The following is a 70,881-nucleotide window of genomic DNA, read 5'->3' on the forward strand; positions in this document are numbered from 1 at the left end:
TGTTGAGAGAGGCCATAGGCGCACGTGAGCAAAGCTTCCCTTGACTTCAAGGGAGCAAAGCTGATCTACGTCAGACAGGGATACGTTTGACCCCACGTGCTCCCCAAGGGGGGCGATCGCTGTGGAGGAAATCTCCAGGCAGCGTCAGTGCAGGCCCCAATGAAGGGGTTCACCACGATCCCATCCCTGTTGTGTTCAGTTCCTATCCCAGGAACTGGGGATTCCCAGCAAGAGCACCAGCTGAGAGAGTGGATGGCGCAGAATGTCTACAGGGTGGGTGGGAAGTGGGTTCTTCTGGGTGGAGAAGTTGCTGAGGCTTCCTTCCAAGTTGGCAAATTCAGCCCCTCTCTGCTAAACGGGGGAGCTGGGAGACGCAGCAGGAATTCAGTTTAATAAGGGGTAACGTAGGTGGCGTTGCTGTCTGTCCTGAGTCTCCCGATCATTCTTGTTTTCCTTAAAGCCCCAGCTCCTGGAGTCAAGTGATGATTTCAGCCTTCCTCCTTAAAGCAAAAAGTACGTTTCTAGCCCTCGTGGCTGTGGAGAAAGCTTCAAAATGTGACCCTAAAGGCTCACAAAGCAGAAGGCAAATAAAAAGAACGCCAAATCTATTCTCTTTACATCATCTCATGATTTTGAAGCCAGTCTCGTGATTTGTGGTGAGCCCGACTCCTGGTTTTTGAACACTGGGCACTGGCAATACGTGTAGGGTTCCCATCCCGATGGCAGGGAGGGCAGAGGCTCATGGACGGAAATGGGGACAGCTGAGAGAGCCTCTGGCAGAGGATCCCCAGACTTACCTCCCTTTCTAGGTGACTTTCAGCAGTGGAAGGGGTCAGAAGTTCTAGGTTTCCCTCTTCCCGTTTCCCCTTCCCGCGCCCCCGACACTCTGCAGCCAGCCCCCCTGCCTCTGTAGCCCCCTCCCAAAGCTTTCTTAGCCAGGACACCTGGAGGGTGGTCCCTTGGGAGCTGATCAAGCTCACCCCTTACTTGTCCAGAAGTGCCTTTTCCACAGGGCTCGACACGGTGCCCCCAGGGTGCTCAGCTCACAGCGAAATTAACCAGTGTTTTATCTCTGGCTGAGCAGCTGTTCCCACAGAAAAAGCTTTGCCATTCACAAACACAGACAGGCACTGCTAATATCCCAGCCCCTCTTAGCAGCAGTTCCTAGAGCAATTGGCAAACATTAATTAAGCCTCAGCCCCTTCCCAGGGAGGTAGGTAAGTTATCCCCCCCCCATATTGCCTAGCTAGGAAAGCGATTGACCCCCTCTATGTGCAATTCAATACATAATCCCCCTGTTACAGATGGGGAAACTGAGGCACGGGGCGGTGACTCCTCCAAGGTCACACAGTAACAGAGCTGGGAGTCCTGGCATTCAGTACTACACCATGCATTAACGTATTCTCCCGCCCCAAAGTTGACTCCCTGTCCCCTGCTCTAACCATTAGAGCACGTTTCCCAGAGCTGGGAGGAGACTCCAGGAGTCCTGCTCTCTAACCACTAGAAAATGCCCCTTCCTGTATGCGCTGCGGCTGTCCATCAGCCATGCTCAGAGAGCCCTGTGTGGCTTTATTTATTTATGAAAGTCACTTCCATTTCTTCAATGCTCTTAAATCTCCTGCCCCTGTAGCATTGTCCAGGCAGCCGGCAAACCCCCTAGAGGGGTCAGTTACTTTCAGAAGCTAAAGCCTCATTTCTAAGAGCACCGATTTCCCAACAAAGTGACAAACCCCAGACCCTTCCTTATCAGAGCTGGCATCAGATCTGCTCATGAATCCAGCCCTGTCCTAACAGGAAAGTCACCTGGGGGAGAAATCTGGGTTACTGGGTACAGATTGGCTGCCCATAGGATGCACACGCTGGAGCCTTTCCTGTTTCTATACACCCAGGTTTGTTTGTCTTGAGTTTCTAAAGGAGCCAGTCAGAAAGTCCAGGGCTGGCTGCAAAGGAAGGAAAGTCTTGTTGTTACCAGGGTTACACCCCCTCTCTCCCACAGCTGAGGGAGCTCCAGGAGGAAGGGGCTTGTGGATAAAGCAGTGGGCTAGGACTCAGGAGGGTTAGGTTCAGTTCCTGGGTGATCTTGGGCAAACCTCTTAGGCTGGTTCAAAGGAGGTTATGGGAGCTGAGGCTTAGGGCTAGCTTTGCTGGCGCTCGGCACACACAGGGGTCACATTCTCATATAGGCCCATAGATAAACCCCAGATTTTCAAGCATGTTCAGCACGGGATAAAATCTCGCCAGTTTCTTTGGGAAAACCTGTCCCTTGATGTCTCTGGGCCTCAGTTCCCCTCTGTGAAATGGGGATAATAAACCCCGTCTCTGGTTCGATTGCAATGCCCTTCGCTGCGTCTTGGGCCCCACATCAGCCTCCTTTTCCAAAATTGAAACTCACCTGGGTTGTTACCAAAGCCAGCCCTGAGCCCCAGACTTTGTTCAGAGTAGGCGCTGCGCCTACCCACCGGTTAGAAGGGAGGTCGCAGACAGACATCTGCAGTGTGCCAAGCCAGAAGCGGTTTCTTCGAGGGAGTTGCTGGGACGACACCATTTCCTCCCATGTGCCCAGGAAAGACAAACACGTCCTCCCACGATCCACTGCGAAAGACATCCTAGGGCAGCCCAGTCTGCGCGGGGCTACAAACCAAGGGATGTGCCCCTTAAGCCAGGCCGCCACCACCAAGTGGGGGCAGTAACTCCAGCTAAGCTTGCAGCAACTCACGGGCTGGTGCGCAGTGTGGCTGCTAGCAGCGCACGAGGCTAACAAGAGGAGCCACTCGAGTGTAGATAACTCGACTTAACGCTGCGTTGACAGCATCCCCACTGGCTCTCTGCAGCACCGAGCATAATGTGGCTGCAGTTTCAGCTGGGCCTCTAGGTGCTACCGTAACACAGATGCCGCCACGGGACACCACTACACACAAGGTACCTAACTCCTACAGATATGGATTGTGCTAGAAGGCTCCATCCATACTATGCCAGCTCCTAATCTAAAGGCTTCCTGCCAGTGGAAGTTTATAGCAGTCTAAAGTCTATTTTCCCAGGACATAAAATCATGCATTATGAATAAGGTGGACAGTAAAAGGCATTTTATTGCACACACAGACAGTCTGCTCCATGCAATAAGGGATTTCCATAAAACATTGAAGAGGGTTTGGGTTTTTTCCCCCCCTTTAATTCAGAGATTTTATTAAAAAGTTAGGGAAAAGGGATTATTAAAAGATCAGCCTCCCCATTTTTATGGGCGAGGATGGAAGGGAATTCAAGAGTCACATGTTGTAAGGGCTGCAGACAGGAGACTGTAAGGTGGGGGGAGGGCGGGGTCGGGGGTTGCATGCAACCTTCTTACTGCCAGAGACAGGCATTCAAATGAGGCTTAAGTTACAAGTGAAACTGTTCTGGTAATCTTATCTAGTGAGCGTTAGTCCACATTGCCAAATCACAGTAAAACAGACCATGTGGCCTCTGCAGAGATGCCAGGGCTGGAATAGCAGGAGGGGCCACAGATGCTGGGACTCGGTGTGCTTATCAGAGCTGCTGCTGCTGCACCCCCAGGATAAAAATTGTCCCAGCACCTATGGGAGGGGCTAAGGGTCAAGACTGAGTGGCATCAGCAGAGCTGGGAGGAGGAGCACTGAACGGAAAGAGCCGGCTACACCTCAGGAACAAGGTGCAGAGCAGGGTATGGACACTTCATTTCATCCCAAAATATAAAGGCAGAAGGAAAGCGTAGCCATAAAGCCAGCGCTGGGGGACTCAAGAGACTTGGGATCTCTGTGCTAGCAATGCCGGTGTGAGCAGGGAATGTGCCCGCACTCCGAACTAGAGATTCCTGCATCCACCTAGGTTAGACGGGGCTAGGGTGAGCAGATGTCCTGATTTTATAGGGACCGTCCCGGTATTTGGGGCCTTATCTTATACAGGCGCCTATTACCCCCCACCCTCGTCCCGATTTTTCACACTGGCTGTCTGGTCACCCTAGATGGGGCGGCTCCTTCAAAACCTACAGCAAACGTGTCCTGCAGTTTCTAGGACAACGTGCTGAACGGTGCATGTGGGGAGAGAAGAACCAGCAGCTTCTGTCAAAGCTGGGAGCCACGGAAGGCAGCTTTTTAGACATCCTTCTGAGCTGTTACAAAGGGCAGAGGGGTCAGCTCGGACTATATTTCAACAGGGAGACAGAGGCACTGAGCCACGCTCTTTAATCCGTGCTGCTCTGATGGGTCATTAAAGCCTGACAGGTGCCTCTCACTCTGCTGGTGAAAAAGGGCCCAGGACCGGAGGCCCTATGGAGGAGGGCCAAGAGTTAGACTCAAACATGGTCTAACGGCGAGAGCGTGGGGCTGTTACTTTTGTGCTGGAGTCTCTCTTTGGGGGGAGCTGTTGCAAGCAGCAAGAGCATTTGCTCCCAGCCTTAATCTCTAGTGAGCGTCCAGGAGAGTTGCCTCCTGGGAACTGGGCACTGGTGTTTGGGCAGAGAGTTCAGAACCAGGGGCTTGCCTGCGTGGTGTTGGCGACCAGCTCCGTTCCAGGGTTCGTGTAAATCAAACAAGTTACACTAGGAAAATACCTGACTCCACATCACTGGTTTCTTCTCCAATAGAAAACAGACCTGCAAGGCCCCCCAAAACTGTGACTGTTTGCAGAGGGGTGACATTACTGGGGACAATATGGAAGCCCAGGACAAAGGGGTAAGGCTGCACCTACATGTCCTAGATGGGGTGGAAGTGAGAGACACTGGGTCTAAATGTGTAAGAAAGGCCTTGTCCCGGCTCCTGGGTAGGACTCTCCAGCCTCTTTTGGGAATCGCCACAGGGGTTTCAGAAACTAGGTAAGAATCCAGGGCTCCTGGTCCCATCCTGCAGGGTTTGGTCCCAAGGGGAGTCTCAGAGCCTGGGTCAATTGACTTGGCCTCAGGCTCGGGGCTGAAGATTGCAGCCTAGACATTCAGCCAGGCTCTGAGCCCCACCCCCCACCCCACCCCGGCTGGATTTCGGAGCCAGGGCTCCAGCCCAAGCCTGACCGTCTGCACTGCAGTTTTTAGCCCCACAGCACAAGCCTGAGGAGCTGCCTGCCCATGTGCTATGGGTCTTTTATTGCAGTGCAGACATACCCTACTAGGCTTGTACGGAGTGATGGATCAGAGCCGAGAGGCTTTGATCTGCAAGTTCCCCAAGGTTCAGGGGTGCTGGGGGGCGGGGAGGCGGTGTTACACTTTGACCCATTATAGGAGGAGTCCGAAGCTGCAAAGTGTTGATCGGGCTCTAGCTTCAAACTTGCCCAAAGTTCAAGGCTGGGGGTTCAGGTTTAGGATCAACTCGAAGATGCTAACACACATGCAGTCCGGTTTCATGGCCCCATCACTCAAGCCCATTACAAGGCAGGAGCCGCTATCAAAGGCCAAGTAGCAGATGCGCTGGGCCCGTGGTCTGACAGACATTTCCTGCACTCCATTTAACACCCTGCTCACAGCTTCTCTTCTCCAGCAGGCTCTGGGCCGCTCTCGGGAACAGGGGCCTGCAGAACGGGACGGGTGAGACCTCCGCTATCTCAGCCTTTTTAGACTCACCTCTTTAAAAAGGTTCTCTAAAGGGGGAAGCAATAAATCCTAAGCCAAGTGGAGATTTTATGAGCGTTTTACTATGAATATCCATGGCAGAAGAAACCCAATTAATTTTAACGACAGCAAGAATTATGGGGCCTTTCCTCCCTGCCATGTGGAGGGAACCAATGGCTGTCCTCGCTGTTTAGCCAGCATAACTCAGGCCAACGGCAGGCAAGCCTGACGCTTTTACAGCGGCACATGACGCTGCAGGAGTCCCTGAAAGGGAGCGGCACCAAATGAAGCTTGTCAGGATAAAATACAGTGCCCAACGGTAGGCAGGGGGCAGAAACACCTCCCTTGGGAGTTGGAGGGTCCCATATCAAGTTCTGCCCACTGAGATGAGCATGCTCTCTAAATGAGAGAGGTATGTAGACCTGTAAATGAACAGATACGGTGTCAGTACAGGGCACTCAAGAGAAGGGGTTTGTAGGACCAATCAAATGTGCCTTGCCAATGGCTTCATGCAAGCAGCTCTTTACATGGCACTCTTAACAGCCACTTAGAACAAGCAAAGAACAGAAGTAACAATCCCTGAGCTATAACCCAACTGTCCCATCCTCTGAGACCCAAATTTACTGAGCAAGTCTGGGATTCTCACATTTTTACTGTATACAGCAGAAAAGGTGGAATTAGAACACCGGGATTTGCCATGCGGTCATTAGGGGAAGACAATTAATCTCGCCTCATTTAATAGCTTCACAAACTATTACTTTGTGATACCTCCCTCATTCTGCAGCAACACAGCCAGATCTTCGTTCATAAGAGGAGAGGGATTGTTTTAGTTATATATAAAAAAATGTATTAGGGAAAATTTGAGAGGTATACAATAGAAAGAAAAGAAAAGTTAGATTTTAAATGTACTTTGCCCAGTTGAAGTGATTCTCTGACTGAGTAATGTTAAATTGTTTCAAAAGATAAAACACAAAGTTATGTTCTTCTAAAGTTTTGATTTCATTTTTTAACCAACTGAAGACAAAGAATGGGTCCTTGGTTTTCTGCAGGGGGTAACTGAAAGATGCACAATCGCTTAGACAATACTTCCCCCTCGTGGCAGCTCTGTGTTATGTCCCCCCCCTTGTAATAATTGCTTCACTGAAAGAATACCCCACCTTTCTCTGCAGTCCAGAGGAGCTTTGTTAACATGCATGGGAGGAGACTGGAATCTCTCAGGGGCACACATGGGGCTTTTTGCATTTATGGACGCAAATTTCACCCTCCTAAGCTGAGTTTGTCCATGGCAAACAGCCCAGGGAAGTGCAAACATCTGCAGATTCCCTTTGTTTGCTGTAGAAACCTAAACTGAAAGTTATGGGGAAACTTTTTAAGAGGCCTGTTTCACACCGTTTGGGAGGTGAGCTACCAGGCTGGTGCTAAAAGCCTTGGGCGAATGGGGATATTAACATTCAAAACCTACATGGCAGTTTCCCAGCTTGACATTCCTCCAGTGGAAGCAAGGCCTCAGGCCGAGCCGGCGCTGCAGCACTGTGGCAGGGGGTGTGCTGGAGCAGTGGTAGAGCAGAGGACATGGAGCCAGGATGCCTGGATTCCATTCCCAGCGCTGCCGCTGACCTGCAGTAAGACCATGAGCACTTTAAACCACTTCCTGTCTCTGCGCCTCACCTGTCAAACGGGGATAACTCGGATCTACTGTCGCCCACAGAGGCATTGTCAGAATTCAAGAGTTCTGGTAAAGAACCTGGCGGGCCTGTTTAAAGGAGGCCACAGAACAGCAGGGCACATTGGAATCCATGTGACAGGGGTGGCTGAGACCTGAACCCCACTTTCTAAACACCTGCCTGCAGGTACAAATCCGTTCTATAGCTTCTTCTCCAGCACCCATTCCTGTACTATCTCAGCACCGTCCACTAGTATATATGACTAACATCTGTCACATGTCTGTCCCCTCCTCCTCTCTGGGGGGAGGTCAGGAGGGGAGAAGCATATGCATGGAGTGTTCTGTTTTGGATTTTATTAACTTGGTAGAGACACACCCCTTGCTATATGCTTATGGCAGAGAAGGCAGGTCACAGAAACACATCTTGCGCTTGGAGAGGAAGGTGGGGAGGTTTGTGATGGGCCTTAGTGACTGGGGAGTCCGTTGCACTGGCTTGGACAGGCCCCCAGAGGAAGTTCTGAGAGCTTTCCCCGTATCACCGAGAGTTCCTTTGTGGGAGAGCAGTAAAGTTGTCGACATGGTCTTCATCCCCGAGCTTTAGTTGATCTTTTAGCTATCCTGGGCTCAGGCCATGCAGAGTCTTGAAGATAAGTTGACTCGCTATCCTACAGGGAACCAGCATAGACCACGGAGGATGGACGTGATGCGCCGCAGCATTCTGCACCAGGTGGGGTCTCCTAAGGGTCCAGGTGTGGTCTCCTAAGGGCCCAGGTGTACCGCATTGCTGTGGGCCTGCCAATATAACCAAGGCCAGGTCATCATCCGCCAAGATGGGGCGGAGTCTCAGCCCACCGGAGAGGGTAGAAAGTGTTATCCGTGGATACTGCAACGTGAGAGCCTGTGAGGAATCTGGCAGCATGGGTAGGCTACGCACCGAACGGACCCATTGTGGGTGTGCACCTTCAACCAAAGGAGACTGCGCCGCGGTGGTCAACTCTTTCAAGTGCTTTGTCCTGCCTACCAGCAAAGCCTCCGACGTACCTGGTTTCAGCTTCCACTGGGGTCTCTATCCCTAGGCCCTGTTAGGATTTAAACAAAACGCACACACACACCATGCTCCTTTCCCACTCTCTCAGCTCTCACCTAGCCATTGGCTGGGATGTGCCTTTTAACAGGCTAGGTCTAAGTCAGATCTTGCACTGATGGACCCAGTCTATGAACCTGGATAGACCCAACCGCTGCACTGACCCCAGAAGCCTGATGGCCCCTTTGCAGCTGCCTCCCCAAATCCATCCCCACCCCAAATGCAATCAAGTTCGTGCACCAAAAACTTTTTGACTGTGTGGCTGTCTCCAGGAACGACGTACAGAGGGAGGGACAGGAACATGGGGCCAGATGCTCCGCTGGAGTCAATTAATGCACATCCATTGTGCCCATTTATACCATTGGAGGGTCTGGCTCAACGTCCCCGGAGGAGGTGAAAGGCTCACTGGCATGTATCAAAAGAGGGGGGGATAGTAATCAATGGCTTGGCCAACGTTCCAACGGAATTCTTAGGGCCCCTGGGGTTGGATGGGTGTGAGTAAGGCAGGATACAGTGGGCAGAAGAGATGCTGGAGTGAGGCTGCTGGGGCTCGATTCTGCTCTTGCTGTTTTCGCACTAATGGGGTTGCAGTGACCGCGGTGGATTTACCCCAGCGAGAGCAGAATCAGCCCATCAGGTGTCTAACTCTGTGCTTCGGCCTCTTGAATATGGAAACCACGAGAGAAAAACCACATTCTGCTTGGCCAGAACCCACCCAAGTGGAATTGGAAGCGGGGAGGGGGGGAGGGAAGCAGCCCAAACAGTTAATCCACTTTGAATTGCAACTCGGCTTCAGCCCAAGCGCAAACACGCTGCATCTGACAGCTTGACAGAGATGGAGTGGCAGCTCCTGAGGTGAAACATCCAGGCCTGAGACATGGAACCATATTAAACAGCATCTTGACGGGACGGGTTTCATTATTTCATTTTCATGGGGGGGAAGAGAAAAAAAAAAGGACGGAGGAAATGGGAGAGCAGAGACATGGAACAAACCCTGAGTGAGGGGGGGCAGGTCCCTGGGTGGGGGGCCAGGGTCCACCCACTGCGGCCTCACTGGCTGGCAGGAACATGCTTGGTGACCCCAAAGTTATGTGGGGAAATGCGATTCCCCCTCCCCCGGACTGACACGGACACAGGGTTTGTGCAAGCCCCTGACAAGATTTTTCATGACTCTTCGGACCTGCATGTCGCAAAGATGTCAGCGCACGTGGCACCTTACAGGATCGAGTCCATCGGGACAGCGGAATGGCCACGCTGTACCAGACCAGGGGTCTCTCCTGGCCAGGATCTGCCTCCAGCACTGCTCAGGACTTTCACAAGGGCTCTGCACCCAGGAGAGAACAATGGACCATCCCTCCTCCCGCCACTGAGAACAATGGAAAATCCCCATTGCCCCCTCCCATGAGAGCCAATGGGAGTAGCAAAGTGTTGAGCATTTGGGGACATCTGGCGCCCATTGGTTCTGCTGAGCACTTTTGAAAGTCTGGCCCCTAGTGGATAACTATGGAATAACCTACCCATGGGGCAGTTTCTTCACAGTCCCTGTCCGGGAGAGGTTTGCTCAGTATAATAAGGATCAAACTACTAGTAACTTTTCCAGCAATACAAGGACGGGCGGGGGCGCCTTCTCTCCAAACAGCCTAGGGAGGAGCTTCTGTCCCTTTATTCCCAACGACCATATGAAACGGAAGGGTAATAGTTTGTTCTTCTATAACGGTGGTTCTCAAACTGTGGGTCGGGACCCCAAAGTGGGCCACGACCCTGTTTTAATGGGGGCACCAGGGCTGGCGTTAGACTTGCTGGGGCCTGGGGCTGAAGCCAAAAGTCCAAGCCCCACTGCCCAAAGTTGAGGCCAAAGTCTGAGGGCTTCAATGCTCAGGTTACAGCCCCCACCCATCCAGGGCTGAAGCTCTCAAGCTTCGGCTTGACACCCACTGGGGGGTAGGGCTCAGCCTTCGGCCTTGGACCCCCAGCCCCGGGCCAGAGGGGCTCAGGCTTTGGTCCCCCTTTCCAGGATCGTGTAGTAATTTTTATCATCAGAAGGGGGTCACGGGGCAATGAAGTTTGAGAACCCCTGTTCTATAGCAATGAAGGATCTCAAACGCACTTTACAACCTGGAGCAGATTTAGCTCACAGTACCCCAGGGAAGCGGTAATTATTCTCACCATTTTACAAATGGGGAAACTGAGGCACAGAGCGACAGAGTGACTTGTCCTCCAAAGTAACGAATAATTATAAGAATCCTTCCTTTTTTCCACCCATTGCCTACCGTGCTGACGCTTAGTGTAGGCTCTTCAGGGCCGTCTCTTACTCTGGGTTTACACAGTATCTAGCACCGTCGAGCCCTGATTTAGCTGCGATTGGGACACAAATAATGGGACACATGATCATAATTTGCACCATGCTGCAACCCCATAAGTTTGCCACGGTGTGTGAGATTCCACCTCATGTTGTGCAGATAACTCGGTTTCACAAGCAGAGCAACGCATGTGCCGTGGGGTCTGGAAAATGCAGCGCCAGTCAGGTACTTAAAAACCTTTGTTTAGGCAGAAAATAAGTTTTTTTTTAAAAAAAAGAAGAAGAAGAAAGGGAGCCAGCAAGTGAGAGTCCCGCTTCTCCGCTCTCCACTAACCTCCCCGCAGCTCTGGACTACTGCCTGTCAGGAGTACAGAATCACTGGTGTACAACTGATGTCTCCAAGGGATGGTAGGTCAGTGACCCACATATCTTCTGCCAAGCTGCCTTTGTGTTGGAAAAGCTTGGAATGATAGGAATTCATTACAGTTCCCCCCCAGAGGGGCTATTCCCAATGGAGGCATCTGCAGGCGCTCTCATACCCTAAAGGGGATTAGATTATCTTCTAAATGCTGAAACCTGAGCTGGCCGCAGAGTTCAGAAGGGCCCAGTGTGTTCAGCCCCAGCATGCTCTTGCTGAAATCTGTGGGGTTGGTGAAAGTGGGGAGGGGAGAGGGATTATTCCAGATTAACGGTCATCTCCAAGGCCCTGATCCAAAACTCATTGAAGTCAATCGGAGTCTTTCCCTGGATTCCATTAGCTATTGGATTAGGCCGTAGGTGCTGAGAATCTGCTGCAAAACTAGTCCTGGTGCATCCACGCTGTAAAGAACAGACAACGATAACGAATGTAATGGGGCTTCTTTATATAGGCTGTTGGACACGGACAGATCCTGTGGTCCCCTCTGGTTCCCAGATTTACACAGCCTACGCTGCCCAGTCCCCCACGCTAGGTATCTCTAATCCTGACCTGGACCAACCAGTGAAGGAAGGACTATGTTACTACCACGTCGCTGACTAGCTTATGTAGGGCCCATCACTGAAGTCTCTCCGGCTTGTGCTCCCCTGCACAACAGCTTAATGACTACAGCCCCCCAAGAATGAGTGTCAATGGAAAACAGAAGCTGCAAGTGAATTCCGAGGCAATCCGAGTAACCATGTGGACTTTAGAGCACAGGAAAGAGTCGTGCTTTAAACAGAAAGTAGGTTTTAACCTGAACTAGAGCAGACCTGGTGATTCGTTATAATCCGTGGGAGTAAGTTTTAGCTGTAGTCACCTTCTTCCAAGATGCTCCTCACTCGATCAGTGTATCCTAGCAAAGGGATGTTGCCATTTGCATGTTGTTTGTGTCCAGGCTGACCAGGAGGGGAGGAGATGATCTGGGAGATGGCAGAGACTGTTTATATTAGGCTTAGGGAGAGGGGGCTTGTCATCTTTATCTCCCAGTGCAGGATTGCTCTGCCTGGGCAGGATCCCGCCACTGTCATCACCCTACTGGCTGCTCACGCTGCTCCTTCTCTCTGTGGCTCTCGGAGGACTTGGAAACCATCTGTGCAACACCCCTGGGAGAGATCATCCTTGCTTTACAATATGGGAAAATTCAGACACCAAGAGGTCATATCATTGTCCTGGGCTCAGACAAGTCAGTGGCAGATTTGGAAATAGAACCCAGGCATCCTGACTTCCAGGAGCCCCTGCTTTAACCACAAGAGAACACCCCCTCCCAGAGCCAGGAATAGAACCCAGGAGTCCTGCCTCCTTGGTCCCCCCTGCTCTAACCACTAATCCCTGTTCCCCTCCCAGAGCTGGGAGTCCTGACTCCCAGTCTCTTCTCCCCCAGCTCTCCCTCCTCAATCCCACTCTCTTTCCTGTATAGATTTTTTTAATGAGAAGCTTTTCCTTAACAAACGTAATGCTGGTGATCGGTTCTGCAGACTGAAGCTCTCCATTTAGCCACTGGTATGGGGCTCCCTGGCCCGCTCCATCCCACCATCGTGCTTCAGCTCTGAGCTAGAGGGACCACCCTTGTGGATGAGGGAGGAGCCCAGGCAACCCTCATCCTCTCTGCTGAGACGACCAACAAACTAGGGGGATTTTTGTGCATGACATGGACACTGGCTCTTGAGGAACTGAGCTAGAACCAACACCCCTTCTCCAGTGGTCACTGCCCTGGGCTGGATCCAGACTAGCCATCTAGAGGGTCAAGGCATGACTACTATTTCCCCAAGCCACTCAGTCCCTGTCCTGGTCTCCTTGCGGCCCAAGAGCCTGCTTTGTATCCCTGCCGTGACGCGGGGAGGGAGAGCTCAGTGGTTTGAGCATTGGCCTGCTAAACCCAGCGTTGTGAGTTCAATCCTTGAGGGGGCCATTTAGGGGTCTGGGGCATTGGTCTGGGGATTGGTCCTGCTTTGAGCAGGAGGTTGGACTAGATGACCTTCCAACCCTGATAGTCTATGATTCTATGTCAGCCTCTTTCTGTCCCTCTCTAGGAGCTGGTCCATGTGTGCAAGGGTATGAGTCTGCCACCGCCATGGAGCATGGGTTCTTTAGCTCAGGCAGTAGCAGCTCCTGCTCAATCCCTGACACCAACCCATCCAGGGACGCTGCGTAACAAGTGCAGACTAACCTGCCACTGCAGTGCCCCTGACCACTCCCCTCCGATTCCTTACCTGTCTAGATCTGCCTCCAAGCCCTCCCGAATTTGGGGTGTGTGGATCCAATCTTGGTTCAGGCCCAGCCTACCGTCATCTCTTGTATTGATCAGAAACCGTGAGGGAATGTCCCTGCCCAATGATGAGATGGCTGGAACCCTACAGATGGGCTGCTAACACAAGCAGCAGGACCAAGTTCCCTGCCGTTCATTGACTCCTCCAGCTGCCTCCCACCGTGGGGCCTGATTAAGGAAGGGTAGTCTTGTGTTTAAAGGCACCGGAAGGAGGACTTGGGAGTCCTTGGTCCCCAATTCTTGACTTTGCCATGGACTGTGCATGCGACCTGGATCAAGTCACTTAGGCCTGGTCTTCACTGAGGAAAAAAGGGGTGTCCTTACTTCATGTTAGCTAAATTGAGGTAAAGACAAGGCAGCTGGTCATTTTCACAGGAGTGAGCAGTTTGAGACGAACTCCAAAGGTCCCCCTCAGTCCTTACCTAGACCCTCTAGCACGTGTGAAAACTACGAACTGCTTTGTCTTTACTGGGATTTCACCAGGTGTTGGCTAACTTGAGTTAAGAACACACCTTCTTTCCTGCTGAAGCCGAACCCCTTAATCCCTCTGTGCCTCAATTCACCATCTGTAAAATGGGGATAATCAGCCCTATTTGTCTAGATTGTAACATCTTTGGAGCAGGGACTCTGTCTTTGCCTGTCTGTGCTGCGCAGAGCCATGCCCACTCCCCATCCCTTCTCCCCGTCGCGGCTGGGGCCACAGCCATACCATAAACAATGGTGATCCTGTGAGTTGCTAAGCACCCAGGGGTCAGGACACTCCAAATTGGGCCCCCAAGCATTCCAGGCACACACCCCAGGTGTAGCCACATGCCAGCAAACCAGCTGCCTGGGCTGGTTTTAAGTGCTCCTGTGTTTACAGCCGTCTTCCCCCCTTCCCACAGCTGCCAGGTTCTCTCTCAATCATGTCAAACAAATCCAGAGAAAAACATGTTTGACTGCATCAAAGTTCAAACCTCCACCTGGCTTAGCCCCCAGTGCGGGCCCTTTAAAGCAGCAAAGATGTAAACTCCCCCAGGTCTTCATTATGTCTTACAGGCCCAACATTATATCAGATTATGGAATCATTAAACAAAAAATTGTACTCCTCTGTGTCCAGAGGGGCCTCTAGTTACCTTGTCTAAATATAACAGCATCATTTTTAACCAAGGAGCTGCTACAATCCCTTGGGCCTTCATTATATTTCATGGACCTCGGCTGGAATATCTTCTCTCACTCATTGCTCGAGAACTCATTTTGCACTTGTGTCAAGGCCAAGCCGAATAAGCCTCCAAACCGCCCCGCCCCCCATCCCCTCCCACGCACACACTCGCGCACGCGCGCGTCCCCCGCAATGCACCTCCTTGCACACTCACCAATCAGAAGAGGATTAAGTGATAGCACCTGGTTTAGAGGGCTAAAAGGAATAAGGAAGGGTAGGGGGCGCGTGTTTGTGTGATGCATTGCCAAGATGGAATGAAAGCATGAAAAAGAGCAGATGAAGAGAGAAGATATGGGGGCGGGGAAGAAATCAGACCTAGGTACGGGCCCAATTATTTTAATTGCATGTAGGTGCCGTTTAGGGCTTAGTGATGCATTGCACATCATTGTTTACTGCTCCGAGCAGAACCAATTATGTTTGAACACAGAGGGTCCAACAGACAGCAAATAAACAAGCAGGCGTGAGTTAGAATTCACTGTATGTAAGTTTGCACCCATCTGTCAGAGAGCAGTGAGCCATGGACTTAGGGGGTGAGGGACTAGAAGGAAGATTCCTCCCCCTCTTAGCACCTCCCCAGGACTGGATTTTATCATGGGGGGGGGGGAACCCCAAGGCGCAGCTCACCTGTCAAAGGTAACAAGACAAAGAGAAGGGGGAAATATATCCGACTGTTTGGAACAGAGGGGGAATATATATATTGTTTCCTGCGGGGTTTTGACATGAAATGTCAAGGTTGGCGGTGCATGCGTTCCTTTCTTTACAGTAAATAACTGTCAGCAATTAGAAAGTGTATGTGTTTATAGACGGGAGTCAGGATTGCTCAGGGGTGTCAATCACGGAGAGAGAGAGAAAGAGAGGCAGCAAGCTCTGGGCCAAAAGGACTGCACCCCTGCAGCTGTCTCAAAGGGAGGGGAGTGACAGTTGCCTTTGGACTGCAAGCCCACCAGGGCCCTGCTCGGGGCCTGGTCTGCAATCACAGGGTTCAAGTCATGGGAGGGGAGATTATTCACTTTCACTAGCAGGAATCATCTGCATTACCATTATACCAGAGGCCCCAACCAAGATCCGAGACCCACTGTGCCAGGGGCTGTACAGACACATGGCGAGACACAGACACAGCATACAGTGTAAATAGACAGAGGAGAAACAGAGGCAGAGAGACTTGCCATGGTCACACAGCCAGGTTTGGAACCCGGTCTCCTGAGTCCCAGCCCAGTGCTCTATCCACTAGACCATGCTGCCTCATTTAGTTCATGGATGGAAAAAAATTCACCCCTCATCTACTGCCAATATTATTCAGCCATCTCTAGAGCTTGGATACTACACTGCCAAAGGCCATATATACGTCCATGATATATAGATTATTATTATTGACTTGTATTATGGTAGTGCCCATAGGCCCCAGCTGAGATCAGGACCTGATTTCCTTACGAAGCCCTTTATGGGAACTAGAGGGAGAGCCAGGAGACATGGGTTTTAGTCCCAACTCTGCCACTGATCTGCTGGGTGACCTTGGGCAAGTCCCTTTCCCCCACCCCCTTTGTCTGTCTTGTCTATTTAGTCTGTCAGTTCTTTGGGGCAGGAACGTCTCTTCTTGCATGTCTGCAGAACTGAGCACGGCTTGGTTAGAGCCTCAGGGAGCCAGTGTAAACCAAATGGGCTCTGGTTTTCAAGGGCATCCAAGGGAGTTGGGTGCCAAACAGCCACTGACTTCAATGGAAGCTGGGTGCCTAATTCCCTTAGTTTAGGGGATTAGGCACCCAGCTTCCATTGAAGTCAGTGGATGTTTGGCACCCTTCCCACAGTTAAATATACGTAGTAGACAGGGCAAGGGCTGTCTAAGAGTTCACACTCTAGGCAGACAAGACGGACAAAAGGGGGGAGGGGAGGATGGATCATTACACCCATTTTACAGACACGGCACTGACGACTCGAGAGAAGCAGGGACTTGCCAAAGGTCACGCCTCTCTGGCAGACGCGGGCACTGACCTCCTGAATCGCAGTCCAGGGCTCTAACCACCCTGCCTATTATAGATCATAACTCATCATCCGGCTGGTACCTTCCCCTGGCGGAGGCCTGAGGAAACAGGCTCTGGCTCCAGGTTGCAGGGCCCCGCTGTGAGAGCTCTCCCTCCCCGCCCCGTATTCAAGAGAATATTACAGCAGTTTAGCCTCTCAATCTGCAAGTTCTCTGACACGAATAACCTTTGCCTTTGTGCTTCTCTGCTCAGAAAGGAAGTCTACCTTTCAGGTTAGCAACAGCCTGCTGCGGAGCACGCAGGCCTCCGGGGCCTTGTAGCCAGGCCTTTATAAGCTAAACTTCACAGGCTCATTACAGCACAGCCTCAGGAACTGGGCCACAAGAGACCTGGGCACATGGGAGCGGGAGACGCTGGTTCCTATGGCGACCGCGAGGTTGCTGATGTCGCCGCCTTAGGCTGTACTTTTGGTACTTACAGATCAAACAGACAGGGCAAGTGGTGCTGTGGAGAAATACACAGAGTGCAGGAAATTTAATGACTTGAATTAACAACACAAGAGCCAACAACTCCCCTCAGTTGCCATTGGGAAGAGACACAAACTTTGCCTTGTTAGGTTAAAACTTTTCATCTTTTTCCTCCCACCCCCTTTCTCCACCTTTTAAATGTCTCTGTTCTAAAAAATATGCACCCAAAATAGCCCTGCCTAGCAGACAGCTCCTGAGTGCCTGAGCAAGCAGGAATGATCCTGGGCTCTCCATAGGCCAAGCACCCGATCTGCTCACCGCGCAGAGATGGAAACCAAGGCACAGAACAGGGACGTGGCCCAGGTCTACATCGCTCAGGGGTAAATTCACAGCCCTGAGCGATGTAGGTAAGCCACCCTAACCCCTGGGGTAGATGTGGTGTGACAGACCCAGACCAGTGGGGTACGGGAGTCTGGTAGAGGGCAAATATACGGGTCACTGGATGAGTAGTTTTCTGTTCCCTGAGTGACCAGAGCAGGGGCTGCACTAGAGTAATCAGGAACCTGCTAGAACCAGTTAAGGCAGGCAGGCCAATTAGGACACCTGGAGCCAATTAAGAAGAAGCTTCTAGAATCAATTAAGGCAGGCTAATCAGGGCACTTGGGTTTTAAAAAGGAGCTCACTTCAGTTTGTGGTGGGAGTGTGAGGAGCTGGGAGCAAGAGGTGCAAGGAGCTGAGAGGGAGGGAGGGAGGGAGGGAGCGCGCGCTGCTGGAGGACTGAGGAGCACAAGCGTCATCAGACACCAGGAGGAAGGTCCTGTGGTGAGGTTAAAGAAGGTGTTTGGAGGAGGCCATGGGGAAGTAGCCCAGGGAGTTGTAGCTGTCATGCAGCTGTTACAGGAGGCACTATAGACAGCTACAGTCCACAGGGCCCTGGGCTGGAACCCGGAGTAGAGGGCGGGCCCGGGTTCCCCCCAAACCTCCCAATTGACCTGGACTGTGGGTTCTTCCAGAGGGGAAGGTCTCTGGGCTGTTCCCCCACCCACATGGTGAATCTCTGAGGCAAGAAAATCCACCAATAAGCGCAGGACCCATCAAGATAGAGGAGGAACTTTGTCACAGCGGCTAGAGAATTCTTCCGTCCAGCTACTGCCGTTAGGAGAGACGGATTAACTACAGCAATGGAAAAACCCCTTCCGTCGCTGCTGAAAGCATCTACGTTATAGCAGCGCCACTGTAGTGCCTGACATGGTTAGCATATCACTGCCAGAGACAGGATAGAACCCACAAGTCTGGATTCCCAATTCTCCAACTCTAACCACTCGCCCACGCTCCTTCCCAGAGTCAGAACCAAAGTCACTCCCTCCTTCTAACCACCAGGAGGTGGGTTCTCAACCTTGGGTTCACGACCTTCCTTTATGACTGCATGGGAAGAGGATCCCGAAACTTGGGGTCATGGAAAAAGCTGGGAAGCAGTGGAGTAGAACAATCCTCTCCCTGAGTCAGGCACAGAACCCAGGAGTGCTGACCCTCACTCCACTGCTCTGCCCACAAGACAAAGTGGTTGGCTGGTTTGTTTAAACAGGGAATGGGACTCGGTGCAGTCTTTCCCCACCATCGTTCCCTTCTATCTCTACCTCTCTTGAGCTCATTTTTCATCGATCCCCATTTCTCTTGCTTGCTCTGCCGCATTTGGGGCATGACTAGGGCATTAAGAGACAGCAATCTCAGACTGGTTAGTGGAGCATTAAAGGGGCCATGAAAACACTCAGACTGCATATCAGAACATCTAAACCCCCTGGAGCATCCTTTAAAACAAAAAAGCACCCCACCATCTAATCCTACAAAAGAAAATATACATGAAAACCTCTTAGCACTAGGAAACAACACTTGAGCTTTCAGATGCATGCAACCCTCCCATCTCCACTTCCAGCCTGGCCATTGGAAGCTTAATTAACAGCTTCTGCAGTCAATTTCTCAATATTCCTATGGCTAGATTGCTAGATCATTTGGGCCATTAGCAAAAGCAGCTGCCACCTGCCAAAACCCAGCCCCCACATCTGATTTAACAGAAAATCGCTCTGCCTTGAAGTCTATACCCAAGACTGGAGATTTCTATAAAATATAGATTCTTTTTTAAAACCATCACAGCCTGACCACACAAAACGGAATCAATTTCCTACCCTTTCCCTCCCCCTAAAAAAGTTGAACCTCAACTATCTCAAGCTATTAAAGGGAAATCTTCCCTCCTTGCCCTTTTCACTGATTAGACAGTTCTGACTTAAAATCTGGAAGAAATACGCCTTGCTATATATGGACATACCATGCCCTAGGGTGTGGCTCCAATTAGGGCCTGTCCCCTGCTACAAAGGGCACGAAGGGTACCTCTAAAATGCAGCTAGGAGACAATCTCTCAGCTCGAACTAGTGAACTAAAAACAGCAGCGTGGACAACGGAGCCTGGCCAGCGGCTTGAGTTCGCCTCCCAAGCTTGGACCCAGGGGATTGGATGGGCTTGGATCTGGGCAGCTGACACGTGTCCGTCTACCCAGGCTGGGAGGCACAGCTGCAGTGTAGACAAACCCAGAGGCAACACACAGGAGTCCCCTGCCGGCTCCTGCACAAGCGGCATAGGGGATAGCACAGGGTCAGGGTTGAGAGTCGGCAAGATTAATTTTCTGTGCTTGGAAAACGCTGTCCTTTTGACTCTGTTCAAGAACCACTAGGAACAGTCAACACTGCTCAGCAGAGAAGCTGCTCACGTGCCTCCCGCCAGCCTCAGGTCTGCTCCAAATCAGCGCTACGAGCCCTGCCTTTCCAATTGCTACATTAGCCCACAATGTCAGAGAAATAAGACAGGACTGGCGCTGTTCTGGGATCTAGCCCGCCTCCCTTCCTCTGGTGGATTTGCATCTCTTTTTGGGGCAGCTCCTGTTTCCAACACAGAAAGGGCCCTCTGTTCAAGTCCTTTTTTCCCCTTTCCCAGCAATTGTTATGTTAAAATCCCCAGGACGCATTTCTGCAAAGAATTAAAAGAGGGTGAGGAAGAGATTGTTTTCCTCGGTGTCTCGCTAAGTCTCTGACCTTGAGCGTGAATAGAAAACAAGAAAAAAGGGACTTTATGCTAATATCCCTCACTAAGCACAAGGGGAAAAAATAATAATCGCAAACGAAGATTATGAATGCAAATCAACTCACTAAAGCAATGTGGTCTGAGCAGCAGTCTTGCTTTGCTGTTCCAAAATATTCTTGCACAGCTTGGCTCTGCTGCACCCTAAGTCTAATGATCACAAGTTCGATCTAGACAGCAAAAGGATGAGGAAGATTTAATTTTCTAATTATGACATTGTTTGTTTCCCCCTCCTCATGTCTGATCCTTTAAAGAAGCCACATGGTGCAGCGGATGGAACCCCCTGACGAGGAGTCAGGAGACTTGGTTTCTAGTCACTATTTCATAGATTGATGGGGTGAAATTCCAGCCCCATTTGACTTCAGTAGAGCAGGATTTCACCCATCGAGTTCAAAGCCAGAAAGGCCCATTATGATCATCTAGATTCACCCCCACAGGGATTGTCAGCTCTTTGGGGTAGGGACTTTCTTTTGTTCAGAGTTTGTACAGCACCTAACACAGTGGCGGCCTGGTCCATAGAATATCAGGGTTGGCAGGGACCTCAGGAGATCATCTAGTCCAACCCCCTGCTCAAAGCAGGGCCAATCCCCAACTAAATCATCCCAGCCATGGCTTTGTCAAGCCTGACCTTAAAAATCTCTAATGAAGGAGATTCCACCACCTTCCTAGGTAACGCATTCCAGTGCTTCACCACCCTCCTAGTGAAATAGTGTTTCCTAATATCTAACCTAGACCTCCCCCACTGCCACTTGACACCATTGCTCCTTGTTCTAAGTCTCTTCCCTATTGTAACAGCCTGTTAAGGATAAAGGGGGTCTCGAGCCCTACAGCAAAGCTGGGCGGGCACAACGCCATGAACTCTGCCATGCCCCCGGGGTAGGGCGCTTCCCCAGCACAGCTGCAAGGGGCAAGCGCCATCTTACCTCAACCATGGAGCCGCGCACGAGGCGCCTACCCTGGCCACGCCGTACCTGTGCCTCGGGCAGCAGCCGCCGCCATCTTCCCCCCAGCGCCGTCCTGACACTACACTAATGCAAATAATAAATATTAGTAATTCCACCAAGTGATTCCTGCATCTCTTATAAAAAGCTACCCAGTCTTGATTTAGAGGCTTTTAGTGATGGAGAATCTACCCCATCCCTTGGTAAGTTGTTCCAAAGGTTATTGATCCTGTTTAAAATTTGAACCTTATTTCTAGTCTGAACTTGTCTAGCTTCAATTTCCAGCCACTTGGTCATGTTATGTCTCTGTCCGTTAGACCGAAGAGCCCTTTACTATCAGAAATCATCTCACGTAGACACTTCTAGACCATGATCGAGTCACCCCTTAAACGTGCACTGACTTGTCACGTGACTTTGACAAGTCACTTCCTCTCTTTGGGTACGCCTACACAGCAAGAGAAACCCTGCAGCCGCACGTCTCAGAACCTGGGTCAGCGGACTCAGGCTGACGGGGTTCATGCTACAGAGCTCAAAATAGCAGCACAGACATTCCCGCTCAGGCTCTGAAACCCACCAAGGGAGGAGGGTCTCCAACCTGAGTGGGAACATCAACACTGCTATTTTTAGTACCCGCAGCGCAAGCCCCAGGAGCCCAAGTCAGTTGACCCAGGCTCTGAGACTCGCTGCCACTGGGTTTCTTTTGCAGTGTAGAAGGACCCTTTGTGCCTGTTTTCCCCCTCACACGTTTTGTCTACCTTGTAAGCTTTTCAGAGCAGAGACTCTCTCACTGTGGGTGCATACAGCACCGAGCAGAATGGGCTCCAATAGGCACTCCCATAATACAAATAAATAATTTAAAACCCAAATCCACCACCCCAGTGCTGGAGCAGCCCCAGAGCCCAGTCAAACCAGACTCATCCCAGTTCAGTTCACCAGCAGCTCTGATAACTTCCGCTGATTTAGTTTTGAGCACGTGTTCGTTTAAATGAAGGTGAGCTGCAATGGGGTTGTCTGGTAGCACGGTGCTTTGGGGTCTATCTGTGTTGTTTTCATAGACCCAATTCTTTGGGTGATCCAAAATCCACACACCCCATGGCTAAAGTGCTCCGAAGAAAGCTGCATTTTCATACGGGTACCTTTCTGGAAACCGATCGAGCTGGTCTGCCGTGTTAGCAATAAATCTGGAGCAGGGACATCTCAAGCGGAGCTCAAAGCTCACAGGCTAGGCGAGGTCAACATGTTGACGGGAGACCTCCGCTGAAAAGGAAACGGTGATGGCAACTCAGTAGGTGGTGCTGTGCCTGCCACGCTCCAGCTGCTCCAACCCCGGCACAGTGCGTTTAGGGGCAGCGGTGCTGCACTCTGGGAGACAGGGCACAATTCTCCCCCCATACCGCAAGGTCCACTGGATTTAAAACCAACAGCATTAAACTGGCCCAGGAGGAGAATTGGGCCCCACTGAGCCCTGCTCACTGAAACAGCCCGCTAGGCTCAGGTGGCACCCATGTTGTCTGTTTTCGGGATTAATTAATGCAATTCAAGGCTCTAGGCATACCCCTCTGCCTCCCATCACTGCCCGGGCCTGTCGCTCTTTGGGGCAGCCGCATATTGCAAAGGTCAAATAAATGGGGCAGTTCACACTGATCGGAGCCATCCCTCTAGGCTGTCTGCAAACTCAGGCAGGCATCAAGGTGTCTTCGGGTCAAGTTTTTAAGCTTTGCTTTGCATCCATGAAGGCTAGAGACATTTTTTTTTTTATTTAAGCTAAGCTCCTGCAATGATCATGTGGCCCCAGGGAGCTTTGGGGTCAGGGCGGGGTGGGGGGCAGCCATGGGCTGAGAGAGCCTTAATCCAGCTCTGAGTCTGCTTTTCTCCCTTGACACTGCTGTCAAATACTTTGGGTGGCTTCACACAGCACAAACCAACGCTGCTATTATCTTCATCTTCCCATCCTCCCTACACAACATACACAAGAGAGTTTAGGCTGGGAACGCAGCTCTTTAATCTCCAACAAGCCTTTGACAACCTGTCTCTTCCTGGCTTTTAGCTGTGTGAGAGCTGCTCACTAATGGAGCATTAACCTTGGAGAGCTTCTGCAATTACTCCAACACTAATTCTGACAGTTTTTGGTGTATCTGTTTGTTCTTTTGACAGGCAAAAGGAATTTCTTTTTAAAAGCTGTTTGATACATTTGAGACCTTCTGTCCATAGTTTCTTTTTTTGCTGGAGATTTGGAGAGGGGGGAGGGGGGAGTTGAAGGCAATGAGTTATGAGATACAGAGAGACAGAGTCTTCTTATAGATAGATCAGTATGGGCAGAAGTCAAGATATTCTCCCCCCCCCCCTCTTTTAAGTGACAGAAGCGTTTGGTCTCTCCTGACCTCATTAGGGTAATTAGTAAACCTTTTGAAGCTGGGAGAATGGCTGTGGGAAAGTGAGCAGAGCAGAGTGCTTTTAAAAACAGTGTGTTTGCGTTGGGGGAAGGGGTGAAAAATCATCTCCAATTGTGTTAACGGTGACCTGCAAAGACGGGAGAGTGAGGAATACGCTACTGCTTTCTTTGTCCCCTGCTCTGTGCTATGAAGTTGGCCTGAATCTGTCCCCAGACTGCCCCTCAAAAAGAGGATTTTACATTAGAAAGTCAGGTCTTGGCTTCTCTGGGAGACTCCGCGGGTGACTGGAGAACTGGAAAGAGGAAGAATGGTCGTATGGCAAAGGCACTGCGCTGGGACTCAAAAGATCTGGTTTCAATTACTAGAATCATAGAGGATTAGGGTTGGAAGAGACCTCAGGTCGTCATCTAGTCCAACCCCCTGCTCAAAGCAGGACCCACACCAACTAATTCCCAGCTCTGCTACTGCCTCCCTGTGGGGGCTTAGGCAAGTCACTTCATCTCTCTGTGCCTGTCTATTGTAACAAAAAGATAATACTGCCTTTGTGAGCTCCCTGTAGCCGGGTCTGTCTCATGTCCATACAGCGCCCAGCCCAACTGGGATTCAGTTTGCGCCTTTAGGTGCTGCCGTAACATAACCCTAACCGAAAGAGGAAAGGATTTTATTCATAATCAGAACGGTCTTCACCGAAACTTATCTACCTCAAACACCCGGGAGGCGGGGAGGGAGGCTCTTAGTTAAGGATGCACCATCCCTGCCTCTTCTAAAAACAGCTGAGAGAGCTCCCAAAGCATTTAAGTCAGCTAAGAAGCCATCCACCAATAAAAGGGAACATGAGACTTGACAATCCTCAGATTTACAATGGATGGGAGTCTAAAAACCCTCTGAGAAAAACTAACCTTTCCAGCCGTCTGTGTAGACCACAAAGGGCAGGAACCCAATCACACCCCCACCCTTTAAATAGGGAGTGTTGGGTGTGGACGAGAAAAATGGGCTTATCTGCCCTCTGCTATGAAGTGGGTTAAGGCAGTGACCCAAGTGCCCTGTAAGAAAAGGTCCAGGAGAGAAACTAGAACCTGGCATTTAAACTGATAGATCCGTGGCTCCTGCTGTAACTTCTAGGTATTGTTCTTGACATTTATATAACAACGGTGCCCAGAGGCCACCCCCAGGTCCTACTGTGCTACAGCAACAGACGGTTCCTGCCCGTTGTGGGCACCACCATGTTAACATTTCCTCCCACGGGGAGTCCGCAGCTTCTTGTAATCTCTTGTAACCTTTACGCAGAAATGTTCCCAGTTGAAGTTGCCTCAGGAGTCGGTGTGAGGAAAGGGATCCCCACCCAAACCATTCTCCAGGTCTGTTTGCCAGATGAGTGTCTAAAACTTCGGATAGAACTGTCACCTTGACCTTGCCGTTTATGTACATGAACAGAAGCCAGGCTTATTGGCAGCGAAGATGAAGCCTGGCGTACAGCATCGCATGTGTGCATGACGCCCTGTGGCCGAGGAGGGAAAGGCAAGTTCTGATGGATGTCCTGGCACTGATAGTGACCTGATGTAGGAGAGCACTCGCAGCCTGAAACCTCTCGAGGGGTAGATACGTTCTAACTGTAGTAGAGTCCAGCGTGACCCTATAAAATGTATGAACCTCATGGGGGCCATTGTGGATTTTTTGTGATTGACACAGCAACTGGCTGAGAAGAACACTGGCTGCCCACTGGACTTCCTTGTAGGCACCGCCCATCAGAAGCCAGCTGAGGTAGGGGAAGACTGAGAACCCCTCTCTTCTCATACAAGCTGCCACTACTGAAAAAACCTTGTAAACACCCTGGGAGCTGTAGCTAGACCAAAGGAGAGGACTCCAAACTGGTAATGTTCTTGATCAAAGAGGAACCTGAGGAATTTCCTATGGGCTCGGTGGTTGTCTATGTGAAAATGTGTCTCTTTCGTATGAAAAGCCGAGAACCACGTGCTCTCCTCTAATGAAGGAATTATCTAGGAGATCATGCAGAATTTTGGTTTTTGAAAGAACCTGTTCAGCTGTCTCAGATATAGAACCGGCCTCCATCCCCTATTCTTCTCAGGGCTTGGAAATTAAGGGGGATCGAATCCCTTCCCTTGATATTGAGGTGAAACCCTTTCTATGGAGGGGAGGGATAGCTCAGTGGTTTGAGCATTGGCCTGCTAAACCCAGGGTTGTGAGTTCAATCCTTGAGGGGGCCACTTAGGGATCTGGGGCAAAAATCTGTCTGGGAATTGGTCCTCTTTGAGCAGGGGGTTGGACTAGATGACCTCCTGAAGTCCCTTCCAACCTGGGATTCTATGATTCTATGATAGAATCTCTTCATGAGACTGATCCCTGAACAGGAACCAGGACGGAGGTTTGTGGGTCGGATGGACCAGAAACTCGATCAGATAACTGCCATGAATAATCTCTAATACCCATGTGTCTGTAGTTAGGGCCCTCCAGTTTTTCACAAATTGGGTAAGCCGACCTCTGAATGTCAGAAGAGGGGAATGAAGCGGCATCAATAAAAGGATGCAGGTCTCAACAGTCCCATCAAAAGACGCTCTTCACGTGGGGTTAGCGCATGATGTGGTGGTGGATGTTGCAGAGGCTGGGTTTCTGGGTCTAAAAACCCTCTGTCTCTTGCGTGATGGGTCCTAAGGACATTGGTGGTAAAACAGCTGAAGCAGCGGTCTAGCCCTCTACCCGTCTATGGTGTTTGCTCTTCAGAGCAGGGATATAAACGCCCACCTAGCAAAGCATTGTTCTCAAGGCTTTGAGGGAGTTGGAGAGACTCATCCATCTTTTTATGGAATAAGCTGACGGTATCGAAGGGCAGATCTTGGATAGCACTCTGCGCCTCTCTAGGGAAACCTGAGGATTGTACCTGTGAGTATCCCCTCATAACAATAGCCATCCCCCTAGATGCAGTATCTGCTGTGTCCACCACGGCTTGGAGGGAAGTTTTGACCAGCAATTTCCCACATCCACTAAGGTCTGGAAGCAGCCCTATCCTTCTCAGGGAGCTTGTCCTTAAATTCCAAAAACGTATTGTAATTAGTAAAATCGTATTTGGTCAAGAGGGCCTGATAATTTGAGATCCTGAACTGGAGGGAGGTGGAAAAGAAGCCCTTTTCTCCCCAGAAGGTTAAGTGGTTTGTGTCCCTTAACAGAAGGAGTAGCATTTGGATCCCATTGCTTGGACCGCTCTGTAGCCACCTGCACGTAAGTGGTGGGTGAGAGAACAAAAACTCTTCCCTTTGGACAGATCAAAGTCACCCTTCTCGGCCTTCTTGGGGAGCCGTCTTTGCTGGGTCCACGATGGCCTTGTTGATGTGGAGGGGCCACTCGACTGGGACCGAAAGGCTGCAGAATGTCTAGTAAACTGTGCTGAGGCTCCTGGATTTCCTCAAGCAAAATCTGTAACTTTGCAGTCAACGTGGGCATGAGCTCTTGATAGTGTTTAAAGTCGTCCCGCAGAGACAGAGAGGCTGGATGAAAACGAGCAGACTGCTCCTGGCACCATCAGGCCCAGCTCACCTTCCCCTTCTGAGCATTTTGACAGGACCAGTTGTGGGTGTCCAGGCGATGGCAAATGGAACTCCTACGCTAATCCTGGGAATCTAGAGTAAGGCTCCCACAGTCCTCAATGTAGCCAGTAGGATGGATCAACTGGTGGAGGAGAACCCCATGGCATAGGTTACCACCTGTCTCTTGGCCAATCATATCTGTTTGGAGGCCGGAACCCCAATCTTCTGGGGCTCCTGTCTCATGCCACTTCCACCCGATGCCACAGAGACTCCTGCAGCGCCTCCGGCTCATCTGAAGGCACCAATGGTTGCGCCTCACGGCTGGCAGGCAGGATGGGAGAACGACTCTGCCTCGTCGGGATGGTCTCTTCCTCTGGTGTCACAACGTCCTGGAATAGAGATGATCCCAATAGGAGGGGTGAATGCAGATAGGGAAGAGCGAAGATGTCCTCCTGGGAGACGTAGGTCTCTGATTGCCCTGGGGCCTGGGAAGAGTCCACTGGCGGAGTCATCGGAACCGGCGCTCCCCTGGTCACCGGGGCAGTCAGCTCCCTATGGGAACGTGTCACTACCGGTACTGCATCGGCTCTAGAAGCAGATAGGAGCTGTTTATCCTAAGGCTTCCCCATCTGACCCAACGTCAGAACCATCAGATCCGTACCCACGTGTGTCACCTTCTCCTGTCAAAAAGATTTACTCAGGCCTATGTCCTTAGCACCCATGCACGCTGGCTTGCCCAACTTTGAGAGGGTTGGAAAGTATCCTCTCTTTTCAGAGCAGTTTTAGACAAAGACGGCTTGTCCTTATGTCTACGAGAGTGTCCACTGCTCTCAAGTGAAGCCTTCTCCTTGGCCTTAACAGTCTTCGTCTCCATTCGCGAGCTCGTGCTCAGAGAAGTGCTGCCCGCTTGATGAAACTGATGTAAGGTGGGAAGGGGGGGGTCTCCAACCCAGATCTGATTGGGGCTTCATTGTCTTCTCCGTCTCAGTTCCCAATCCCCAAGAGTTCTGGGGGGAAAGAGCAGCAGATACTGCACTTGGCAGAAATATGAGCCTCACCCAAGCAGCAGAGGCAGCATTGATGTTCGTTTGTCGCTCACTGAAAAGGAGCATGTCAGGAAACACACTTTTTGAACCCTGGGACCATGAGCATAATCCCAGACTCCTTAGGAGGGTGGGGGGTCCCCTGAGTGTGGAAGAAAAGGGGAGAAAACACTAACTTCTAAAACTAACTATATAAAAATATCTTACAGCCACGCTGCAGTAAAAAATGAAGCTGAGGACACCAAAGATTCCGACTCAGACCATGCAGTGCTAAGAAGGAACTGGAGAGGTGTCAGCCTGCACCCCCTTTTATGCCCTCGGTTCAGAGCACAAGGAGAGCTATAGACATGTGCAAGCCAACGGACACGGCTTACACACAGTTCCAGACTCAGGAGCACTGTGCACATGCATGTCCCACGTGCGGAATGCACACAGGGACCATCACTTGGTGAACTACCTAATTTGTACTTATTTCTTAACCTAAACCATCCTATAAACTACATCCTAAATCCAGAGATTTTAAACCTTCTGAGGCAGAGATTCGGGGCCAGATCTTCAGCTGGTGTATATTCGGGTAGCTCCAGTGAAGTCACTGATGTACAGCCGCTGAGGGTCTGAGCCTGATTGGGGGCTTTTGGGTGCCGAAAAACATAAATGTTTATTAAGAATAAGGCTAAAAATAAGGCAAATCTGCACTTCAGAGCAAAAAGTGCCAGTTTTGGAGAAGCCGTGAGATGGCAGATCACCAGTCCAACCACGTGGAATACTCAGTCACCTCCAAAACCGTTTCATGAAAACCTTAATGCAGCCACAATGACAACAGGAAGAGATCTCAGCGAGCGAACCCAGACACTGCTTTGAATACGGGCAAAAGATTTAAGCATGACACACATAAAAGCTTTAACAAAGACTGCACTGACATGAGAGGAATGTATTAAGGCACCAGCACAATACATATCATAAATAATTACAATGGAAAAATTGTATTTGCTGGGGAAGAACACCACAACCTATGCAACTAGATATTATTGGAGGGGTCACTGCTTTTACAGAGGGGGCCACTGTCAAGTTTAAAAAAATCACTGTAATTTATCAAGATTTTTAATCACCCATCACCATGGCATCTGAGCTCCTTCCACAAGAAGTAAAAACCCCAACTCCGTACCGGTGTTAACTAATGCCACATTAGAGTACTATAACTAAAAGCACTCTAGGAGTTTAAACAATGTTTTGCCGTGTACCGTCCTTACATTGTGCAAAGCTACGTGAGTTACAAATGCAAATTTTTAACAGTGAGGGTAATTTACCACTGGACCATATGACCAAGGGATGTGGTAAATTCTCCATCACTTGAGACTCTAAATCAAGACTGAAGTTCTTCCTAACAGAGATGTTCTATTTTAAATGATTGGGCTCCACGCAGGAATCACTGGCCCGTGTGCCGCAGGAGGCTCAGACTAGATGATCAGCCTTAAATCTACAAATCTAGACAGTTTCACTTTCTGGTGCTCATGACCTAGCAAGAAGCTGGAATATTTGGGTTGCAAACAGGGCAGGGGAGCATTTAAATGCCAACAACAGAACCACCACTGGTTTACGACTGGCCTATAAAGTGTGTCATACAGGGGCTAGCACAAGTTTAACTAAGTCCATCTAAAACACAGTTCTGGCCAATCCAGTGCAAGTTCGGTGAGTGGCCCTGATCCTGTAATTGTTTCCATGTGGGCAGGCTCCCAAGCCCGTATGCAGCCCCAGCACAGCCAACAGGGATCACCACACAGGTGCAGCAGTCTGCCCACATGCAGGACTGGAACTTCATTATGCCATTCAGTGGTCTGATCCACAGGCCATTGAAGCCAATGGAAAGACTCCCATTGATTGCAATGGGGTTTGAACCAGGCCCCCATTCCAGTTGCGTATTGGATTTCACTACCTGTGAGACCTACCAGATGTTTCTTCTCTCAACAGGTATTCTCGGACGTGGGCTTTGGCTTGTGCCTTTGATCCGGCGATGTAAGAAATAAAAGACTAAAATGTAACATCTGAGCCATTCATCTCGAGTTTAATTTTAGGGGCATCTTCTGTGCTCACACAAACTCATTAGAATGCATCAAAAGTACAGCATCCCCTTTAATGTTTACTCCTCCTTAGATTGCAAAAATTGTTGTCTGAATTCCTTCTTCAATTAGCTATGGTACTCAAAAAATATATTGTTCGGTTGCCAGTGGAGTTATGATCAAGTCTTTCCTTTATACTTTTATTCCCTAGTGTGCCTTAAGCAGGGTGGTGGAGGGGGAGAAGAGGGAGAAAAGCGCACACACACACACACACACTGCAAAACCACCTTCTTTACAAATTTTTAAAAACAACAATTAACATTTCTAAGGGAGAGTCCTTTGTGGATGAAATGCCACTTCCACCCACTTTTCCATCTTGTAAGGAAGAAAAATAAAGATCAGAAGGAGAATTTAGACTAAAAGCCAACTAAGTAAAGCTAATTTTTTTACACAGAGGAGTCTTGCTAGCTGGAGAGAGGGGCTTTGTTGAGTGGAACAGAAGAGACATTAGAGAACCTACAGCAGATTTTAAAAATACTTCCAGCTATCTTTATGCTGAAGAGGAATGTGCTGTCTGTATTACAAATACACACTGAGCCAACATTTCCGAGCAGATTTGGTACTCCCAGATCATTGCAGGAGCAATGTTTGCAGCTGTGAACTGAGTAAATACAACTACCCCAAATGGCTCCTGCAAATACCCTGTGTACCTTGCCATGTGGCGGTTTATACATACATGAGAATCATAGAATCTCAGGGTTGGAAGGGACCTCAGGAGGTCATCCAGTCCAACCCCCTGCTCAAAGCAGGACCAATCCCCAACTAAATCATCCCAGCCTGGGCTTTGTCAAGCCTGACCGCAAATGGTTATAAGCACAAAACTGCAGGCACAAAATTTAGAAGGTGCATGTGGAAGCGCAGCCTGCAGGGGGCACTAGAGCACCCCAAAAGTATGCGTTTTGTTTAGCCTTATGGGTGTATGGTAATAACTTAATTGGAGCAGCAAGTACAATATTTTAGCATGAAAATGCAGATATTTTCCTGTTCAATGTCTGAGCGCAGTCTTTTATTCAGTGACACTATAACCTTCCAATTCGAGGATCTCAGAGCGCTTTACGAGTATTAATACATTTACCCTAGGCATTCCTGAGAGGTGACTATTTTTATTCTAGTTTTACTGAATAGGCATAAAGGGGATGTGACTCACCCAAGGTCATGCACTCAATCAGGAATAGAACCCAGGTCTCCAGAATACAGGTCCTAACCACTGGACCATGCCACTTCCCTTCACCAGAATAAAACAAGACTCCAGAATCCTAAACGACAATGCTCACTGCCAGGCTGTGGGGGCAGCGAATAGGGACAATGGAGCAGAAGACTTGAGTTTTCCTTGCTCTGCCACTGACCTGCTGCGTGACCCTAAGACAGGTCACTTCACCTCTCTCTACCAGAGAATACGGGAAATGACTGCCTAGGAAGGAGTACTGCGGAAAGGGATCTGGGGGGTCATAGTGGACCACAAGCTAAATGAGAGTCAACAGTGTAACACTGTTGCAAAAAAAAAAAAAAAAAAAAAAAAAAAAAAAGCAAACATCATTCTGGAATGTATTAGCAGGAGTGTTGTAAGCAAGACACAAGAAGTAATTCTTCCGCTCTACTCCGCGCTGATTAGGCCTCAACTGGAGTATTGTGTCCAGTTCTGGGCGCCACATTTCAGGAAAGATGTGGACAAATTGAAGAAAGTCCAGAGAAGAGCAACAAAAATGATTAAAGGTCTAAAAAACATAACCTATGAGGGAAGATTGACAAAATTGGGTTTGTTTAGTCTGGAGAAGAGAAGACTGCGAGGACATGATAACAGTTTTCAAGTACATAAAAGGTTGTTACAAGGAGGAGAAAAAAATTGTTGTTCTTAACCTCTGAGGATAGGACAAGAAGCAATGGGTTTAAATTGCAGCAAGGGAGGTTTAGGTTGGACATTAGGAAAAACTTCCTAACTGTCAGGGTAGTTAAGCACTGGAATAAATTGCCGAGGGAGGCTGTGGAATCTCCATCATTGGGGATTTTTAAGAGCAGGTTGGACAAACACCTGTCAACAATGGTCTTAATACTTAGTCCTGCCTTGAGTGCAGGGGACTGGACTAGATGACCTCTCGAGGTCCCTTCCAGTTCTATGATTCTATGGTACGTACCCTCCCTCATGGAGTGCTTCGAGATTTATGAACAAAACCCCCTTCGTAACAGTTAAGTATTACAGTAGGGTTTGTTTTTGCTAGCAGACCACATTCACCCACACGCAAACCATTGTTCAATCTCTTCCCTACACTTGATACATAAGCATCATGAAAAACATGGCGAGAGCCCTGCTATAGCAGACTTCTGTAATGCTGCCACCACAGAAGAAGGATGAAAAATAGTTTTCCCCTCCATGATATTGCAGTGAGGGGGATCTAATGCTTCTCTATGAAGCGCTGCTGCTCAGTTTCAATAGCATTTCAGCAGTGGACAGACGACCATACAGCCAGGAGAGTTTACAGCCATTCAGAAAGTGGCTTGCAGTTCCCATTTTAGGCAGAGAAAGTTGTATCCAGATCACTTTAACGTAAGTTAATATAAAAGCAGGGCAGACCGCTGCGGGCTGGTATGTGTGAACCAAATCCCCCATCAGACAAGCTCAGGCTGGCTCTCCCCCGATCCAGAGAACATACCAATACCAATGGGGGGGGGGGGTGTTTCACGATTTTAGCACTCCCATGGATATGTAGGAAGGGTGTACAGAGATTTCATCCACTCCATTCTAGTTCAGCCTTCCCTCTACTACCCTCTCATCTCTTACGTAGGCCTTCTCTACACTAGAATTTAAAGGTGCAGTTAGCACTGTTCTATCCCAGACACGTTCTTATCCCACCCTCATCACTGGAGTATCGGAAGCACCTTCCCTTAGGGCATCAACAATATGACTAACCTTGTCACTTGTGGTTCACTCTCTCCCCCAGATGGAAAACTGCAGGTGCAGTGTCGTTTTGCTAGGGTGATGTTCTTGATGTCCATGCTGCTCTGGGTTTATGGTTCAGGAGGCCCCTGAGAGAAGCACCCCGGCACTTGGAGAGGAAGTGGGAAGGTGCGGGATGACCCTTAGTTCCTGCATGAGTTCCTTCCACAGACTCCGAGCAGCCCCCCAGCTCAGGCTCCTTGCTGTAGAAAGTCCCCTGAGAGCAGATATGAGCAGGGAGCCCAGGGCTTAACTCGAACGGTTTAGCAGTTATTAAAAGCCACGTGGCTTGTCTACACTAGACTTTCAAAACATGTTAGCTAACATTACACCTGTAAACTCAACCTGGGCAAGGCCACACTGGCTGCAGCAACCCCAGTTCATACCCAGCCATTACAAAATTCAACTCACAAAATGGGGCCCACAAGCCTACTTCACTCACCACCATAGACTCAAGGAGTCTGTCTTGCTATAATTAGCTGAATGCAATTTGGAGCAGGGAGTGGCCTGTGTGTGTTTGGAGAGTGCCTGAAGTTATTGATACCCAGTGGCACCAGCATGTAGCAAATTCTCACGGAACCCTCCCATTAACAGCTCTGTGTAACCCCAAAGCTGGTCTCTCTCACCCCCAGAAGTTGGTCCAATAAGATATTCCCTCCCACACCTTGTCGTCCCCCCCGCATTAATAGGCACACTCAGTATGAGACTGCCACCTAGTGGATTACTTTATTTTAAAAATTCCACAGTAATTTCACCTTTCTGGGCCTGGATTCGGACTAATGCCTATATTTGGGCTCCATCAGGTGTGTGATAAGCAAACTCCCCAGTTGAGCTATGGGGAAAAGAGCCACCAGGGTACAACTGCCCTGGTCTCACTGAGGAGAAAACCGGCGGCTCCTTGCTGAGCTGATGGAACACAAAAGTGGTCTAAGAAATAAAGTTGGCACAAGGAGAGCCATGAGGCCTCTCTTACCCGGAGAGGGGATTAGATAGGCATAAAGGGGGGAGTGGGAGAAAAGAGGTAAATGATAATTGAGGAACAGGAAAACAAGGTGCAATGTGGGAGTGAGGATCTTTATAATGTGGAAAAGGTTAAGTTGAGATGTGCAAGGAAATTCCATTAGTGGAGAGGACCAATGGGCAAGATAGAGCAGGACGTAAGCAACAGGGTCTGTATGAGGGACACTGATAAAGGCAGAGCACAAAGCAAGGAGTAAAAGGATGTTTGGTAAAATCATAGCAAGCAAAATACATCTATAGCCTTTATACCATTTTTGGTGGCTAAAAGGCTGCTGGGGATAGGAAGGATAATCTAGGGCAGTGGTTCTCAATCTTTTTGGGCTCAGGACCCATTTGCAAGTGTTTATGGTCTGTCATGACCCAGTAAATAGGGAAAGGAGCTGCCACATGACCCTCTGAAACATTCTGGCAACCCAATTTTGGATCCTGACCCTCAGGTTGAGAAACCCTGATCTAGTGGATAGGAACTTGGAACACCTAGCTCAGCTGGTGTGGTGTGGTGCTGGTGTGACTTTGGGTATGTCACTTAATCTACCCTGTGCCTCAGTCCCCCATATCTAATGGGGATATGGTTCCATACTTCTTGGGGTGACACATGGACAAAATCCATGTGTGATTGGAGGTGTCATGTCATCCTATAGAGATGACAGCTAGTAGCTAGACAAAACAGCAGTGCTCTCCCCTGCTTTAACACGTCACTCACTCTTACACCAACATCCCTAGGCCGTCTCGCTTGCAAGACATCTTTTAGCCTTAGAGTAGTCAAGCAGAGAGAGAGAGAGAGAGAGAGTTTGAGAACAGAGCCCCTGGTGGATCAGCCCAGCACTGGGCCCGATGTACTGGGCAGTCTTTCAGAATAACCACGGTCACAGTCACCGTCACTACAAAGGAGGAATCTGTTGAAATGGAATGTTTTATTTTATTTGTTTGACGATACGAGGGGTGGAGAAAAGTGGTGACCAAAAGGAAAATGAACGATCAATACAGGATTGGCTGCTGTTTAAAAATAAACACAATCCAAGGGGGAGGGAAAACACTATGCACTAGAGTGCTTTTTTATTGACTGCCTAGCAATCTGTTCAGACCACAGGTCCATCTCTCAGCACTTCAATGCTACAGATCACATTCAAGTCATGTGCAAATGAAATAAAACAGGAGTACAGCATTAACAGCAGTGCACTCCAGCCCAGTATCACTTTGAATCAATCTCATTAACCGCAGCAGAAGCCCCAGACAATTTGCCTATTAGTTCAGCGGTGAGTAGTTCGATACCAGTACTGGATAACTCGATACAAACCCCCAAACAGATTAGAGAAAATTATGTAAACTTTGTTAATTAGCCTTTGGCTTAAACAACCCTAACAGTTTCAAGCAGACTCTACAGTGGTTAGCTGGAGCATACGCTGGTCCATGTCTGCGTGAACATTATGGAGGATCACACAATCTTGGTTCTGATCATCCTCAACTCACATCGACTTCCATAGTGCTCGGTGTCCGGAGAATCAGGCCCTCTGTCAACAACCAAGTCAGCATCTGAAGCTCTAGGGTCTGGAGGGAGCAGACTGGGCAGACCAATGGCAAGAAGCAGCAGCCAGAGCGAGTGGCCGCTCACATTCACACCCAGAACAGGAAGTAGGGCACACACCAGATCCGTTTTTCAGAAGAGGAGGTGTTACCAGTGGCACTCTAGGAGGGCCGCGAAAGCTTTGCCTGAGGCATACTGCACAGTAATCTACCAGGGTGTCCACCCGGAACCGAAAACATGCTTTAAAAAAAAAAAAAAAAATCATTCACATAACCGTTGAAGGCGCCTCCCAGCGTGAGCGCCTCTCTTTGGGGAAAATAAAAGCCAGGATTTAAAAGCCACCATTATTAGCAATAGCCCTACCAGGGCAGTGCTGGCCTCGCTCCAACTGTCCATGGCCAAGCCGTTTCCACCGCTCTCAGAAGCGGCTCTCGCCGCAGTGCTGACTCTCCCGTGCTTCTTACGGGTAGGCTGGGGGAGGCACAAGGCCACATGGAGCAATAGATCTGCACTGAAAGGAGTCTTACATTTTTGTCGTCATCAATTTTACTTCCTCCCGCAAGGTATGTGAACAATAATTTAGAGCAATCAAAAGCCCAAGAGCAGGAATGTGAGGAGAAAAATCTTGGCTTGTGATGTGCAAAGCCAGACTGATGTACTAACTCCAAGACACAGAATTTAAGGTGCATTACCCATCCTTAAGTGGAAAAATAGCCTCCACAGGTCAGCTTTTAATATGGAATCAGCTAGAGGTCAGATCTGTCTCCAGTCAGAACAGACTCAAATCAAAAAGAGACTTTTGAGACTTTTCCTAGCTAGCAAGCGTCCCCTTTACACCCACAGAAATATTGCTTCTATTCTCCAGGGGGCAAAATTCACCCTTGCACAACTTATTTTGAGGGTTTCAAGTGGGGCATAGGCATCATGCCAGCCCTCTGCAGTGGGGTAAATTTAGGCACCTACTCCACCTACTTAATACCAGCAGAATTGGCATCTCACAGATTACATGCTACAGTACTATCCCCACCTAGATTTTTAATTACTACTAAGGGGACATCAAACTCCACTTAGAACATTTTCATAATAGGCCCCTAGTTTGTACCTGAATAATTGAAAATATATATATATACAAAAATAAAATAGGTCCCATTTTCTTTCACCAGAATTATTAAACCGTTAACACATTAAAATCAATACTGTCTTAGAACCATTCATTCCAACAGACCCAAGAAAATCAAAGATTGCAAACTCACTCTGTCCAACAGAGAAGCAGAATTTAAGGGATGAAAAAATAACTTGCCTCGGCTAATGCAAGGCCGATGAACATTACAGTCAAAGAGCTGAGCCAAACAGTTAATTAACTGGACCGCGATGCAGCGTCTGACTTAAGTGACTTGTGAATGATGCTTTACAGGAAAAGAGGTGTGATGGGAGCTGGAGGGTTAAGGCAAGCGTTACCAAGTGTGTTTATGGAGTACCACCCTAGAAGGGATGAAGGCAACACCATTCTAATGAATCAAAACAAGCTAACTTTCTGCATCACCCAAGGGCAGCAGTGGCCAAACTCAGCCATTACAGCTGTGCTCACGTAACACGGAAAGCAGAGTTATCTCTCCATCAGTTAAACACAAAGGTACTAAAATGGACATTAACAGACACAAATGAGATGAAATCCGTGACTATCAAGGTGCTGTTTGATCATACGGAAGTCGTCCTTTCAAAAATATTTTGTTTTTCAATCTTAAACAAGGACGCACCTCTTTCAGCAGGCTGGGGAGCCTACAGCTAAGAGCTAAGGTATCTGGGGTGGTAGAGGAAATCAACACTTCTAATCAGGACACCTTGGTATCAAGAAATACTGCCTGTTGCGTAGATGACTCCAAGGGACATGATGCTCTCTACACTGGTTTGGTTCAGGACTTCAAAGCTCGGGACAGCTCAACTCCCAGAAATCACTTCTACTGCCTGGCTGGTAGCAAACGCATTTAAGCATTGTCAATTTTTATCACTCTCCTTCCCGCTCTTTTTGTAACAGGTCAGTTTCTCCCTCGTTAACAAGACCGAATTCATTTCCGAGAGAAAGGAGCTGCTATCCCATATTTCCCTCCCAAAGCCGCTTCACGTAGTGTCCAATCTGCATCGAGAACAACACAGTCCTGCAGCCTTAAAGCTGCACCTCTCCAGTAGGGGATTTTCTAGCTTACAGGGTTACTGTGCTGGGATTCTTGTAGCAATGGCTCCCCCCCTCCGCCCCCGAGGAGAGGGGGGGATCTTCAGGACTGCAGAGCTGTATGGCCCTTAATTTGCAAATAAACTGCACCCTGCATCTGCACTGTGGCTGAAGCCACATGCTTGCAAGAAGTGTGCTTTAATCAGGATTGTTGCTAGCACAGTTTCCACCAGAATACAAGTGGGATCTGTACCTGATGAGGGTGCAGGGAAGGAGATATTTGCTGCACACTCCTAGTACATTCACATATGGCCCCTACACCACGGTTCACTGACCATCAACACAACCAGGCTACACCGGGACTTTTCTGCGGCTCACTGGGCTTATTCCATGGCACAGCCCAGAGCACTAATGCATGAACTGAAACTGCTCCCCCCACACAAGAAGAGTTATTTTTGAACCAGCACTTCCTCAGCTTAAGATTTGCAGTCGATAGGGATCCCGCTTCAACTCCTCTTCAAGGTTATTCCGCTTTTTCCAGCCAACATTTGTTCTTGGATGCGTTGCACTGGGGACAAGCACTTCCGACTTTCTACGCCTGGCGACCTTGGACAGCAATGCCATCTGTTCTGAATCTAATAGCTTGGTAGATATTAAACAGCTCTGCGGTGAAGGGATCTTTTGCAGGTACTTTGGTTTGCAACTATACAAGAGAGTAGAATCTGAACATGCGTTGATCCCACAGTCTAGCCAAACAAGTTATTACGACTTCAGCCTCTCCTCCTGCCTCAGTGAGCTCTCTTAGCTGTAAACACATTTCTTCATTCTCTAAGTCAGGCAATGACTTGTATTGTCACTGTGTCACGTCCATCTTTGGGTTGCGGCATTAGCACTAATAGCAACTGCAAGAATACTGATGCACTCAACCCGCTCCCTCCACCCCACAGCCGTTCTCCAGCGGGCTGAACTAACGTAATACAGTACAGATCCATTACCTAACGCAAAGGATAGCTCCAGACCTCAGAGACTGATCTCGCTTATGTGGAGTCCGTTATAAAGGCAATTAGTAAAAAGTGATCCTAGATCAACACTGCAAGAGCATTGTGTGGGCTACAAGAGAATCCAACTGCCTGATACCACTTCAGTTTCATTGCAGTAATTGCTAGAGAGTGGGATATAAACATATACAGGATATTGACTAGATTTCGTAGGCAGACTGACATGGCTGCAATACTTCTGTCCATCACTAGGAATGTTAGAAACCGAAAGCCCGCCTTAGATAGTCTCATTTTCATTATCAAGAGAGTTACAAAGCTTCCTGCGTGAGCGATCCCACCTAGTGCAGTAGGACTTGTCATTTCATCACTCCGCCTTCTCCTTCATAAGGGAAACAGGTTTAGATCCCTCCCCCACACACCTGTAAAATTGTGTGCTGTTAACTAGCAGTCATCTTAAGCGGTTAGAAAAAATAAACCCAAGAACTGGTGAGGCGATTCTGCTGGTGAACTTGCACCTTCTCGGTCAGTCTGTGCAGTTGGAGCCATTGGTCCCACATCACCTGGAAAATAGAAGACATCCAAGCACCAGAATGAGCGTTTACGGTTTGACAGATCTTTAGCATGCCTTGAAATAGCTGGGGGGGAGGGGGGGAGATGGAGTGAGGGGGAGATGAAGGAGGGGCATGGGCATGTGATTCTCCTCCTCTTTGAAAATACTTTGAAGGAATCAAACCCACTTATCAAGACTTCACTGCAGAAAAGTATGCACTAAAATTAACATGTGTCCTAATGGGATAAAGACAGCTATGAATTAGGACACCATTGGTTCTTCCACATAAGACTGAGAAAGCTTTTAGAATCTCTAGGGGAAGCAAATATACTGTACACGTTTCTGACTCTCTGAAGGAAGTGTGTGTTTGGGCTGACTACTAACTGCTTCCAGTCCGTAAGGAGGGAGCGTGAAACTCAGGAGACCTAGCTTATTCCCTGCTCTGCTAGGAAAGTCACTTCACCTCTGTGTCCTTATTTCCCCATCTGTAAAATGGGGATGATACTGGCTTTCCTTGTAAAGTGCTTAGAGCTACTGATAAAAAGCTAGGTATTATTATTACTACCCTGTATGGGATCAGAAGAAAACATAACAAAGGGAAAGCGATATCTGAACAAAGATAGAGGCGCTCATGTGCCTCCAAATGTAGAATTGTACAGAGCTGAGTTCAGTGTTAAAAGCCAAGTTTGCTTTATTAGGTGTTCAGTCAGCCATATTCTTCTACCCGGCAAAATTCCAAGTACCAGAATAACACTTAACTTCAAAGTGCTTTACAGACATTAGCTGATTAAATGCAAAGGAGTCTGAAATGTTTAATTTAGATGCAGCAAAAAGATTGCTGGGTTCTCAGAACAGGAAGGTAGGAGCCAAAATGAACAGCAGATTCCTTGATATGGAAGGCGATTGGAAAACAATGCAGAGACGCCAGGAGGGTAGGGAAGATGATTTTAGGACATGCAATGCCAGAGCTGTGCAGGGAGAAGCTCACACGCAATCCACCCACAATATGCCTGCCTCTAGCCACTGTTCTCAATCTCCCACTTTCAGGAGCTATAACGTTAAACCAGAGACAGAGAACATGCAGCACTCTTTGCTCTCTTACATATTCTTGTACAGGAAACAACACCTGCACTCCAGACACTTCTTAAATACTGCCCAAACTTCCGGGTGATCAGTCCCTTCATCTCCTTTACTCTGTGTGTCTTTCACTGTGTTCCACATGCTTGGAACTGAATCTGAGAGATGTGCGCACCAAACTCCTTCCCTTTTCCTTCTTTATAAAGGACCGTTCTATGATAAATTCCGTTCTAAGTGACCCTGGGTCGTTGTGTTTGTTCTGAACTGCAACCTCTCTAGGAGAGCAACATAACTATTTGACACAGATCACCTACTGTACTGCACTGTGTCCATTGCAGAAATAACCATAATAAAAATTATTACAGAAGAGACAATTCAGTTTTGCAGAGTGGAAGGAGGCAGAATTAGAATAACTATGAGATGCAGAATAAAGGGAATTATCACATCAAAAATAATTTGAAAGAGTCTTATCTTATAAAAAGCCTTTAGTAGATTCTTAAAACAAAGGATTTGAAATCTGTTTACTATTTGTGTTTCACTCAGTCCCAGGAAGAAAATAACCTAGACATTTTCATTTAGGGAAGGTGTTAGTATGCTTCTATTCAGTTTCACTTGCTGGTTTTCATGCACTAGCACCATGCTACAAAGCCGAGGCAAACAATAGGAGAAACCTTGTTACAAAAAAGCATCCCCCTCCCCTCCCCAAATTAAACAAATAAATATTTCTATTGATCTCAGGTTTTGTAAAAGCTAATTTTTAATCCATGTCTCTAATAAATTCACATGTATAAAGGCCCTTTAGTATCCCAAGCAAGGCCATCTATGCAAGGTTGTTCTCGAGACTGTTAGCATTAATGGAACCCAACGGCCTGACACTGCAACCGGATCCACACAGTTGGACCCTTGCCACCTGCACAGAGTTTCACCTGTGTGGATCCAATTACAGGATCTGTGCCCAAGCTTCAAGCATCTTTTGAAAGAGATATTTAGCCATTTGTAAACATCCACCTACCGTCTCAGATTTCTTGTTTCAAACACTGTGTCTTCATCGCTGTCGAGAGAACCCAACTCCATATTTTCATCATAGTTTGAAAGGAGACCATATTTCTTCCGCTGAGGTTTCTTCAACCTGAAATCAGTTTTGAGCTCATTCACAGGTTCTTCTGATCTAGAAATTTCATTCACAGACCCTGATGTATGCTCCCTTTTGCATACAATGGCATGAGCTCATAAGGACAGGAGAGGCCTGCTTAGCAGAAAGGGCAAAGTGAACAAAAATAGGGGATTGGGATGTTTTGTCTGTGGACTATTACATACTCTCAGGTTTGCTGCTGGATAGCACATAGTTTGGCTTCAGTGGTCATCACCTGTAGAGTAGCTCAAAAATATCACCCCTAAGTCTGCATACTACTGCCAATGGGGGATATTAGTCAGAAAGATTGTATCGGAAAATTTCTTTGGTGCTTTCTAAGGAGTGAATTTTGACCAAAATAGTTATACTAGTGTAACTCCCTTGCATGTACTCTTATTCTGGATTCAGAGTGCCTTTTTTTCAATTCAGTGTCCATGTCACTTTGGCCAGGTCTACGCGTAGGACTTTTGCTGGCACAGTAATGCCAGTTAGGGGTGTGATTTTTTTATGACATTTCTATACCAGTAAAAGCCATAGCGTAGACAATCATAACAGAAAAATGTGCTTTTATGGGTATATGCTGTGTCTACATCAGTAGGGCTTGCTAACAAAGCTATATCAGCAGAGCTATATCAGCAGATCTCTTCTAATACAGGCAGCCATCCAAAAGGGGCTTAAGCTAAACCAAAAAAAGCCACTCTCATTCCAGGATAAGAATGTCCATATAGGCAGTTAGACTGGTAAAACTTTCCTGTGTGGATAAGCCCTAAAACAGGAAAGGATTTCACCTGCTTCAGAGAGGCAACTGTATGAGGATAAAAATGTTACAACTCGTTGGGATAACCGGGTGGAATGCTGGACTCCGTCTCTCACCTCAGGGCCTGAGGCACAAAGGACAACCACTCTGTCCCTGTACACCAGTGTGGGGCTAAAGAATATCTCCAGAGAAGGGGATGGCAGAGTCTCAGGGGACATTTTCCCCAGACTCCTCTCAGCTTTTACAGCAGAAATACAGAGCTACCTTCACTGAGCCCACACTCATCAGAAGACAGTGGGGTTTTGGAGAAGCCGCTTTCTCATGAATTACGGGATGTCTTAAGCAACAGGAGAAAGATGTCAGAGTTCCCAAGAGAAACAGAAGAATGTAGGCATGTTTAAGGGCATGGCGTAATCTTTCTAGGGATTGCAAAAGGCTCCAGCATTTCCTCACCCTGACTAAAGCGTCCAAAGGGAAAACAGAAAATCCACAAAGGATGACATATGCATGGGAGAGCTACGGCTCTCCCAGAAGCCTTCCTATGGGGGTGTGTGTGTGTTTATTTCAGGGAAAAGTGAGTCTAGGATGTTCCCAAGTCTGTTTCCCAGGAACATGGGGTGGGGAGAGGAGCCACCGAGGTTCCCAAGCCTACCTCCTGGGGAGATAGCGATAAGGACCCCACCCCTGTTCATATCCCCCCAAAGACACTCCATGGGGTGAAGGAGGTGCTCCAGGGGAGGGGGGTCTAGGGGACCCCATAGACGGTCCCTTGGAATATAGGGGGAAAAGAAGAGAAGGTCTCATGACTAGTTTCCTTCCATTGGGATGGGTCCCTAATATGGGGAGCTCCATGTCTGCCCCCCCGGGGCCGCCCCGCGCCCAGCCCAGCCCCGCCCCCCGGGTGCGCCCCAACCCCCCGGCCCCCGGGTTCGCCCCAGCTCCCCGCCAGCCCCGCCCCCCGGAACCGCCCCAGCCCCGCCCCCCGGGTGCGCCCCAGCCCCCCGCCAGCCCCGCCCCCCGGGTGCGCGCCCCACTCACCGCAGCGCCCGCACCAGGAAGTAGAGCGCGGCCAGCGCGCAGAGGCCGGTGAGCACGTAGAAGCCCCGTTGCACCGCGGGGAACCGCCCGCCCAGCAGGTCCAGGCCTCGGATCCCGCTGTCGCTGTGGTTCCCGGCCGGCCCCGTCCCGTTGGCGGCGGTGCCCGGGGGCGGCGAGGTCCCCGCCGGCCCGGGGGAGCTGGACACCGCGCAGGCGCCGAGCAGGCAGAGCAGGAGGAGGAAACAACCGAGCTCCCGCGGGACCATGGCGGGCGCACGGCAACTACCGGGACACGCGCACTTCAGACTCAGAACGAGGCCAACCCACCGGAAATGGCCCGGTCAGGCGCAGCGCTGGCTGGGGTCCGGCCGGGGACCAAGGAGCCCGCACACGGGGTTCCGGGAACGCTGGGTTCCGGGTAGGGTACAGAGTAGGGTAGGGGTGTCGGAGCAGTGGGATTCCAAGATGCAGAGGGGAACAGGGGGAAACAGGGTGCAGAGGGGAGAAGGGTATGGAGCCAAAGGGGGAACAGGGAGTATCAGGAAGCAGAAAGGAGGTGCAAAGGGACTCCAGGGTGCAGAGGGGAGAAGGGTATGGAGCCAAAGGGGGAGCAGGGAGTATCAGGAAGCAGAAAGGAGGTGCAAAGGGACTCCAGGGTGCAGAGGGGAGAAGGGTATGGAGCCAAAGGGGGAGCAGGGAGTATCAGGAAGCAGAAGGGAGGTGCAAAGGGACTCCAGGGTGCAGAGGGGTATGGGGCCATGGGGGAGCAGTAGGGTTGCCAAGCGTCTGGTTTTTTACTGAAACGCCCAGTCGAGAAGGGACCCTAGCGGCTCCGCTGGGTGGCGCAGCGGGGGGCCGGGGCTGGGGCTAGCTCCGCACGACTCCCAGAAGCTGCCGCCAGATCCCACAGCCTCCATTGGTCGCGGTTCCTGGCCAATGGGAGCTGTGGAGCTGGCACTTGGAGCAAGGGCAGCGCACAGAGCCTCCCTGGCCGCCCATACGCCTAGGGGCTGCAGGGCATTTGAAAGAATGGACCACGGGTATCTCCTGGGCACTTTGCAGGCGTTCGGCTTGGGGCCCCAATTTGTGGGTTTTCTCCAGGTGCTATACACCTCCGCGGAGTGTTTGGCCAGGCTCAACAGGACCCTGACGGAGCCGCTCAGCTTCGGGCAGGGTGCGTCAGGGGTGTCCACTGTCAGGCCAGCTGTATAATCTGGCAGTTGAGCCCTTCCTCTGTCTCCTCCATCGGAGGTTGATGGGGTTGGTGCTCCGTGAGCCAGAGTTGCAGCTGGTCCTGTCGGTGTATGTCGATGATGTACTCCTCATGGTCCAGGACCCGGGCGATCTGATGCGGGTGGAGGCCTGCCAGGCAATCTACTTGGCGGCCTCCTGCGCCCAGATCAACTGCGTCAAGACCTCTGGCCTGATGGTCGGGGATGGGTAACAGACGAGCTCCCTCCCACCCGCGCTTCAAGCCATTCAGTGGAGCACAGGTCCACTGCTCTATCTCGGCGTTTACCTTTCCGCCACACATCCTTCTCCACCGGAGAACTGGCAGGATTTGGAGACCAGGGTAGGTCAGCGGCTGTGGAGATCGACAGGGCTCCTCCGGTGCCTCTCCCTGTGGGGGAGGGCACTGGTGCTGAACCAGTTAGTTCTGTCCATGCTCTGGCACCAGCTCAACACCCTGAGCCCGGCCCCAGGGCTCCCTGCCTGGCTCCAGAGGGTAGCTCTGGAGTTCTTCTGGCCAGGACTGCACTGGGTCTCTGCAGGGGTCCTGAGTCTTCCCCTGGAGGAGGGAGGACAGGGCTTGGTCTGCCTCCGCAGCCAGATCCATGTCTTCCTCCTCCAGAGACTCCTTTATGCTACAGGTAGTCCGGCGTGGAGCACTTTGGTACATGCCTTCCTCCACCACCTTCAAGGGCTCCAATGCGCCAGGCAGCTCTTTTTTCTCCACCCGAGAGGTCTTCCACAAGACCTCTCCGAGCTGCCGGTCTTCTACCAGGACCTCCTCCAGACCTGGAAGCAGTTCTCAGCGACCAGGTGTGTTGTGGCAACAGAAGGGGCAGACTTCCACGCAGAACCCCCTGCTACACAACCCCCACCTTTGTGGGCAGGTGGTGGAGTTCTCCTTGGTGCGCCGGTGGTTGTCCTGGCAGAAACCACCAGAATCAGAGTCCTCCTGGAGTACGACAGGGGGGACCCCTGAACACGCGGTCGGCGCATGAGGCTCTCCACCCTTCTGACCCCTCCCCCCCCAGCATGTACTTCAGGAGGTGGGGGCAGCCTTGTTGCCCTCCTCTCAGGTTTTCCTTGAGTGGGTACTGCGAAAGGGTACTCCCCGCCCACCCCTCACCCTCTGAACCTTTTCATCGGGTCCCTGTCCCGTGAGCCCTCCTGGCCCCCTCCCTTCCACAATCCGAGCCAGCTGCATGCCCTGCAGCCAGTTCGCTTCCGAACCGCGCCAAGTAAACACCTCTACACGCTCATGCTCCACACGTTTTACTTCCTCACCTCGTGTCCCACCCTGATACCAAATGGCAGGACTATTTATCACCTGTGGAGGTGAGGAACCCTGGTGGGCCAGCCTCTATTCCACCCTGGTCCCATGGCCCACCAGGGATATCAGTTGGCAGCTCCTTCATGGATCCATGAGCATGGGCATTGTACCTGGCATTGTTCACCCCATCCCTGACGCCTGCCCCTTTTGAGCCATTAGGGAGAAACTGGCGCACGCTTAGCTCGAATGCGCCAGGTTGTAGACCTTCTTCTGGCTCCTCCAGAACCTCCTGTTGAGGTTCTGTCTGCGCTTTTCCCCACACCTGTTTATATTTGCACACCCTGACCGTGGCCCCACGAAGTCGCAAGATCTCCTCATCAACCTCCTCCTGGCCCTGGCTAAAGTGACCATCTTCAACGCCGGGAGGAGGATGCAAGACGAGGGGGTGCTCTGCGACTGTGGGGCCTATTGCCGCTCCTCCCTGGTCTCATGTATCTGGGCAGAGTTCCTCTGGGTGGCGTCTGCTGGCTCCCTAGACACCTTTGAGGAACAGTGGGCGCTGTCCAGGGTTCTCTGCTCGGTGTCCCCCTCTGGATCCCTAGTTTTGCACCTTTGACCTTCACTCCTGATTCTGTTATTTCTTAGTTGTCACCTGAACTCATTTGGATCCCAGGTCCAGTGGTCCCTCCTGCAAGGCTGGGGGAGGGGTCTTTAGAAGCAGACGGGCTTGTGCCTGCCCGTCTCTCAGAGCTTTCCAATAAGGCCTAGGGGCTGCAGGGACTTGACAGCCACTTCCTGGGAGCTGCGGTAAGCGCCACCAGGACCCTGCACCCTAATCCTCCGCCCCAGCCCCGGGCCCTTTCCCGCACCCAAACTCCCGCAGCCCACACCCCAGAGCCCACACCCCCAGCTGGAGCCCTCACCCTCCTTCCGCACCCCAGCCCAGTGAGAGCGAGCGACGAGGGAGGGGGGATGGAGTGAATGGGGGCAGGGCCTTGGGAAAGGGGCAGGGCAGGGATGTTCGGTTTTGTGCCATTAGAAAGTAGGTAACCCTAGGGGGAGCAGGAAGCAGAGACGAGGTGCACAGGGACTCTAGTGTACAGGGGAGCACTGAGATAAGGAACAAGGACCAGGGGAGACCGGCCACAATTCCTGGAGACCTCAGGGCAATCCTGGAGGGTTGACAACTCTAATTAGGACCCCCATCCAGACCACTGGGATTACTCACATGCTTAAAATTAAGCACATGACTAAGTGTTTGCAAGACAGGGAGACATTCTACTCCCATGTTTTAACCATTCTCAGCAGAGCAATCTCTGACCTCCTGGTGCAATGACTGGAATCACGCTCCTTTCTGCCTAACCTCGTGTCTCATTTTCACTCTTTAAAAATCATTCCTGATTATGCAGGTCAGAAAAGGCGACCGTCTGTCATTGGAAGATTTCCTGTCAGCTGGATCTTCCCCTTCCCGTTATGATTCAAAACTTTTTCCATACTGTGGCCCCCTGTTACACAAAGTTTCATGATTCCCTCCCTCCCTTCTAGCCAAAAAGAAAGGGAAGGTTTGTACACATCCCTTGGACCTGTTAGCAATCTCCAGGTGGAGAAGCAAGGCTTTGCAACATTATTATTACAATATTTGTTAAACATCAAATGTTCTCCACATATTTTTGAATGTAATGTGTGATTTTAAAACACACAAATATGAAAACCTCTCCATATTTCCCTGGAATTCTGCAACTACTGCTTAAAGAACTCTCAGAGGATTCGTTTATCTCTTTAGAACCAGTAAATATTTACTAACCAGGAATAAACATTCTGGTTTCCCATGTGTGTGCCCATGACATTGGAACTTCTCTAGGCCACTGGTCTGAATCTGACCAGGACCGGACTAATTAAAAGTTGTTACCAATGACAGCTTAAAGGGGTTGGCAGGCTCCGCTCAGCTTCTGCTGAACAAGCCACCACATCACAAAAGCCAACACTTCAATCTACGTGAGGCACCGGCAGATCCCTAGATGGCATCAACTGTCATAGTTCCATTGTGCGGCTATGTCAGTTTACACAAGCTGAGGATCTGCCAACTGGTCTTCCAAATAGCTCAGCACATGCAATTGGTGCTAGATTTTGAAAATTGCTCAGCCGGTTAAGATGCAGGTGTCTTGGACATCTGGGTTTGTCATGATGGGGAGCTGTTTAGTGCCAAGCTCTTTTGGAAAATCTGGCCCTAATTGTTTTATTGGAAATCTCAGTAAAGTCCATTGAATGAAAAAATGTTTCACTTTAGCAGTGTTTCCCCCCAGTAATTTTTAAGAGATTTTGCTGGCTGGTGTTGGTAACATTGTGTTGTCAATAGTAAACCTTTAAAGGACACACACTTCAAAAGAGTGGAACTTCTGAAGATTACAGAGTGCTCTTTCAAAATGCCCTAATTCAAGATTTCTCTGGGGAAGTTTCTGCCACTTTTATTAGTCTCCTTTTCACACTGGCCATTAGGTGTCACTACAGTTCCACATCTCAAAACCACTGAGTCCTTTGAATAGGGGATTCTCTATTAAGTCTGTTCAGCCAATTCTATTTCATCCCAAACTGATTCTGGGAATCATTTCGTTAATCCGTTCGCTGTAATCTGTGAAACCAGTAATGCCTTAGATCAAATTTAGTCAGGCCTCCAATTTTGCATTTACAATTATTTGCATGAGTAATTTAGGGCACAAAGGCCTCATCATATCAGGAACTTGTCAGGTTTTTCATATCATACTTTGTGTGTGTGCATTTACTTCATTTTAACTTCTGAGAGGGTATTTACCATTAAGGGTTCATATGCTACACTGCGCTCAGTGGGCATGCAGAACACCCACTGTCACCAACGGAGAAATTATTAAATACATCAGGCAACATTCTGATTGAAGGTTTGTTTTATTTAACTCTCGTTGGGGTCAATGAGTTTGATGGGGGTACAAGATAAGTAGACTTCAGGATTTCCCTGCTGTGTATACACATAAATCCTTTCATTGTTCCTGTAAGTTTTCATAGCTGTCCAAGATGCAGACATAGAAAAGTGACTTCCCCAAGGTCAGACAGCAGATCAGTGGTACATTCAAGAATAGAAACTATAGCTCCTGGCTCCTAGTCTAGTGACCTATTCACTAGTCCATCATGTTGCAAACTCTTGTACACTTTCTTGGAAAGGCTGATCTTCAATGGGGTTTAGTAACTGGCCATACCATAAACTCATAATAGAGAGATAGATGAGGCAGCATGTAAAGAAAGGCTGGGATATGATCAAATGCATTTTGTTTATTAATATGAGACAGGGAAGGGGGTTTCCTTGTTAGCACCTTTGTAAATCTGGTGTACATAGGGAGGTTCAGGAACCCTCTTCCTTCAATTATCACCTGCACACAGCATTCTGCTCCCTTTGTCAAGTCTCAGAAACCTACTTTGCGGCTGTAAACTTACAGAGCTACATGGTTTTTCATGAGTTAAACAAGGAGCCCAAGGCCCGATTTTCAGTGTGGAGTAACCCCAGAATCAACTGAAGCCAATTTGATAGGTGCTCAGCACACCTAAAAAAATCAGTCCCCCTGGCTACTGCAAAGGCATTTGAAGTCCTTATAGCAGAATGAAATTCTAACTCAGGGATATTTCAAGAGTATGGAAAGTGCACAGCATAAGGCTGCTTCAGATCAATATAGGTAGAACTGCATTTCTTTATTTCCAGCTGTTTGCTTTCAGTTTTAGTTCTAGTTCACAACTTTTAAGCATGACAAGGCACTGGTGTAACATATCAATGATGACAGCCGCAAGGGCAGAGACTTAGGGGAGGTCTGAATTACAGAGGGATGTATTGGAAACATTCACAGCCAGGTATTGGATATCAAAGTTCTTGAAACCCATGAAATGAGACAATGAGGTAAGCCAATAGTTGATGGAAAGGAGGCTTTGATTGAATGGTAGAAGTATCTTAGAGCAGGAAATAATAATTTAACCAAAAGAAGGGATTAAACAAGGCAACTGACTTAATTAAGTTAATTAGCAGGGCTATATTAATACAGTGGAAGAAAAGTAAGAGGGGAACAAAAGCAGAAGTATGCGCTTTATGCCCAGACTGCTAAGAGCGAAGGGAAACGAAGACAATGTGGCTAAATGACAGGATAATTTTCTTAGCAAAAGTTTCTGAAGCCAGCCTCCGGGACATCACATTGTAAAGGCGGACTAGTCTCGTCAAGTTGGTTTAGTTCTAGAAGCTGAGCAAGGGAGTTTGGATCCACTTATATTTGAAAAAAATAGTATGACTAAATGAGTCAGATCCTATGAAACTAAGGCAATTAAATCTACTTCAGGTAACTTTTGTCAAATGGTTGGCAGCCAGTTACAGATTAGAAAGTGTAACGACAGTCTCTGATCAGAGTGCCCAATGTTAGGTTAAGTATGGGACTGAAGATTTCAGATGTTGGGGCAGTCAACTCCAATGCTCTGCACTGTGCGGTCACTCACACCTGTGCAAGGTGGGTGAAAACTATCAATTCTGAGCAGGTAGCTTTTCACATCCACTTTGCACTGCTGTAAATAAGTGCACAAGGTGCAAGGCACTGGTAAATCAGAGTCAAAGTACCAGTGTAGGTTCTTCAAGGATGAGGAACAATGTACAGAGCAAGCTACAAACTGGAGGATTCACTTAAGTTTCAGTTAGGGAAACCACACTTGAACCCAAGTTCTCAGGGCAGCACCAGCAAGATGAAGCTACAAGGGAGAGAATAAGTTGGAGTTATGTTCATGCAGCAGCAGTAAATGACTTTAGCATGCAGATCAAATGACAGCAAGGCTATGGTTTTTACCCCCACAGGGCTTTAATTTTGACCTTGCTATATAAACAAGTACAAAGAAACAAAACCAATGAGTGCATAAGGTAGCCATTACATGGAATTTGGGAAAGATGTATAGGAAACCCACCTTTATAGAATAGCACAAAGCTGGTAAGATGCGAAGTTGAGTCAACACATTTGAGGAAAGATAGGTAGGTATTGCGTTGGCTGACTTTAGGGGCTGGAGTCAAAATCTTCAATATTTTGTTCAAGGTGGTTATTACTGGCTGTAGCCAATGTATTCCTTTTGATCCTATTTTGAGATACTTGTAGACATATGTTTCTAAGGCACTTGTACATGCCAAGTATGAAAACTGATGCACTTGTAAAAGCTTTGAGAGAAATGGTTAAGCCAAATCCTATCTATTTCTCCCACAAACCTTCAGGCTTTTGGGGGAGCCACCTCTTATGCATGGAATGTCCTCCTGGAATGCTCCTTTAGGAAGCCATTAAAACCCACTTCTATGCCACCTATGACAAGCTGGTAGAAGGCAACTGCCAAGGTGGCCACTGGCATCTTTTCATTTATACATTTTAAACAGTTGTAAACCATTTTTCCTCACCCTTCTCCTCTCCTAGCTGTAGCATTTGGTCATCCCTTAAGCTGGTCTAGTTTTTCTGCAACTTTATTTAGATAAGGGAATTGCACTGAGTAAAATAAGCTTTTATCTATACATCGTATGTGTCTGTTTTCATAACAGTAACTACAACTGCATTAGGTTGTACTCATGAATAGTACAAAAACTAGATTAGTCCCTATTCTAAACTTTTGTACAAAATTAGGCATTTGTACAGCACCAAAACTAGGGGGCTTCAAAGTCACTGAGGCTTCTGAGCACTATTGTAATAAAAGTCTTCTCCAACATTAAAGTATCTCTGAAAAGCTTGTCTGACTGCAGTACTTAAATGCAAGTTAATGGGTCATTATTGCTTCAACATACTGGTTTCATTATTAAGTCAGGACTCTATAAAGCAGCTAGTTCAGTACTAGGCAATTGCCCCAATAGACAATTTCATATTGTGGATATAGAGGATTGGCAGAAAAGGTTTTGCTAGAGCCGAGTCACCTTCAGCAGCGCAACTGCTAAATGATGATTTACACAATAGGGTTAGGAGAGATCTCTCTGAGCATAAACTCAAGTTAGAAATATTTAATCAAACCCAAATGTGAATGTTTTTCTCATAACAGTATGAGAAGTCTCAAACAGCCATTTATGGTAAGCTGCAAAGAAACATTCCTTTTACAGTTGAGAAATCTAGAAGCAATAGCATTACTTAGGTAGAACTTTTTTTGGTGTGGGAATTGGTAAATGGCAAAAAATTAGTTGCAGAATAGTGAGCTCCGATTTGCCACCCAATATGGAGGTTTTGTAGAAAAGCTTTTAGAAAACTATTTAGTGTAATTTTGACACTTTTCCCTAGCATTGTTTTAACATTTTTCAGCAGAGGGTGCAAACCAATTATACCTGTAGACTAATGTACATGAACCTTAACCTAGAAGACAAATTTCAATATGTAAATTTGATTTCTAAAATTCCAAGTTTTATTAGTCTAATAGGTTTGGAACAGATAGTAGATAATGTTTTCACCCCTCAGCTCATAGAGCCCCCACTGACCACTAGTGTTTATGTAGTTGCTCAAATGACCATAGTGCCCCTTCAAACTCAGTCATCAGAAGATAGTAACATTTGTGAATGCAAAATAGGTAGAATACCCAAATACAAGCTTCCAATGGTGTTTCAGTGACTTTAGGCTGTATTTTTTTGAACTTGGTCATGAAGGGGTAAAACCACCAAATCATTACCCGCTCAACAGCCATTAAAATAGCAAGATCCTAAAGTATTTTAGAAAGACAGCCTTCATTCCCTAAAGTTAAACAAACCTCTTAGAATCCTACACAGGGGCTCACTCAATGATCTTTAATCCTTTACTGATCAACTGGACCTTCATAAGTAGGGACAGATTTCCAGTGCTAACGCTTTAAATTATATTGGGTTATGCATCAAATAACCCCAAATCTATCAAATCATGCCTTGACTACATCCATCTTTCTTGCATTTATTTATATAATTTATTAAAAAAATCATTGCTTTTTCCAGTCCAATTATTTATTCTATCAGTTATAACTGTTACAAGTCAGATTGTTCACTTGATCTACATCAGATATTATACACTGCTCAAAGCTCTTGAACTCCATTGCTCAGTCAACAGCTGTATCAATCCTCTTCAATGCAGCTCACTGCTGAAATAAAACAAGACAATGAGTTCTACAAATAGCAGATCCATACGTACATTAAATTATCTAAAACTGCAACTACTGACCAAGAGTTTGTCAAGTTATCAACACACTTATTTCTCAGGATATTAGCACAAGGCAAAATGTTAATTCTGGTACATGTACATATGCCAAACCTAAAATCAAATTTCTCCAAAAAGAGCTCTCCTCTAACTCCAGTAATTTCTTACAAGAAAATGCACTGTAGATGGTACCTGCTTAGAAAGTTGATTGTTGGTACTGCTTTCATGAAATGCTCAGGAAGGCTGTTTCAGGCTCAAATGTCCATCTTCTCTTCAACCTGGTAAAGCAAATGTGTGTTACTAGCCATATCCAACCAAGGTGTTTACACTGCCACCCACCTCCCCAAACACAAGTCACATCATATACAAGGGTTTGACAAGCCATTCGCTGAACCCTATCACATCACAGAAGCACAGTCTGGGAAATTCCAGGGCTGGCTGATGCCTTTGATATACCAGCCAATATATATCATTTGATCCTTAAGCAGAGACAGTTAACCACTTTGACATGGCTGCTTAGGAACAGTGTGGGCTAGGGGAGAAAGTTAATGGCAACAAGTAAGATGGTAAAGAAAGCTACAATTAAGTGACTTAATGAGTCTAGGAAGAGTCAATAGATGAACACAAATCAAGTCAGGGAATTCTGTTTCCCATCTTGCTTCCATACCTACTAGGCAAGACATGACTGTATGCCCAACTCTGACCTGTGGAACTGAAGTTGTGCCACAAACCAAAGATTGCATAGGCATAGATTTAAAATTTTTCCATTAGTTGACCAAAACTGTCAGAGGAATATTTCACAGGTACATTAGACTTTCAAATGAGCTCTCAACAAGAGGAAGGATGCGGACATGAGCAAAAGGAGTTACCTCGAATTACAGGACTATTTCCACATATGAACTAGCCCAGAAAGCAGCTTTCGTCTCAGAGGTTTCTGTTGGAGGCACAACACTTCTTTTCTCCAAGGACACTGCAGTTTCCATACGCTAGCAGAGAATTCTTAGAACTTGTAAGGCAATGACAAAGCTAGCTAATTAAGTCAATTTGTCTACCTTGGAACACTGTGTCAAACCAGTAACTACTCGTTCTCAAAAGACTGATTCAGACTACAAATTTCAATGTCTGCTTATTTTATGAAAATCCTGAACTGTCCTCTGACTAAACTGGCCAGCTAGTTTTTTCCCTCCACTTTTGCTGATCTAAATGTAACAAGTTAGTCATTACAATTCCCTAGCGTATACTTTTAGTCGTCTGCCACTAGATAATTTGACTATTTTTGTGAAAACATCTTGACAGTATTCACATGTCAAGACCAGTTAAGATTACATTCTCTCCAATGGTCAGTAAGTCTAGCTTGCTTTAATACTCCTATCACTAGGCTCTCTTCTCTAGAGTCCTCCTTATTACTTGGTTTGTTCACAAGATCTTCAAGGACTGTGTTGTGCAATGAAATGTAAATGTCAAGAGCAGAGTTCATTTCAGACGGTCTTTTAATAGGCTTCGTAAAGCCAAAGAAAACTGTATACAAGAATCCTTTACCACTTCAAATACAATATCAATGGAATATGCATATTTCTTCCAGTAAAAAAAGGACAATATAAATAAACATTTTCAAGAACCTCTTTTATGGTAAGTTTGCGAGAGTCTATTTCTGGGTAATTTACATCATACAGTAAAAATACCGTTATGCAGGTTGAACATACAAGCAAGTTTCTCTTTAAGTATATCAAGGTGGTTTGCCTTCCAATTTACACCCAGGCTGCATGCCTACCTTGCTACACTAAAGGAATGTTACAAGAGACGAAGGTAATGCACTTTAAAAAAAAATATAAAGTCCACAGCTTGTTCAGCTTCCAGTGAACATTGAATTAAAGGTCCTTTTCTATCTCAAAAAACTGAATTAGGGCCCCAACTTCACAACTTTTAAAAAAACACCTTGGCTTATCACAGAGGATAAAATAAAATCCGTAGTGCTTTCAAAAAAGATTAAAAACACTTGGAAACAGAGCTTTCTTAAAGAAAAGTCTAATCAGACCATCTTATATCAGAAGCTGTCAGGCTGTGTTTGACAAGATCAGAACTGATAATACTACAAAAGTGAAAATACAAGTAGATGTACTACACAATAACGATTTCAGCGAAGCTCCAAAAATCTTTATAAATACAGCCATTGGAAGGACGATCTTGAGTCAGGAAGGATTTTTACTCGTTGTGTGTAGCTGAGGACAAGAAGCAGGCACAATTGTAAAGGCACCGAAGCATAGACAAGTTCCAGCATTTTACTCCCTCTATTATTTCAGAGGCTAGTGCTAGTTCACTAGAGCTTAAGAGAACTTCCCCCACCCTTGATTAAAGTTTGTTAGAGGGCATTTGGAGTTTTGCTTAATTCTCGAACTTCAAGTATGTGAGTATTTACTACTTGCTTGCCTTAAGATCCAAGCAAGTCCTACACATGCATTAAAATTAGGAAGTTAAGTGGCAAACATTTCCAAGGCCTGGTTGCAAATAGACTGGTTCTTATGGGCAAGAACAAAGAGTGCGATACGGTCCAACTGAGCCTTACAGTATTTCCAGACTTCAACAGGTCAATCGATTTAGAGAGCTCCCAAGGCAGTGTATTCTTCGTTCCCTTTTGAACTAAAACTTACCGTAACTGTCATAGTTGTCTCTGTAGGACCCTCCTGAAGACCTGTCACCATAGCCACCTTGATTCCTGCTGGTAAAAATAACAAATGTTTGTTTTATGAAACATGCTGCGATCAATACACATTATGCTTTTGCTGTGCTATTGTGACTGAGCCTTTACGTCCCAGTCAAGTTGTTAACCGAGTTATTTCAGGGCTGGTGTGACAAAAACCTCAACAGTCAGCAGTCTGAACTCTTACAGTCTACTTTCATTGTGTTTACCTGCTGCTATAGTAGTCTCTAGACCCATTATATCCACCACTTCTAGAATCGAATCTGCTTCCTCCATAGCCTCTGTCTCCACCTCCTTGAATGGACACAATAAAGGACCAATTAACATATTGAAAAATTTCTCAGTGTCAAGTCAGTTATTGAAAACCAGTTACACTAACTCACCTCTAGAGAAGCCACGGCCCCCCCGACCTCTGCCTCCACGGAAAAAGCCTCTGCCACCTGATGAACCCCCTCTGTATCCACGAGATCTGTTTTCGGATGATTTACCTGCCTGGTCAACTCTAATCTGACGCCCATCAACAGACTAAAAACAAAACAGGGGGAAAAAAAAAAATGAACTGTACCAGTATTTACAGGCTTTTAAAACTTAACAGCAGTTGCCAAATAAGCTGTCCAAACTTAAGATACAAATTGGAAAAAGTTTGTTTTAGTCATTTGTGTCCATAATGGTGTGCCCCCATATCCAAAATTACAATCAAGTCACCACCATTAAATAATATTTACAGAGCATTCAAAAATAAAAATATTGCTTGAAATAAGAAAAAGGGCAAGTCTGCCTATCTAGGTTTCCTTCATATTTGTAGACTTGCACATTACTTTAACTGCTCATTTTAATATTTCATTATGTTGCCAAAATATTTTAATTCTAAACCCCCAATGGTTAATTCTGCTTAATAGAAAAACAGAGTATTACTACTCCGGAGATCACAGTATCATGATTCTGCAGCTCTGTACACAGTCTCTGAAAAAATGGAACACTGGATCTCCTTACCTTTCCATTCATAGCCATCATTGCATCTTTAGCATCATCTATGTTCTCAAAAGTAACAAACCCAAAGCCTCTTGACCTCTGGGTCTCTCTGTCTTTCACCACGACCACTGAAAAGCAAAGACACTATTGGCACATATCCACTCTGTCAGAAAAAGATAAAACTCATCACAACCACTTAATTTGTTCTTACCTTCAGATATCTGTCCGTATTTAGAAAAGACTTGCTCCAGTGACTGTTCATTGGTATCAAAACTCAGTCCACCAACAAAGAGCTTTCCCTCATCTGATGCCATTTTGTTCTGTAAACAAAGACATTACATCAACTGTTAAATCCCACATGAAAAGTTATTTTTGTTGCTTCAGTATATCAGAATCACACAGGACCAAGGGATTAATTCACTAGACCGTGTCACCAGGACCATAATTCTTGTATATCAATACCACAGCTGCTAGTACTAAGCTGCCATGTGCAATTCACAGAAGAGAACCACAGCTTTGTACCTAGAGATGTCCATTTGATAGTCAGCCTCCATGTAAACACAAAGTTGATTCAAAGTGTTTATTTCAAGAAACTAGCCAGATTTCAGAAATGAGGAGACCACAGAGAATGTAATTTATCCCCGCAGCCAAGCAATATCCCCCCCCAAGACCAGAACCCCTATGTGTGTTCCCCTATGCACAGTATCACAGCAGGCCTGGCGCTATCCCCCAGATCCATCTGCATGGTCCATTTCCTCACTCTCCATCCATAGAGAACAAGCACCAGTGGGTCCCTATCAGGCAGAGCCCTTCCCACCCCGTTCAGGCTCTGAATAGCGATCATCAGGCCAGAGAGCAACCGGCTGCCGTAGTGTGGGGTAACATCGCCCAGCGCACGGGGCCACTGCGGGACTGAGGCTGCCTTTGGAGTGGCTGTGGCTAGAGTGTGTGGGTCTAACGACGCCCCGCAGCTCAGGAGCACGCCGCCAGGGCGGGAACCAAGATGCCCTACACCTACTGCGGTCCCTCGCACGCATGCGCGTTGTGGAAGCGCGCGCCAGCTTCACGGCATTGCCGGCACCCGGGAAGGCGCATGCGCAAACGATCCACTGTCTCAGGCAGGCGCGCACACATCCTGCGCCAAGCAGCCCAGCCTTAGCGCCTCCCACCTTGCCCCGCCCACTCGGCGCATGCGCGTTACTAATATGGGGGGCCATTTTGCGCCGGCCGAGGCCGGGCGCCATTTTGTTTCCGAAGGGGCGTCGTTGTTAATTGCTCGCCCTTCCCCCTAACAACAGCCCAAGCGGTGCGCTTCGCCCTGCTGGGGACTCCAGCGGTTGACAAGGGTGAATACGGAGCGGAAGGCGGACAGATCGACCCTATCCGTTTCTCCCTCTAGGGAAAGCAGCTGCTCCTATGGGGCACCGCCTTGCAGAGCGCGCCTCCGCCTGAGGCAATATTGCCTCCCCAGGCCCTTCCCCGCCTCTCCCCAGGCTCCTTACCAGTCCTCAGTGAGTGCAAACGCAGCACAACGCTTCAAAGTCCCAGCACGATGTACGCTGGGAGCTGGCGGCGCAGCTGCTTATATAGCCCCTTGTCTGGCCCCGCCCTGGTCATGAATATGCAAATCGCCACCCGCCGGGATGAGATAACTCCGCGTCTGTTCTAGCACCGCCTCGCCTCCTGATTGGTCGCAGCCTGGTTAATATTCATAAGACGCTGAGAGGGAAGTGATGCACGCTTCGTATTCCCCACGTGGGGTGGAGTGTGGAGGAAAGTGCTGATTGGATGGGAGGGGGAGAAAGTTTGCAGTCGCGTTCCTGTGGGATGAGAGAGTGGAAGATATTGATTGGCTACGGCCTCCCCAGGCGCAGCCCTCCCCCTTTCCCCTGCACACAGACTCACCCCGGGCCGGGCAGGGGGCGGGGCCGTGATGCCCTAGTTTCGCGCCCTTCGCAGCAATGCGGCGCCCGCTGCCGCTGCTGGAACAAAGGGGCCGCCTGAGGCGGCGGCGCCATCTTGGATGGGGGAGGGTCGCTTCGTGCGTTGCCATGACCCACCATTCCCCGCGGGACAGAGCCTCGTCTGGCTGGGCCCGCCTCGCAAGGGCGCCCGCAGCCCATGTGACGCGACCAGCCCTGTATCCCCAGTGGACGCCATAGCACAGCCCCCCTCGTCGTCCCCCGGGAGTCTCCTCTGTGACCCCAAGCACAGCGCCCTACACAGCCCATGTTCCCCCATAGCACAGCCCAGGATAACCCCATGTGCCCCCAGACACTGCATGTTCCCCCCTGCACAGCCCCCCACATCCCCCCAAACTTCCACATGCCCCTGACACCCCATCTGCCTCAAAGCACAGCCCCCCATAACCTCATGTGCCCCCAGACACCCCATCTGCCCCAAAGCACAGCCCCCACATAACCCCATGTGCCCCCAGACACCCCATCTGCCCCAAAGCACAGCCCCCACATAACCTCCTTGTGCACCCAAAACAGCCCCTGCACACAGCCCATGTGCCCCGACACCTCATCTGCTCCAACGCTCAGCCCCCACCTACTTCCCATGTGCCCCCCACAGTTCCTTCTGGCTCCTGATACCCCTGTACCCCCAAACTGCAGCCTACCGAACACGCTTACACTGTTCATATCTCACTTGTCTGTTTAGCTTGTAAGGAACCCAGGGTGCAACACAATGGGGCCGGATCCTGACTGGGGCCTCTAGGCACTACCGTATAAATAATAATAACTGGACTACAGCTTCCCTCCTTGCGGGACTGGGAGGGTGGCTGAGAAGAATCAGTTACAGGGTAGGTAGGGTAAGAAGATGAGTTCCAAAGTGCCCTGCCCTGGCTGTCATTTTAAATCACCACAGAAATTGGGTGTTTTTATGTTGATGCCTGTGGAAGGGAGACATAATTGCTTTGGGTTCACTTTAAACATCATGCATCTTCCACACTGAAGCATGGCACAGGGAGCTGATTTATAAAGCAGTGTCTTGGTGGTGTCCCCTCCTCACAAACACACACACTCTGTTAACCATCCATATCTGAAAACTGGGAGTGTCCCTATTTTTAGGGCATGCCCTTGTGTCCCTGTCTAAGCACCATAAAGCAATTCCATCTCCCCAGTCCCATCATGGCAGTGCCTAGGTAGATAATTTATAAAGCAAGTCATCCCCCTACACTGAAGGATTATGCTGATTCATAAAGTGATCCTGCCTGGGCCACTTAAAAAACAGAGCAGAGGCAGAGATATACAAGCAAAAGGAAAAAAGAGAAGGTGTTCAGATGTGCTTTAAATGAGATGGAGATTGTTATTGCAAAGGAAAGACTCAAAATCATTTTACTTTGCCATTCTGATCAAGACATACACACAGAGTCGTCCCCCCCCATCCCCTAACCACCCTCTGTTTGTAATGTTAATAGCATTCCCAGTCAGAGCAAAGAAAGGAGAAAAACATCTGAGAGGCTTTCTACTTTACATTTAGATCAGGGCTGCTGTAATTTGGTTGATTTCCTAATGGATGTGGAAACAAAAGCAGCAATAGGAACCGCAATCAAATCCAAAGGAGTCGTCTGCCTGCCGTTGTTATGTAAAAGTATTGGGTTATTCCCACCCATTTTTGGATCTGTGGACAGAGGAAAAGGGAACTCATCTGACAACTGCTTTGATGTCCCATCTCCTAAACAGATTTTCCATGTTGGTACAGTAATAATAAAATACAGTAAAAAGCAACAGAGGGTCCTGTGGCACCTTTAAGACTAACAGAAGTATTGGGAGCATAAGCTTGCATCTGAAGAAGTGAGGTTCTTACCCACGAAAGCTTATGCTCCCAGTACTTCTGTTAGTCTCAAAGGTGCCACAGGACCCTCTGTTGCTTTTTACAGATTCAGACTAACACGGCTACTCCTCTGATAAAATACAGTTGAATCTCAAGTATCAGGAGGTAGCCGTGTTAGTCTGTATCCACAAAAACAAGAAGGAGTCCGGTGGCACCTTAAAGACTAACAGATTTATTTGGGCATAAGCTTTCGTGGGTAAAAAAAAATCACTTCTTCAGATGCATGGAGAATCTCACTAACTCTCACTTCCCTAATCTACACACAAAAATATGGTGGTTTCACTACTTTTCAACAAAGCTTTCACAGTAAACCACTGTCTATAGGTCTCATATGACAGTACTAAGAAAGACATCATTGCTTCTGCAAAATATACACCACCAATAATATATTGTACTATGAAGTATTCAATAAAATAACTACAGCTAACCAAAAATGTTTAGTGATTCATCAACCTTGCTTTATTATTGTGTTTTGTTTGTTTACTGATCAATTTGCAACATTTATTAATCTCCAAGTAATTCATGCAAACTAATAAAAATAATAATATATTTTATATACACTCTCTTGGTGCTTAAATGTATCCTAGATGCTTTGCAATAAAACAACATAGATAATAATACCAACAAATAAATAAGTACAATTAAAGCAACGATTAAAAAGAACATGATGAGATATAATTATATACATATAATAAAAACTAAATAGCAGTAACAAGTGGTACAGTATTGCAGACAAAGAACTCATTCATTTGTTGTTGATTTTAAATGTCATGTACTTCCTTTTTAATACAGTGATGTCAAATCTTGGCTTAAAATATGGAACAATCATGAATTGCTTTTAATTCTATCTAATATTGCATAAGATTTTGCATTCATCAGAATTAATGATCATTTAAAAAGTTGTCGGGGTTGGGGAGGGTAGACTTGTGTGGATTTGGGATTGCAAATCCATTTTTGCGCTTGGAGGGGAAGAGAAACAAAACAATCAAGCTGGCCCTGAGCTTGAATTCCTAGCATGGCTGCTTTGATTAAATCAGAGACACATTAACATCCGCATTCCTGGTTTGTGGTGAGAGCGGATAAAGTGACCTTGAAGTGTGGAGCAATTTTATAAGTGGAGATATAGAACATTTTACTGTATGTAGGACACTGGCGCTCTGGCAGTGGGGTGGGGGAGGGAGAAGAGCAATGCTCTTGTTCCTAGGGCCTTTGATATGGGGAATATTAAAGGGGAACAAACACTTTTATTTTGAAAAGCATTTTTTGTTCCCGACACAAAACTGACACAAGTTAAATGTTTCTCACGTAACACAGCTGATTTTTCATTTGTAATTTCAGTCCATTTTTTGCTTTAAAATGCTGCTACCCAGGCTCCAAGGGACAGATCCTCAGTTGCTGTAAATCAGTGTTGCTGTGTCCAAAGCTGAGGACCTGGCCCCTAAGGTCAGATTCATCTTCTTTTAAAGTCATTGGAAAGACTGCCACTGACTTGGGATTGGGCCTAAAGGCAGAGGGCCTGACTCTGATCTGATTTATATCAGCATAAATTAAGATTAATTCCGTGGAAACCCGTGGGGTTATACCAGTCAGTGAGATCAGAATCAGGCTGGTTCTCATAGCCCCTCATCGTTTCCTTGTCCCACATCTTGCACTCCCAGGAGGCTTAATTTGCTCCACAGCCGTTTATTCCACCCAGTTTATCCCCAGGGCATTAGTAACAGCATATGTCACATTGGCTCGTAAACAAGGAGAATGCACCAGTGACTCCCTGGAATAATATTCTGTAGGCAAAGCTTTCACCGGCTTGGCACTGTAACGAGTTTGTCTGTTCCACACGATTAGCACCTTGAGCTATTCATATCAGGAAATTCTCTTCATGTGTATCAGGGATGCATCGCAACAAGCTGATCGATTTTTATCACGTGACAGCTGATATCAGGACGAGGAGACTATCTCAGTAATTGACTGGCCGGTGGCCCAGTAAACTTCCCATGTTGTTATAGAATTAATTAGGCAATGAAACATAACATGTGTGCTGATAATATGGAATTAGATAGGTTTCTATGACAATGGCTGAGATTTACAGCACTTCTCATCCCAGCTTCCCAACACACTGTACAAACTGAATTGAAGATACGCTACGCAAAAAATTGCAGTCTGTCCATCTCCCGGGTGAGCAGCCTTTGAGTAGCACCAGCACACAGTGTAGGACAGACGTTAAGCATATTTACCTTACCCTGCTGAAACAAATTGTAAATAGAATTTTGTTTTCCCAATGAGAAATTACAATAGTTACAACAACCCTAATATGATGAAAAGTGCCTTATAATGACTGCAAGTGGTCTTCTTAGACTATGAGCTCTTTGAAGCAGGGACTGTATCTTCATCTGTGTTCTTACAGTGCTTAGCACCATGACTTCCTGATCCAGACTGTTTTTGGTACACTATTAATGTTAAATAATCAGTCCAATTAGAATACTATAATAATTAAGCTTTCATCAGTAAGACACATCCTCCAGAAGCTCATCAACCATTAATGTCATGATGGAACATGTATAAAGGGTGTTGGCACAAAGCCATGCTAGTAAAAGACTTGCCTTTATTTCCTAGCCTTAGTTACTAGGGTCACAGATACTAAAGATTAATACAACAGTAGCCACTGGCTACTTGGCATTGGTTCTGTATGAGCTCAGAAGGAAGAGCATTACCTACTGAAGCAAAAACACCACTTCCTGTAGCACTGAAGTTTTCCCTGGAGGCAGTGGGGGATCTCTTAGTAAAGCCATTTACCACTTATATGGTGAGGCCTATCATCTGAAGATACCAAGGCCTTTAAGACTTGCGACATCCCTGGTATGTCCGTTTGACGGAGGACCTGAGCAAGTGTAGCCACTTGCCCAGACGCACACAGTGGCCGAGTCATACCTTGCTCTGGAGTCATGGCATCCATTCCATTGCTCTTCCCAGTAGACCGCACTGCAGCCGCTAGTAACTACTGAGTTCATTGTTTTAATTCAGGACAGTGTTGTGACAGCAGGATGTTTCCACGGTTGGAGAGACAGGGAAAACATAGTCCACTACTTAGCGTGGATTTCCCCCACACTGACCTCCCCTACACACTAGTAAAGTGCTCGGAACCTGCCCTATTGCAGATACGAGGTGCAGGGTCATTCTTGGGGTGGAAGGCTAGGGAATGTGAACAAAATATGCCTTGATCTGGCGTGTCTATTAAATACATGAACAGATGAGCCTGGTTATTTTTCTTTATTGCTTGGGCCCTAGGGACATACGAAATGCTGGACTGGATCAGACCAATGATCCATCTAGTTCAATATTCCATCTCCGACAGTGACAAGTTCCAACCCCTCCTCCTCCCCCTATGAAATATTCCCCTGCCCATCAGGGACATTTCTTCCTGATCTCCATCTGGTAAAGGCTGGCTTATACCCTGCTGCATGAAGGCTTCTCCCTTCATAACAGTGGGCGTTCGCAGCTCCAACTTTGGATTCAGAATCTAAGGCACCATCAGTTAAATATCCAGTCAGTTCTGCATGCTGTCAGGTACTAAGCACAATCCCTTATCTCTCCCCATTTCTCATAGTGGAGCTGTTTACCCAGCCCCGGTGAAAATCCCTGATGCCGTCACATTGTTGCTGCAGCAGGAGAGGTTGCTGGGGCTGCATTTTCTCTGTGATTTACCCAGGAGCGGTGCTTTACTCAGTTACAGTTCAAAGCTACAGTTCATTAAAGGACACAGACCCACAGCACCGCTCAGAAAAAGCTGCAGTAGATCTGGGCCATCTGTCTCTTCATCACAAACGCCATACTTGCAACTTTCTCCACGAGGACAGAAAAACAAAGAGTATGGAGAATATTCACTGGTATCTGCAGCAATGTAGGCTCGGGTTTTTACAGAAGCCTGAGAGCACTAGGCATCCAAAATCTCAGCCTTAGCAAAGAAGTGCATTTTCCAATCAACACAAAGACCCACTGGCTTTGGCCAGCTCCGGTTTTATTTCTGTTCTGCTTTTCATCCATCCTTGCCTGTTTAATACATTGTTCCATTGCTCCTGTTAGGGTCCCATGTTACCACCAAAATCAGTTTCAGGACTCTCCTCCTATCTAGCTAGGAATTTTGGTTGTACTCCATCCCTCAAATCTTGGGTCATCACCCCCACACTGAGAATCCATCGTCTGACCTCCTGCATTATGCAGACCATAGAGTGTCACCCTGTGACTCCTGCATCTAGTCCAAGAAACAGGTCCAAAGCTTCCAAACGCCCCAAAGTTCTGGGGGTGATCTGACTTTGGATTCCGAACCCCTGTGTTGAGCAGCGACTGAGTTTGAGCTCAACTTGATTTTAATTTCAGCACCACAGGCAGCACTGGTCCAGAAGGGCTGGTATAGGTCCACTACCGTTACTCGCTCCAGTAATTCTATGCATAGCAACACAAATCCTGCCACAGACCAGCACCGATCTCTGGGGCTTGAAAAGAGCACAAGTCAATAATCTTCCCCAGTTGTGTCCGAGGACTTTCTGAAGGGTGAGGTGCAATAACTGTTGTTCTTTCCTAGTGCGCTGAGTGCAGGCGTCAAATCCCCCTGGGAACCCTAGAAACATCTGGCAGGCTCCAGGCTTCCTGCAGAGTCAGACGTCATCTTATTTCATCTTGGTAAACATCCCACGCTCTCTTTCTCCAAGGCTCTTTGTGTAGTTAGAGCACAGATGCCTTGCAGCACACTGAAGTTCTGGCATTAGGGCCTCCCAGGGAGGCGACGCAGGTTATTGTCGGTAGCCTGCATCTGGGCGGGTGTCAATATCTCTTTTAGAAGTGCCAGGTTGCAACATCACAAACATCAGCCACCACTCATCCCAACCTTGCGCCACCATCTAACCATTTATCACATTTATTTATATATCACCTTTCATCTGAAAAGGCTTTTGAAACTATGCACAGCACATCCTTTGACATGCAGCCACCTCTGGTGTGGAGGTCAGCAATCACCCAGTGTACAGCATAACAAATGTTAGGGCAAGGAAATTTTGACCAAAGACACCAGACGCAAACTTCAATTGTTATAAAGACCACCACAGGGTTGTTAGTGTCCATGCAGTGGAAATAGGATCTCAGGTTAAGAGGGTGCTGTCTGAAATTCTCACACAGTAAACTGCGAGGAACACAGCTTATCTGCGGTGGAAGAATGAAAGGCTGAGTGGATGCTTCTGTGAGTTGAATCTGGCATCTCGGGAAATGTAGGGGCCCAATTCTCCAATGCCTTGCATCTGGTGCAGTCACTTGCACCTGTGCAAAATGAATGATGCTTTGCACTGGTTTCGCAGCGCAATGGAGAATCCAGCCCACCGCAGTGCACTCTGGCGTCTAAAGCACCGGAATGGGATTCAGGACAATGCAGTTCAGTTCCTAGCTCCGTCACTGGGCTGTTGGGTGACCTTGGACAAAAGTCACTTCCCTTTTCTGTGCTTTGGCCTCCCCATGTGTACATATGTAACATTTGCCTCCTTTATAAAGTGCTTTGAGATCCACAGATGATCATGGCTAGGTATCATTAGGGTTTATAAATTATGACTAATTACACAAATGCAAATGACTATACAAGGAGCAGAGCAATGAACTGAGCCCTGAGGTTCTGCAGATAGCAGCCACGACTGCAGTGAACCTCGAAGTGCAGAGAATGCCCAGAATGTTCAGTCCCATAAATGTTATCTCAGCCTGCACCATCCCCATTCCTACGCCTCCTCGCTCCTCCATGAAGCGAGGCCCAGTGGTAACTTACATTCTTTTGTTTATCTCTGGGTGTTCTCCTCATTACAGAGAAGGAATTACAAAATAGCAACCAAGGATCAGATTCCTGGCTGCACCAAGGTGCCTCTGCACTAACATCATTGATTGCCCTGTGTCCCTGCAGTCAACTTTCTGATGCAAGCGCCTATGTCGGGGAAACAGGCTGCTTGTGTTTGCCTGAAACGCCCCACCCTGTGCCCAGGTGTTGATCCTGAGCAGAGCTGTCTGAGCCTGTCATGGTTGCTGCCAGTGGAGATGTGCCCGTGGGAAATGAAAGGCTAGATTCTGATGTCAGTTACTCCATTGTAAATCCAGGCTAGCCATACTGGTTGACATGCAGTAACTCTGGACGTGCAGCAACGGAGCTGAGATCAGAATCTTGCCCTACAAGTCCGGACAGTGCTTCTGGCTCCTGGCTGTCCAGGGCCGGGGGGTTGCTGTGTGCGTGCATGTGTGTATAGAAAGCCAAATGGCGGGACTGGAATCCCTTTATCTTTCCAATTGAAAGACCTTGGGCCTCATTCCCCACTCCCTTGTGCCTTGTGCAGACTTTTACACTAGTGCCAAGTGGATGGAAAACATTCCTAGATCCGACCCGTAGTATCCTGCACTGGCTTCGCACTGGTGTGAATGATCCTGCAAGGTGCAATTCAGGGGAAAATCAGGCCCGTTCAGTGAGCCAACACCTGAATTTCAATGGCTTCCTTTGCCCACTTGTGCCTCCTAACCTTGTATGAAAGCCTTTGCATTGTGATGCTATTACTGATGCCCCTTTCACTGCAGATTGTGCCTGCCAGGACCCTAACCTTAATGTTACCTGAAATTGGGCCAGCTAGTAAGCTTAGGGAGGACTAATGACCCACCAGAGTTTGGCAGAAAGCATCACGTTTATTATACTGACAGCTAAGCTCAAAAGAAGGGTTGGGGGAAAGGGGTCACACACATTCACGCTCCCAATGCATGGACACTATCTGAGGTGGAATGTGACCAACCAGACACGGCCAAGTCATCTCTAGTCGCATGCCACGAGGAGCAAGTCCTTAAAAGGGGAAGGGGCCATGTGCTCGGCAGTGCACTCACAAGATTGTACCTCCCGTGAAGACCCTTTGCCAGGACCGCCTGGCCAGTGATTCGCCGTGTTGCAGTCCATCGTGCCTCGGGAAGACTTACCTTCATCACCGCGTCCATCGCTGCGCTGTGGGACACTTACCTTGAAGGATCCTGACATCTCCAGTGCCGTGCCTGTCCTGGGAGCGTGAGTATGCAAGTGTGAGTGTGACCCTCCTCCCCCTTCTTTTGAGCTTAGCTATCAGTATAATAAACGGGCTGCTTTCTGCCAAATTCTGGTAGGTCATTAGTCCTCCCTAAGCTTACTAGCTGACCCAATTTCGGGTAACAATTCCAAGTGAAATGGCAAATGGCAGACCTGGCCTGCAGTCGTAATACAGGGCCCCCTGCAACACATGTTTGGGAACTCAATCCTCAACCCTACCTGGAGCTGTATGTTGGAATGTTTTTCCATGGCATCAAGGCCCTGTTTGTAGGCGTGGAGTAATGCAGGATCTGATGTCTGTGAAGAATCCCCACTCCCCAGAGGAGACCAGTGGCCTGATTCTGTTATCTTGCCCCTTGTGTAATTATCCACACCAGTGCAAAGCAGGTGTGACGCACTCCCATTCTGATTAGCACGTCCCTTTGCAGGTGTGACCGACTGCACAAGGCCGGAGAATCGGGCTCATGTTATCCCCACCACGGCCGCCACTCCCATTAGAAACAAACAAACTCTCCCCCTTGGCAAACGCAGAGAGCTTTCCCGGGGGCAGCCTCCCTTTGCCCCTGGCTCCCGGTGGTTGGTCTCCCCCCTTCGCTAGCTGCCTCCCTCCATCCCAAACCTTTGGCCTTGTGTCATTATCCCTCATGTCACAGGATCTGTCTGCCTTACGAGCTCCTTCCCCTGAAGGGCAAGTCGAGTCATAAATAATAACGAGGCTCTGCGCCCCTGGGGGGCCGAGTCCCCGCTGCTGTTTCCATGGAAGTCGCGCGCGCACCTAATTTGGCACGATGGAAATTCAAACCCCCCCCAACTGGGGCGCTTTAGTCAGGGCCTCCTAAAGCCCCGAAACCCCGGGCTGGCCTGCTAATGACACAGACTAAGGACGCTGAGCTCTCCCTCTGTCTCGCTGCCATGCAGAGAGGCCCTGGCTCTGCGCTCTACGTGACCCGCTTCACAATCGCCTTGGAATGGTGCTGCGGGGGGAGACGCAGTCAGAGCATCTCCATTGGCTAGCTCACCCCAGAGTATTACACGCTACCTCTGCCTGGATACAAGGACCAGCCATTTACACGCCTGATGGGTTGGCAGGGCAGGCGTGGTGCGGGTGGGGGTGCGGGGGAGCAGATGAGAGAGGAAAATTGAACCTTTTAGTGGCTACAAATCCCCTCCTCCCATCCCCGCACTACTGTGCTGAAGAGCAACGCAAAAACCAAAGCCACCGAGTCTGGTTTATTTCCTTCCAGCTGCAAAGGTGACCAGGGACGGGTCGGGGGTGCATTGGATTTTAAAAGGGATTTTTGCAGCCATTCCTTCCTCCCCCTCGTGCAATCCCGTGGCAGTTTGCGTGGATTAGGGCTTGGCCATATATAGCATTAAGTAGGTCAAGCGGGCGGCAGGCCTGGAGCTGGGCGGATAGGCGCGCTCTCACGCTGTTTGCTTTCACTTGAGATGGCGTTTGGCAGGAGCCCAGGAGCGAGGAGGCGGAGGGAGAGAGCTGGGATTGTTTGGGCCTCGCAGCTCTGTAGACAAAGAGGGGGTTTGTAATCCTGGCGGTGGTTTGCACAGAAACGCTATGCGAGGGGAATGGCAGTGCTGTGGAACTGGGATAAAGGGGTAAATCTGCGCTAGGAGATATGAAAAAAATCAACAGGGCACTGTCTCTTTCACACACACACACAGGCGAGTGTCTCTTCCAGCTGTATTCCACCCTCTGCAAAAAGAATTGAATCCATACAAATCCGTCCCCTGCAAAAGCAAGCTGAGGGTGAAGGGAGACGCATAAAAGGATTGTTTTATGGGTTCTGTTTAGTGCCAAGAATTTTTCAGTGATAGAAAAGCTCTGGTGCTAAATGCTTTTTAAAGCTCAAATGTCATGGATTTTTGCTGTTGGGAGGGTGGCTAAGGAGGTTTTATAACCCCCGAGAACTGCTTGGGCTGCTGGCCGAAATGGCAAGAGAAACAAACGCGCAGTTAGCTTGTGGAACTCCTTGCCACAAGTTCTCACTGAGGTCGAGGATTCTAGAAAGGATTATACGTTTTTATGGCTAATGAGAAAATCCACAGCTATGTTAAACAGGATCAAAGAAATTAGAACAGACCTAAACCTTCATGCTTCAGGTCTTGAGCCAACCACAAAATATCTGGGGTTAGGAAGCAATGTCCTCTTGGGGCCTGTTCTTCCATCCTTGCCTCCTTTCAGGTCTCCTGCACTGAAGCAGCTGGCACTGGCCATGGTCAGCAATGGGATATTAGACTCGCTGGATCCTGCCCTGTGCCAGTCTGGCCGTTCCTGTGTCCCACAGGCCCTGGTCATTCTTGTGGAGCAGGGTTAATGGGCCTGCAGAAAAAAACAAATGTCTGAGGAGGGGCCCTGGCAGTGAACTAGCCAGGAGAGCCAGCATCAGGTTGAGTTTCGACTTTAGGGTTGGTCTCTGGATCAGGTGCTGCTGAGATGCCAGAGGCCAAGGGTAGTGAGTTTCGATGTGATGCTGGCTACACATTGCAGCAGGAGACGGTGTGTGTACTGCATATCTTAACTGATGAGAGGGACCCAGATCCCAAGGTGATGGGCATCCATAGGGAGATAAAGACATTGCCCCACACCTATCTCTGCTTCAATCCGTCTCTGCTATATTCTGGGCCGTGATCCCCAAGCGCAAGACTCCAGGATGGTCCAGCTGCCCAGCAGGGGTGCAGACAGGGTTAGACACACCCTTGAACTGGCCCCGTCCAATCTGGGTTTGCTGGAATCACACTGGAATGCGGACAGCTCTGGGGTGGAGGGCAGCACCTTACACAGCAATGTGGGGAAGAGGGAAGGAAACGGGGGCATGAAGGGGAAAGCGTTGAGTGGCACCCAGGGGCAAATAGACATATATAGGTCAGACTGCAGAGCCAGCCCAGAGAGAGGACACATTAAGCAGCATTGGGACAATGAATCATGCATGGCCTTGGGCAGTGCATGGCTTAGCGGAGAGTGGATAATACGGCCCCTTGTCTTCCCCTCCTTTCGGAGGGCAGCTGCCTCACTGTGGCCTCTGCTGGGGCTTGGTGCCTCCCTAGTGCCGCAGCCCTGGCTTGGATGCAGCGATGCCAGGGGTGAATGTGACATGCTGGTACCTTGGCACTGGGATGGGCAGCCTTTTCCCTCTCTTATCTCCCCATGGGGAGAGCTCAGAGCTTAATCATGAAACAGGTGGGCTCCAGGTCGCTGTTAACTCTGCCGCTGCTGGATGGCTCCCTGCCTGGAGATAACTCATTAACCAAGTGCCCACGTGGCCTGGTCAGGTATGAAACTG

At 48.4% G+C, this 70,881-nt stretch overlaps 2 protein-coding genes across 8 annotated transcripts; both read right to left on the reverse strand.

Moving 5' to 3' along the window:
• Positions 1-34,980: 34,980 nt before the first annotated feature.
• On the reverse strand, positions 34,981-43,665 carry FAM174C (family with sequence similarity 174 member C). 2 transcript variants are annotated; one of them, XM_034755285.1, is made up of 3 exons: positions 43,329-43,665; positions 41,414-41,530; positions 34,981-35,846 (listed from the first exon to the last, which is right to left on the reverse strand). In XM_034755285.1, the coding sequence occupies exons 1-3, from the start codon at positions 43,592-43,594 to the stop codon at positions 35,768-35,770; spliced, it is 462 nt and encodes a 153-aa protein (XP_034611176.1). In that variant the 5' UTR covers positions 43,595-43,665; the 3' UTR covers positions 34,981-35,767. The 2 variants fall into 2 exon arrangements, with proteins under 2 accessions (XP_034611176.1, XP_034611177.1); XM_034755286.1 differs by lacking the exon at positions 34,981-35,846 and adding an exon at positions 35,853-39,334.
• A 9,075-nt stretch (positions 43,666-52,740) lies between these two features.
• On the reverse strand, positions 52,741-58,314 carry CIRBP (cold inducible RNA binding protein). 6 transcript variants are annotated; one of them, XM_034755164.1, is made up of 8 exons: positions 58,167-58,314; positions 56,876-56,984; positions 56,686-56,792; positions 56,076-56,217; positions 55,902-55,986; positions 55,643-55,707; positions 53,187-53,272; positions 52,741-52,938 (listed from the first exon to the last, which is right to left on the reverse strand). In XM_034755164.1, the coding sequence occupies exons 2-7, from the start codon at positions 56,976-56,978 to the stop codon at positions 53,268-53,270; spliced, it is 507 nt and encodes a 168-aa protein (XP_034611055.1). In that variant the 5' UTR covers positions 56,979-56,984; positions 58,167-58,314; the 3' UTR covers positions 52,741-52,938; positions 53,187-53,267. The 6 variants fall into 6 exon arrangements, with proteins under 6 accessions (XP_034611055.1, XP_034611053.1, XP_034611052.1 ...); XM_034755162.1 differs by having other exon boundaries at positions 52,741-52,935; positions 55,643-55,710; XM_034755161.1 differs by having other exon boundaries at positions 55,643-55,710.
• Positions 58,315-70,881: the final 12,567 nt, after the last annotated feature.

This window comes from Trachemys scripta, chromosome 22 (assembly GCF_013100865.1).
Source record: "Trachemys scripta elegans isolate TJP31775 chromosome 22, CAS_Tse_1.0, whole genome shotgun sequence".
Lineage (NCBI taxonomy): Eukaryota > Metazoa > Chordata > Testudines > Emydidae > Trachemys > Trachemys scripta.

Excerpts from the sequence above, each read along its gene's own strand:
- FAM174C (XM_034755285.1), bottom strand. The coding sequence starts at position 43,594 with ATGGTCCCGCGGGAGCTCGGTTGTTTCCTCCTCCTGCTCTGCCTGCTC. Across the intron at positions 41,531-43,328 it reads TTCCTGGTGCGGGCGCTGCG|GTTGAAGAAACCTCAGCGGA; the intron begins GTGAGTGGGGCG and ends AACTGATTTCAG. Across the intron at positions 35,847-41,413 it reads GAAACAAGAAATCTGAGACG|CATGTTTTCGGTTCCGGGTG; the intron begins GTAGGTGGATGT and ends TTTTTTTTAAAG.
- CIRBP (XM_034755159.1), bottom strand. The coding sequence starts at position 56,978 with ATGGCATCAGATGAGGGAAAGCTCTTTGTTGGTGGACTGAGTTTTGAT. Across the intron at positions 55,987-56,075 it reads GGGCCGTGGCTTCTCTAGAG|GAGGTGGAGACAGAGGCTAT; the intron begins GTGAGTTAGTGT and ends TGTCCATTCAAG. Across the intron at positions 55,711-55,901 it reads AGAGACTACTATAGCAGCAG|CAGGAATCAAGGTGGCTATG; the intron begins GTAAACACAATG and ends TATTTTTACCAG.